The following is a 70,053-nucleotide window of genomic DNA, read 5'->3' on the forward strand; positions in this document are numbered from 1 at the left end:
TGATCGCGGTGGCATGTACAGAAGCAAGAAAACCTCCACGAAGGCTACAGGCACAAAAAAATTTATTGTCCTTTTATAGTGAAAGGGGTGAAAATGCGAACAGGTGATGACTGGATGGCAATGGTGGTATGTGGAACACATAACCATGCCCCTGTATCATATATGGAAGGACATCCATACCTCGGTTGGCTCTCTGAATTCGAAATCCAGTTGATGGTACATCTGTCTACGAAAAATATGAAGCCACGACATATCTTGACATCGTTGAAGAAGTGGAATCCGGACAACGTGTATACCATTAGAACCATATACAATGCACGCCAAAAATTTCAGACTGCAGAGAAAGCCGGTAAAACCCATATGCAAGTTGTTATGTCATTCCTACAACGTGAAGGATACATTTTCGAGAGTCGAACAAATGGGGTAACCAATGAGCTTGAAGATTTATTCTTCACACATCCAGGATCATTAGAGCGATGACGTGCATTCCTGCACATGTTTTTGATGGACGCAACATATAAAACAAATAGGTACGTGATGCCAATCCTTGAGATTATTGGCGTGACTACAACTACTATGACATTTTGCATAGCATTCGTGTTCATGCACTCATAAAAAGTGTTCAATTATACTTGGGCTTTAAGGTGTCTGCAGTCAACAATGGATGGATGCACTGGTCCACAAGTTATTGTCATAGACAGAGAGTTGGCCTTGATGAATGCGTCTGCCCAGGTATTTCCCGAGGCTAAGAAATTACTCTGTAGATGGCACATATATAGGAGTATTTTGAGCAAGTGCAGGCCATCAATAATAGACAACAAATCTTGCAATGCATTCTACAAAATGTGGAATATGTTGTTGAAATCTGAAATTGAGAATGCGTATGTGTGTAATTTGGCGAACTTTGAAGTAGTGTTACAAAACTTTCCAATTATGATTAATTATCTTAAAGATGTTTGGTTGATATCGTATAAGGAGATGTTTGTATCCGTATGGATCGACAGATATCTGTATTTTGGAAACCAGACAACTAAAAGAGTCTAGAGCCAGCATGCCAAGTTGAAACGATACTTGGAGTCATCACAGTCAGATTTGGAGACATCGTTGTTGTTTATTCACCAAGTCATCTAATCACAGGACATAGCTCTGAAAGCGAGTATTGAGCAAAGCAAAACTATCATCCAACATCGATTCAATATACCGCACTTCCAGGAATGATGTGGTTTCATTTCAAGCCACGCATTGTATTTGATTTTGAAGGAATTTGAGCGGTATAAGGATGTTGGAGAAGTATCCTACAAATGCGGATGTCGACTTCGAATGAGCTACGGAAGACCATATGCGAGCAAGTAATATATTTGAACGATGGTCGTCCCATACCAATTGATTTCATAGATAAATTTTGGAGGAAACTTGACTTATCACCGTGCGTGTCTCTTCAAGACGATGACATCGATTGTGATGTCGAGCTGCAAGTGTTCACGGAACAATTTAAGCAGCAATCAAGGCAAGGTAAATTCAGTCTTTTAAGGAAGTTGAGGGAGATAATCACACCATCAACTTCTTCAATTCGTGAACCTGCTGTTAAGACAAACACTCGTGGACGCCCTTTCTAAAAAAAAAGTTACAACAAATACTCGTGTTAATCTATCTGCATTAGTGTTCGTTGAGCCTGATTCCCTTCATTCTTGAGAACCAAGTAGAAACAGTTATTTGTTTAGAGGCCCTGACTCGAAGAATAGGGAAGACATATCCACTCGTGCTAATACAGCTACATTTGAGTTTGTTGAGCCAGATATTTTTCAGTTTTAGAAATCAGCGAGACACAATTGCTCCTCTATTTACAACTACTCTGTACATGCCTATGTTCGTCAGTTTCTACCTATACTGCATCCTTACATTATGCATGTACAAGACGTAAAACCTTATGGAAATTATGGATTTCGGGCGATAGTTGTCTGTCTTGGTCTTCACAAATATGCATGGACAACTATCCGGTATAACTTAATAGAAGAGTTGCACATATTCAGAACATAGTATGTTACAATATTTGATAGTGATGACCAATGGACTCGTGTTTACAACTCACTGAACTTTTTGCATTAGATAAAGGAGCATCGATTGGGCATTGGATGACCATGCCAGACATGAGTCTCTTGATTGCTTCGAAGTTCAATGTGATATTACACATTTTAAGTGTTGCATAGAGCTTGACGTATTTGCCACTTCGATCTACTCCACCACCGTCGTATCAACATGTTGCTATCGCTATCGGGTACGTAAATAATAATCACTACGTTCAGGTTGCATTGACAGATGGTTACCCGATGCCTCCCATTATGCCTCAATGGGTTCACTTCAGGCATGATTACGCATCTGCATGGGCTACTCCATATGCGGAGTGAATTGATGCGTTCATACAGTCTATGCATTCTAGGTTTCCTTCTGAAACCATTGTGTTGGAAGATTAAGAATGTAACATGTGTTAATATGTTTGAATAAATTTATTTTAAATGTCCAAGATTTTTAAGATTAGAAAGATTTTTGTGTTATTAGTATTTAGTAGTCATAATCCAGTGTTTTAGGATTTAATACAGAGTTTAGAATATAAGGTTTAAAATTTAAGATTATTTTTGGCTTAATTAATTATATTTTAACATTACAATCATTAAAATAGCTAACAACACAAAAATCTTTTTCAAAAAATTGGTAGATAAATTGCTTGTCTGTATGCATGCATCTGTGTATTAGTGTATCTGTGTTTGTACATACGTGTGTGAGACAACTAAGAGAAACAATTAATTTAGAAAGTCCCTAAGTCTTTTCATGTCTAGCTGCCTAGCTAGGTAGCACCAAAAAATAATATATATTTATATATCCTATATAAGACAAAACAGGACATGACAAGACAATACATGGATTCATTACATGTTATCACAAAGCTAAATAGGTATAGGTAAATAAAGTGGGTGTATCAAGTAAATAGGGTGGGTTAATTTAGAAAGTCCCGTCGAGCAATTATGAACTTGACCATCAAGTTAAAAAATATATGTAAACATAAAATATTATAACCATAAATTAATACGAGTCATATTCTCAACAACATTCAATATTGAATGTTATCTAATCTTCCCTTTATTGATTTTTTTTTTTTATGTTCTTAGTGATATATATCAACCAGATTTGTAAATATTGAAGTCGGGATATAGTTTAGCATGGAAAATTAAATAATCTATAATTAAAGCTTATTCATACAAAATCTTTCTAAGTCAACTTTGGTTTTTTTCATGGTGGTTTTACCCATTATTGCGTTAAGAAATCAAAACAGAGAAACAAATCAACATATACTACTCTGCACTAATTATGGTGCATTTGACCATATCCATATAATTAGGTTAAATTAACATATTTTATGTAGTCAGGGATGGATTGATTGCGGGAGCCCCCACTTTGGCATCATTGTGACCCTGATCGCCTGCTTATATGTGTTTTTGGACTTTATGTACAAGAATTGAACAGCACCTGTGAAGCTCACTTGTATTCTTTTGGACTATGTCAATGTGTAGCTGGCTTTGAACATGGAGTTGGCATTATCAATAAAAATCTTCCAGATATCTCTAGCTTTCAGCAATCATTGATCAGGTATCTAACTCTTGTGCTCAGTGTATGGACCAAAAATCATCCACATCATAATCTACATCACAAGGCCCACGAGCGCCCCAATCGACAATACTAAATCTATGAGAGTCTTAGTCGATCAGACCCATGACCCGAGATTCGGCCGACGAATGCTAGACCCATGAGAGTTTTAGTTGAGCCCAATTAGCCCAAGGCCCAAATAAATTCGCAACTAGACCCACGAGAGTCTTAGTCTAGCTCAACAAAGACCGATGAGAGTCTTGAGCCCAACCCGAAAACCCATGAGACCCTGGGCAATCTTTCAACGAAGTCCATGAGAGTTTCGGTCTACAAGAAGGCCCACACAAGAGCCAATACCAGTAGGCCCATGGTGTCCCATCTATTCCACCAAGGCTCAAAGCCAATGCAATCAAGGAAGCTCCTATAGGCAATCTAAGCCTCAGACCCATCCATACGATTGTGAAATGCAGGTCACGTGACCTAGAGCAATATATATATAAATATGTGAGACCCCAACCTCATTAAATCTCTCAACTACTTGGTATCTCTCTCCCAGCTCTCTCTAAAAGCCATTCACTTCTCTTACTACATATTTACCTTTACCTATTCCTCATACAAACCCTATTGTTTCATATATATATATATATATATATATATATATATATATATATTGACACACACCCAATTACTAACCGTACAAGTATAGATTTTACCATCAAATAATTACCCACTTGACCATCTAATCTAATACATAAATGTATTAATGAAACTGAGAGAAATTTTAGAGAGATTCTACGCCGCCACATCAGCAAGATTAAAGCCTCACAATAGCACAAGTGTAATACCCTTATTTTTGTGAAGTAAAATAATATTTAATTTATTTTCAAAATATGTTTAGTTGTGTATATTTACTATTTTGTGAATTTAATATTATTTATTACCTTTTAAAAGCTGGTGAACAATTAGATACCATGCATCACAGAGTAATAATGAATTTATGTTTTTGAAACTATAAGGTTTACGTTATATTTTTCTTTTAAAATTTTTTAAGTTGTTTTTATTTGTTTGGTTTGTCAAATTGGGATGATAATTTCGTAGGCTTGATAAGGCTATTAAAATATGTGTTTTTATTGGCTTATATATTCTTAAATACTACAATAATTGACCTAAAATTTCCGTTATTTATGGATTCTTAAAGGTTATTATGATTTATGATTATAACTAATATAAATAAAATCATTAATATAAATTACCCTTTTTTGGAAAATATAATGGAGAACGTGCATATTTTGATAGCAAAGACTCAATCTTTCCCCAAGATAATTGATGTTATTCTTTAGCATTTCATATATTTGTTAAATGCTATTATAAATTGAAATATATATCTTTCTTTAATAACCAATAAATTTCCATAAATAAATAACATTACTCACATATAATATATTCAATTACATAAGTTAGGAATATGTAGAAACATAATTGCTCTAATGTTCATGGTATTCATTTCTCTATATAAATAACAAACAAATGTCCCTTGTAAATTAATTTTCTTGAGGAGAAAGAAAAAATAAAAGTAACAAACTAAACAACATTTTTCTCATATTTCTTTAACTATCAATAAATTTATAACTTACACTATCTAAATAAATAAAATTACTCACATATAATAAATTTAATTGCATAAGTTAGGAATATGTAGAGACATGATTGCTCTAATGTTCATAGTATTTATTTCTCTATATAAATAACAAACAAATGTGCCTTGCAAACTTATTTTCTTGAGGAGAAAGAAAAAACAAAAGCAACAAACTAAACAACATGCTCTCAATTACCTTGGGGATCTAAACTCATCAAAGCTTTACTGACACATCTAAGTTAGCATTGACATGGTTCTCCTTGATGCGAAGGTATTTGTCAATAAGTTTGTTCAAATATTTGTAATTTATGACTTTTTATCTCTATCGATTTTTAAATTAACTAACAAAATAATAAAATAATTTTGTCTTCCTCTTCTAGATGTGGTGAGTTTTGCTAACAGATGTTGGTGTAGTTGAGAAAATATCTGTAATGGTAATTTAGATGATAAGGACATGAAGCTCGAGTTTGAAAGGTGATATTCATACTATTTTATTTATATATTTCTTCCAATTCATTCACTAAACAAATCGATAAAAAAATATTTTTTAAAAAAATTCATATATTTTATATTTTTTTTGATATTTTATTAGTTTAAATATTTGAAAGTGTTCATGTTCATTTTTGTTCAGTTTAAATATTAAAAAAATTCAAGAAAAAAAACATAGCAAATTGAATACCAATATTCTACATATTTATATAAAAAATAAATATTTATTCTCTTATGTGTCAAAAATGCCTACAGTTCATGTTTTCAAGAGAACAAATAGATTTCAATTACTTCTCCGCACTGTATTATTAACAAAAAATTAGTATTCAAAGTTTACCACGTGTAGCGCGGGCATTGCACAAGTTAAAATATAGAAGTAAACATAATATATCAACGGAAATAGCCATTGCAAAAAAAAAATTTGTCTCAAATTCCAGTGCAAATCATGGCATGAATTCCCGCCAGAATTTGCAACGGAATTTAGCAACGGCTTTAGTGACGAAATTATGATTTCGTCGTTAAATTCTATCTTCTGAAACAACTTTCAGAAAATTTTGCTTTTCTGACACAAATTAGCGACGCAATCATATTTTCATCTCTAAATTTGAGACGAAATGATAATTTCGTTGTTAAATTCTATCTTCTGACACTTAAATTCTACGAAAATCTACTTTTGTTGACACAAATTTGCGAAAAAATTCTTTTGCGTGGCAACTTTAGTGGCGGAAACCTGATTCCGTCGTTAAGATTTAATTGTTATTAAAAATATTAACTTTACATTGACAAAAATTGGACACAGAATATGAAAATCTTCACAAAATTAGCGATGGATTTCATATTACGTTGCTAATTCTGTCGCTAATATTCATTTAATATCATAAAATTTTGTAGTTTCTCGTTACTACCTCATTTGTTCATTTATCTCTTTTTTCATTATGTTCTTCCCCTTCATCTTCCGTACTTCTTTTTTCTCCTTTCATAATGGACGTGCCTCAGTCTCGTACATGGATGTACAGTAGGGTCGGACCTAGCGATTAGTTTTTTAGTGGGGTTGAGGAGTTCATTACTTATGCGTGTAGAAATAATACACGATTTGTAGACACGGGAGCCATAAGGTGTGCATGTGTGAGGTGTAAATGCACAAGACTTTAGGTGTTGGATGATATAAGGGTGCATTTATATAGAAAATGGTTTTAGCCAGGATATCATTACTAGACAGCTCATGGTGAAGAAATGCCTGAAATTCCCCTTGTGGCGACTGCCGATGGGCAAGCAGATGCTGTAAATTATTACTGACAAGACTATAATTGGGTTAATTTCAATCTGTACAAGCAGATGGTGATGGAAGTTGATGGACCTTCGATTAGGGATGAGCTCTTACAAGGAGAAGATAACAATCAACAGTTTGTGCTGGAACCACCTAATCATGTGCAAGCTTTCTTTGACATGTTGTCTACTGCCCAAGCTCCACTATAGGATAGATGCGAGTCACACTCAGAGTTGTCTACTGCAATGAGGTTATTAAGCATTAAAGTTGGTTACAATATGTCCCAAGGTTGTTTCAATGACATCGTTCATCGTATGAAAGAGACTATGCTGGAAGATAATTGTAACGGCCCACCGGCCGGGCCCATGGACCGCTACCCCCAACCCATCACCACACCAGAGCTGTCACACAGTTCATGGCTTAGTTGGTAGCATAAGTTGCCTTGTATAGGAACTTATGTTAAAGGGTGGGGGAGGTCGTGAGTACGACTCTCACCAACAACCTACCAGGTACTAGAGAACTGTGTGACAGCTCTGGTGTGGTGATGGGTTGGGGGTAGCGGTCCATGGGCCCGGCTGGTGGGCTGTTACATAAAAATTGCCTTTTTATAAATTTCCCCGGCCGACACACATGCCCCAGGTACTCTCCAGGATCCATGGTCCAGACAGCCCAACCCATCCCGTCCATGCATGGCACGGAGGTTGTTGCGAGAATCGATCCATTGACCTCGCCTTTAACATAGCTCCCTAAGGCAAACTATGCTACCAACTAAGCCATGGCCTAGTTGGTAGCATGGGTTGCCTTGTATAGGAACCTATGTTAAAGGGAGGTAAGGAGTTCGACTCCTACCTTCAACAACCCACTTGCGCAGGCAGTCCGTGGACTGGGTTTGCGGTACAGGAGAGGGGTTGGGCTGTCTGGACCATGGATCCTGGAGAGTACCTGGTATGCGGTACAACTGTGGCTGCGCAACAGGGAAATTTATAAAAAGGCAGTTTCATGGCTTAGTTGGTAGCATGTGTCGCCTTGTATAGGGGCATATGTTAAAGGAAGGTGAGGAGTTCGACTCCTACCTTCAACAACCCACCTGTGTCGGCGTGTGCAGGCGTGCCCGTGTCTGGATCTGGCACGTGGCACAAGAGTGGGGTTGGGGGTAGCGGCCCATGGGCCCGGCTGGATCCTGCGGGATGGGCCGTTACAATAATAGGATGCCTACAGACTTCTATCAAACCAAGAAGTCAGTGTCTAAATTTGGACTTGGGTATCAACTAATCGATTGTTGTATGAGTGGTTGTATGATATACAATAAGGATGACGCGAATGAGACGCAGTGTAAATTTTGCAGGACAGACCGTTGTAAACCTTGAAGAACTAGACGAGGAAATTACAAGGATATTTCAGTTAAACATATATGGTACTTGCCTCTGATTCCCGGGCTTTAGAGGCTTTATAGTTCAAAGTTACAGCAAAGGAGATGAGAGATGGCATTACGAGCATCGAAGTGAGTCTAATATCCTATGTCATCCATCAAATGGAGAAGCATGGAAACACTTTGATCGAACATATCGAGATTTTGCTTCAGACCCGCGAAATATAAGATTTGGTTTGAGCACAAATGGTTTCACTCCTTTTGGACAATCTGACAATAATTATTCATGTTGGCCTGTCATTTTGACTCTTTATAATTTACCTCCTGGGATGTGCAGGAAAAAGGAGGTTATGTTCCTAACAGTAATCATTTCGGGTCCTTAAAATCCGAAGAGCAAAATCGATGTTTATCTATAACCCCTGATAGATGAGCTCAATCAATTGTGATGCGAATGTATGATAACTTATGATGTGTATATGAAAGACAATTTTGTTATAAGAGTTGCACTGATGTGGACTATCAACGACTTTCCTGCCTATGGTATCCTATCTGAATGGATGACACAGAGGAAGTTAGCATGTCCTTTCTGCATGGAACGTTAAAAGGCGTTTACTTAGAAAAATGATAGGAAAAATTCATGGTTTGATTGTCACAAACAGTTTTTAGACAAAACACATCCTTTAGGCGGAATAAGGATACGTTTTTCAAGAATCAAATTGAGATATCAGAACCACCTCCATGTTTGTCTGGGGAAGAAGTGTTGGCACGAGTTTGGAACTTTCCAAAGATTACTGATACGGGCCCATTATCATTGCCTAGATATGACCAAGAACATAATTGGACCAAAAAGAGCATCTTCTAGGATTTGCCCTATTGGCACAATAATCATATAAGACATAACCTTGATGTCATGCATATTGAGAAGAACGCCTTTGATAATGTTTTCAATACGTGTATGTCTTGTAATATCCTGACCCGATTATACACTGTTCATAGTACTTTGATGCATTGATCGAGGTGGAGTGAACCTCGGTGATCATGAATCAGGATTTGGGGAGAATAAAAAGTAAATCAAGATAAAAATATGAAAATATTTTTAATAAATAGGGGATTTAAAAATAAAAGTTTTGGTGCAAGAATCACTCAAATTGAATTTAAATTGGATTTATTATGAATTTTTGAAGTTAATTGAACATTTTATTAAGGGGTGTTTTTGAAAGAGGGGTGTTTTTAAAAGTAAAAGATTGTATAAAAAAATAAAAATAATAAAAATGACAAAAATACCCTGATCTTACGGAACTCTCTCTCTCTCCCACATTTTCTCTCTCTATATCACGGGTTCAATGAAGATCTCTCGTTTCCGGGGACGGTGACGGTCGAGCTTGGTACCAAAAGGAGTGTATGGATGAGACGAGCATAACCCAACTTGAATCAGGTTGAACAGAGCTCTGGTTTGGGAGAATCTTCGATTGAAGCTCCGACCATCGTGAGCTTTCCGTGGTCGATTCCAGCGACAGTGTGACCCGATTTTGGTATGTATGAGTTCATCTCTTCGATTTGGTGTAAGATTTGGTGGGTTTGAGTGGTCGGATCACCGGCGGTGATGTTCGCCAAGTTTCGGCCGAGTTTGGCCGAGTTAGGCCGAGTTGACCAAGTCTGGGCGAGTGGACTCGGTTGACTGGTGTGTTGATCGGTCTGGCCCGGTTTGGCACTGTTTGACTAATCTGACCTGGTTTGACACTGTTTGACCCTATTTGACCCAATTTACCATTGTTGACCGTTGACTTGACCATTGACCATAGTTGGCCGAACGTATTTTAACTGTATTTTTGTATATCGTGTTTTTCAATGTAGACGGTGATCCTGGCTGAGGTTCGGAGCGGGTTGATTTTCGGAGTCAGGGGTTAGTCGGGGACGCGTGCTTGATATTTGCATCCTAATTTCAAGGTAGAGGTTTCCTTGTTCGTACGTGTGACTCTAGAGTTCTGGTTTCACGGACTCCTATGATGTTACGGTTTTGTCGATTTCCGGGGGTAGAAATATGACCTGTTTGCATATTTGATTTATATTCCCTGTTGATTATCACTGTTGGTATGTTTTTGGGAGTGGAGTGATTGGAGGTGGTTCATGTGGACAATGGGGCCCATATAGGAGCCCAATCTATTGGATATGGATTTATGACGGAGAATATCTTTATAGACCGGGTACGTACCAATAGACCGTCTGAGGTGAGGTGTATCACAGGGGACGCTCTCTGGTGTAGACTATGCTATCGGGATATCCGATCCTCATCCAGTTTCGGTGTGGACCTGGGCTGGGAGACACCCTCGGGGAGTAGGATGGGTCCAGGAGTGAATTATGGATTACCAGAGACCGGTGTTTGTGGTTACGATGCTGTATAGCCTTATCAGCTGTCATGTTACTTGGTTGGATTACTGATGGTTATATATTTACTGTACTTCATATTATGCATCACATTCCTTGATTTCTTATTTCTGGATATCGATGTTCCCTTTCTATGCCCTACTGAGCTTCTTGGCTCACCCCTCTTCTTATTTCCTTTTCAGGTGAGTTGGATATAGGTGACGACGATCAGCGGCGGGACGCATGAGCTGGTGTGCAGTCTCGAGCTGTTTCTTTAGCCGAGTGTGAGGACTTTGGGTATTGTATTCTGTATATATTACGTATTTACTCAGTTTGATCTCGGGTAGATATGTCTTCTTATTTCCGCTATTGTATAGATACTCCGATGGTTTCGGTGGGTGTATATATGGTATTTTGGAGAGACTGTTTCTTCGTATGTTTCAGGAGTTGTTTTCATTTTATATACTTTATTCGGTTTATCTATTGGATTAAGGCTTGGTTCGGGAGATGGGGTCCCCTGCCGGTCACGATCTTATGGTTATAGGTACACTTCGGTAGACCTTAGGAGAGAGGGGCGTGACATGTCTATTTGTCATTGGATCTCCAGTTTGAAGTTGTCAAACGGCTAGTACTTCATCTTGCTCCAGTGGACATCCAGATTGTATACTCAGGCAGAGTTGGATCAGAAGATAGAGGAGCGCATGGCTCAGATGAACACTGAGTTACTGGATGAGGTCAGTGACTTACGACAGTGGAGGCGGGATCTAGAGCGACGGATGGAGGAATTCTTTTCTCGGATGAATATGCGATCCCTCAGAGATGATGATGAGCATCCTTGATGAGGATTAGATCGAGTGTTATATTTTGGATAAAAATATTGAACTGTCTATTTATTAATTTTTTTATTGGATATTATTTATTAAACATTTTGATAATATAATTTTAATGAAATTATTTAGTTGATAAATATTATAAAATATAAACCCTATAATATAAAAAATGTAATAATATATTGTTGTTATTAAAAAATAAAAAATAATCAACTAAAATAAGAAATTCCATCGAGATTTTTTTAAAAAACAATAAAGTTTAAATATTTTAAAATTCAGAAAAATAATATAATTAGTGACGAAATTCTGTCTCAAAAGTCATGCTTTCTCCTTTGCTAATAAAAGAACTTTTATTTTTTATTTATTAATCTGCGACCGAATTTTCATTGCCAATTCCGTGTCAAATTAGCGATGGAATTTTTCGTCACTAATTGAGAAAATTTCAATTTTCAATTCAAGAATTTGCGATGTAAATTCTTTCGCTAATATTTCTGGCAAAGGGATTCCGTCGCTAAAAAACCTTCGCTATGCCATCTCAAAATTCCATTATAAATATTCCATCACAAAATATTTACGACAGGCATTGTTGCAACGGCCCAAATTCCGTCGCAAAAATGATTAGTGACATAAATTAAATAATTTGCGACGAAAAATTCCATCGCAAAAAACCTGTTTTCTTATAGTGTTACACGATGCTCATGCCCGTTGTCAAACCATTACTTGAAATCAACTAAAGTTAATCACTCTTCTTGATTTGGATATGGATCAATTCATTCTTGACTTGATTTTCAACAGACGAGCTAAAGCAAAAAATTGAACCTATGACTTCTGAAAATGGCACACGCTTTGGTAATGGCGAAATATAACATTTAGTCCCTTAACTATTCTCCTAGTTTCAATTTCGTCCTTAAACTTTTTGTACTCTTAACTACGTCCTTCAACTATTGAAAGGTATTTATTTCGTCTTTCAAGTGAGAGAGCAGCCAAAAAAATCCAACGTGACATCTATTTGACATATCGTAGTAATCATAGTTAACAAACTTTGACAAACATGAATAATATTATCCCTAAACTATTAATTTCTAGCACTTTTAGTGCTTAAACTATACAACAAAATAGTTTGGAGATTTTGAAAAGTTAAGTATTTTGGGGATTTTGTGAGATGACATGTGTAAAATTTAAGCCAAGTGGGATGATAGATGTAAAAATTATGCCAACTGAGATACCACGTATGATTTTTCTGATGCTGAAATCATTTGAGGGACGAACAAGGTATCTTGAATAGTCAAAGGATGATTTTAAGAGCAAAAAAAATTTAAGGACAAGAATGAAATCAAGGGTATAGTTGAGGGACCAAATATATATTTTTGCCCTTTGGTAATGGTTACATTACGTTACATTCTTGGTTATTATGTGTTCTCTACCGTTTTGAATTGTATGAGCATTATATCAACTCCAAAAAGCAAAAATCATCAATAAACTTGTGATTCACCCGCAATCTATTCAAGCATGAATACTATGTATCACCTAACTCTCTTCATACAAATCCTACTCCCTTCTTTTGCGCTCCTTAATTGAAATCAGTTTATAAATACACAAACACAAACAATTTATGATCTACCGGTAGTCCTAGCCACTTTTATTTCCTTTGAGAAGCTTTCCTCTATCTCTCACCTCTCCACTCTATTTTTCTTTTTTCAAGACCAATGGGTCGGGTTTCTTATGTTTTGTTGATGGGTTTGTAACGTTGGCAATCCTTGAGCAGGGTGATGACTGTGTTTCCTCCTCGATTTCGGCGAGTAACTCTTTGCTTGGTGATGAATTTTCGATGAACTCTCTTCGATGGTTGTCCATTTTGGGATAATTGGAGGTTGGTCTTTATGATTTCGGTGGTTACTCTTCCCTAAGTGATGAATTTTTGATGGGCTCTCTTCAGTGGTTCCCCATTTTTGGATAAACATGTCTGATACATTTAAAAGAGAGCACCTTCCAAATGCATTAACAGAATAACCTTCACTAAGTTTGACAATTACGTCTTCTACCTCGCGTCTTCTACTTTCACGAGGTTTGATCCCAATAGATTACTCTGGTAATGGTATAAGGGTTAGTAGGTGCACTTGCAATGCACTTTATTCTTAATTGACTGCACAAGAAATCAAAAGGCCTCTTCAAAGGTAAATAGATTGACTTGTAAATGCATGTGTTGTGATTATTCCAGTATTTTTTTCCACAATTTTTAAGCTTCTATCAGTGAAAAATTTGATGGCATATATGCTTGGATTTATCACAAATAAATATTGTTGAACTAAGAGGTGTGGCTCTCTTTTACCAACTTGATCACACCTTTGTCACTCTCTAGCTACACGCTTCTTTCACTTTGGTAATTGAACTTTCCTAGGTCATGTTCTATTTTTGCCTTTTAATAAATACAAGTTGATCAAACTAAACACAATCACATGTGCATATAGACAAGCTTCAAGCATTTTTGTTTGTTGATGGACACACACCTATACATATGTAAGGTTTTCTCAATGCCATGTTTCAAAGCATGTTTATTGTGTCATTTGAGTTATGGCTTATGATTTTAAACTCTTGACAGGTAGGTAAGGAGGAGCGGAGCCTTACATTGATATTTCTCTAGTTTTTTTTCTTTTTATTTTTCTCTTATTTCTTTAGGCTGGTCTTCTCTTCTTTTTCCCTCTTTGAAGGGAAACTGGTTGCTATTTCTCACTCTTAGGTAAAGAGAAGTAGATCCATACATTGATATTTCTCTAGCTTTTATATATCTAATTCTTCTCTTCATTTTGGTCGACTCTTGCCTTTTCTTTTAGCAGGCAATTTATTACGGCCCTTGGCATGACATATTTAGATTATGTTTTTGTGAGAAGTTTCAAAATATGATTCAGAAAAGGAGAATGGGACAAAGTGGAGGTACCATTTGATTTTATTATGTCTCTCCATTTATAGATTTGAAACTAAGATTTAAAAGATTAAATGAATGAAAGAATGCAGAAATGATTTGACAAATTTATTGATATCTACGTTTATTAATACTTATTAAAAAAAGGATCAAACACATGGATACTGATTCTACTGAACAGTGTCGATGAGAATTTTTTGACATCAATAACGACTTCAAAATAGTAATGCAATAGCCTGCAGCATAGCTGGGCTCTTCCTTGTTAGTATATAAGTATGCATGATAGGAACGAGTGTAGATACATTTTGAGCTTGAAAATAGCTATCTCACTTTATAACTTTCATCAACAACTTAATTCATACAATCATAATCCCTTATCAAACTCTTCCACTCTTTTTATGCTCCTTGAAGCTGTCATTATTAGAGGAATGAATTCCATCTCATTATTAGATTAAAGAGTGATTAACCCCTTGTGGGATGAATTCCATCCCAAATCCATCTTGGATTGGGATCCTTCCCTTACTTTGCTATCAGACTTCTAGTTGCCCATGTCTAAAAAAGATAAAAGCTTCTTTGGCACAATTTCACATTATTTAACACAAATCTCGCTCGTTTAGTTTCATTTGGTTGGTCTTGTATTTAGCCAAATACGCATTCATCTTGTACTAAAGCCTTTGCAAGTCCGTCATTTGACAGAGATTGTGATACCACAAAGTCTTACACAAAATAAAAGAGAAAAGCATAGGTCAAGCAATTTTTAGATTGGTTGAACAGGGCTTGAAAGAAAAAAAATCAACTAGCGCGATTGATATCTTAGTTAAATATTCGAAACTATGGAAAATCACAAATTTTCCCCCTTTTTTGTGTGTTCTTTTTGGTACTACTTTCCTTGGTAGTTGGAGAATGTTGTAGTGATCCGAAAGGCAGAGCACGACAACAAGAAGTTGAGCATTTTCAAATACAAGATCGTTGCAATTGTAATGATCCTTATTGGTAGTGGTGTTGGGGTTTGTCTTTGAATATTGGGGAAGACAATCATCCTTGCATTACATCCCGAAATAAATTTCTTTTACGCAATCAAAGTGTTTGCTGTTGTGGTTATACTAACGACAAGGTTCACATTCTTCCCAACGCCTTCGAGAACTTGACAAGCCCTTGTTTGAGTAAGAGTATTTGGCAAGACTTTCCATTCTTCTTGATGGCAAAGAAGATCATATGAGCCAAAATCAGCGGATAACAAAAGATGACCTTGAGACTTCTGGAAGTAGTTGGTAACATAAGTGTCAATTGTCAAGATCCCATTGCGACCAGCATTGCAACTAAATATCAACTAATGCATGTCAATAATTTGGGATGAGTTTGGTTCTATGCTCCCTACACAATTTGACTGCTAGGGAGCTCTCATTATTAGGGGAATGAATTATGCCTCATTATTAGATTGTTAGCCATTAACCCCTTGTGGAAGAATTTCATCACAAATCCATCTTGGGCAAGGCTTCTTTCCTGGCTTTGCTACTAGACTTCTAGTTGCCCACGTCTAAAAAAGATAAAAGTGTCTTTAGCACAATTCTACATTATTTAACACAAATCTCGCTCGTCTAGTTTCATTCGTATGGTTTCGTATTTCCCTTCCCTGGTTTTGTTGCAAAGGTGGTTGCAAAGGCAATCTTGATGATTGATACTTATGCTACCAACTACTTGAATAAGTCTCAAGATCATGTTCGCTATCCGCAGATTCTTCCGTGGATTATGGCTTATCCAATCTTATTCGCCATTGAGAAGAAGGGAAAATCTTGCCAACGACTCTCACTCAAACAAGTGCTTATCAAGTTCTCAAACACATTAGGAAGAATATAAGCCCCGTAGCCAATATAATCCCAGTAGTGAAGACTTTGATTGCGTAAAGTAAATTTGTTTCGGAATGTAATGTAGGGATGATTGTCTTCCCCAAAGATCAAAGAAATTGTTTCGATCTTGTACTTGAGAATGCCCAACTTCTTGTTGTCATGCCACAAATGGTATAGCAAGAAAATTAAGAGAGAAGAATACTCCAAATTCTAAAAGAAATTTACACAAAAGTAGAAATTGATTATGGTTTTATTATATTTGTGCTCCTTATTTTTTTTTTGTTATTAGGATTTGATTACTCTAATTTGGTGTACTTGACATTGAAAATGCGGTTCGTATATTTGTGTTGTTAGAATTCGATTATTATTTCATTTTATTTTGTATCAAGCCACGAACCGTTCTAATCACAAAATAATAAAATCATAACCAATTACGACAACACAAATAATAAACACTACCGATATAAATACTCAAATATGTTATTTTTGAGTTGCCTTACTGGTTTAGACCACCCAGTGCATTCCATTAGATAAAAAAAATAAGTCAATGGTTTAAACCACCCATTCCTTGGTGATGTACATCATATTTGTATGTTTTTATTAAGTTGTAAATTTACTGTTGAATCATGTGTTTTTTTATTTGATCTGTTGTTGGTAGCATGGACAGAGTCATGTTTGTTTTCTTCTTAATTAGTTGCAATCAATATCATAATGCTTTAATCATCAATTTTGTTCCCAAAAAAATATTAGTACACAAATAAACCTTAAATCATAACAATAAGATTTGTTATATAAAAATTACAATGAGCAGCACAAAAATAGAGACCAAGTATTAGGTGGTCTACACAATTATACGTGGAATTTGATTTTTTTTACTTAGGGCACTTGCAATGGTGGGCTTTTAGGCAAGCATGGATGGTTTAAATGGATCTCTAATGGGAAATAGAAAGGTGCAATTCATACAATGATGGGCATTTTGGCAAACAAAATTATTGAACCAAGTTGGTGACCAAAGACTTCTGTTAGGGCATCAAATGGCCTGATTGGTGTGGATCCATTCTCAACATCAACTGCTTTGGCTCTGTTCACCTCTTGAAGAAGAAGAAGATCAATTTCGAGCCTTTCGACTTCAAATTGTTCTTCGCCAGAACATGTGAGGAGGATAAGTACAATTTGGTGCAAAGTAATCTCTCAAAAGATCATTGTGAGCCATCTCGTAATTTCTATGGATGTTAATGCGTGTTCTTGGTTGGACAGGACCAGGGGTGATACCATCATGGTAAGCATTTGAATAGCATTTTGCATTTCCTGTTGCTCAAAAGCATACAAGTCTTCATCTGAATCATCACTCGACTCCTCCTCAACAATGTTGGCTTTTCGACGAAAGAAATTCCACCTTCCCTGAGAAGAATCTCCAGACATTGTTATCTATTGATAACTTTAATAAATGAAATTTTGTTGAAGTAGAATGGAGATTTGATTTGGCTCTGCTCAAAATGTTGAGTGTTTAGGATATTTATAGACAAAGGAGGCATGTATACAAGAAAAACAATTGCAAATGTGACCATGATATATTTTCTTCCATCATTTACAATTTCTTTTTTTTAAAAAAAAATATTGTATTTTTTTACTTGGTGTAAAATTTTATTAATTAAAATAAGTGTTGATGGTTAATGAAATTTAATAGAAAATCATGTTTAGGAGTATATATTGTTGTATGTTATTCAAATATTTGCCACCAAAATTAACCAACTCAAGCCAACATCATCATTGTACAATGACAAGAGACAATACATTTCCATTCCTATCCACATCAGCAAAACACATTTCCCAATACAAATTAATATCCCCATAACACAACAATTATTGCAAGTGCCCTTATGTATTTTTTTGTTGATCTAGAAGAAATTTTTCATAATTGGTTGTTTTTTTAATGATGTCTTTGACTACATCTTTTTTTCAAATGTTGAGTTTCCAGCATGTTTTGGTGCAAAATGTACCAAAACACATCTATGGCTGCATGCGCGCTTTGGTTTGTTGTGGTCTTGTCTGTCACATACGGGAAGCGAGATTCCCGCATCATGTATAATCTACCAGCAACATCATTGTCTTCAATTACTTTTAATGGTACAGTCATAATAGTGGATACTAACCGATCGTTGCCAATTGTCTCTCTCGGATATTCATGCATTTTGTCGTTTTGCTTAAAAACCCCTTCTCTAACTTTGCTTTATTCAAAATTTAGTTGTCAAAACAACAGATTTTTTTACTTCATTTTTTTTATAAAAGCTAGTTTCAACATAAGTTTTAGGCTTGAAATCCGGGTTAAATATAAAATTTTTATCTGGTTTAAAACCTTCCCCTTTTAGCAATGCGAACCAAGTTTGCAATTACATATTAAACTTATACTTTGTACACTACTCTATGGATACAACTCATAAATAATTTGTCAATTCACATGAATAAGACTCATAAATAATTCTTCCTTTTTTCAATTTATTCTCCCTTTCTTTTATTTGACACATATTATAATATGCATCATTGAAAACTATATATTCATGATGCTAATTTGATGAAATGTTGAGCAAAGAAGATAAAATAATAAAGGCAAAATATACAACAAAATGTTCTTTATCCCTGAGGACAATCAAATTTTCCAATATATTTGGGATTCTGTGGATTCTTTTCATCCCTAACAAAATATCAGTGATAAGCAAAAGACAACCAATATTAAGAAATCAATTCCAAATCCAAGTATCCAACCAAGATATCAATTAAGATTTGTGATATAGAAATCACAACGAGTAGCTCAAAAATATAGATGAAGTATTAGGTGGTCTACACGGTTATAATGTGGAATTTGTTTTTTTTTTTTTACTTAGTATTTTTTGTTGATCTAGAGTATTTACATCTTTTTTCAAGTGTTGAGTCTCCTGCATGTTTTTTGATTTTTCATTTAAGGTGTTTTTTAAATTTAGTATTGTCAGATGCTTTCTCAATAGAGTAATTTATGGTGGTTTGTTTGTGCCTTTTTTGACTCATCCTCCCCATCAATAACCAAGTTTAAGGATGGTATCATTAGTATTGATTCTTAGTGCAAAATGTACCAAAACTCAATTGTGGCTGCATGTGCACCTTGGTTTGTTGTGGTCTTGTCTGTCACATGAGGAAAGCGAGATTCCCGCATCATGTATAATCTGCTAGCAGCATTCTTGTCGTCAATTGCTTTTAATGGTACAACCGTAGTAGCGAATACTAGCCGACCATTGCCAATTCTCTCTCTCTTCTCTCTTGGATATTCATGTGTTTTGTCGTTTTGCTTAAAAACTGGGTTAAGTGCAAATAGGTCACTCAAAGATAGGTTAGTTTGCAATTAGGTCACGCAAAGATAAAAATTTCAAATTGGGTCACTCAATGTTATGAATTTAAGCAATTAGGCCATTCATGTCCAATTCCGATCAATTGCTTGCCGAAATTTATTGACATGTCACGATTTTATCACATTGGAACGTTAATAGCTTATGTGGCATTTGTAATAACAATTACACGTCATTTAAAAATAAAAGAAATGAGACAGAATTTCCAAGGTTTTGAAAATCGGATCGGTCATTGAATTGGAAAATTTATTAGTTCAAGGTTCAAAGGTCCAATCGGGGTTCAAATATGGTTCAATATAATTAATTATAAAATATATAATTATTTAAATATAAATAATAATTATAAAATTTTGATACTTTATAACTCACAATATTAGAAATGTTTGAATACATGTAATAATACAAATTTTGACATATAGAATTAATGTATTCCTTTAAACAAATAATTATAGCGTAATTGGTTAAAAAATTGGTGTTATGAATGAGAGAATATGAGTTCGAACCCCAACAATAAGAAGTTTTTTTTAAAAAATTCACATTTAATCTAATGAGGGATGAGTCAATTAATGTCTTTATTAAATATATCATGTTTTTAATTAGATACAATGAATATGTTAAATTTTTCAATAAGGTAGAGGTCATAATTGAATATATTATATTGAATTCACTTCATTTTCTAATAAAAAAAATGTCTTGTTGCCTAGTTGATAAGGATCTTTAGATTTTGAGTAAAGGTCAATTGGTTTTATTCTTAGCAAAAACATTATTTTCTTCATTTATTCAAAGACCAATCGATTCCTGTAAACCGGCCGGCTCAACCCGGTTCAACCAGAAGTCGGTTGGTTTCCATGAAAAACCGTCGATTCTAAAGTTCATCGTTTTTACATGTATTGAACGCACCGGATGCATGCGCGATCACTAGTTGGACGGGTTCGATCGGCCGGTTGGGTTTTCAAAACACTGAGAATTTCTTGTATGAAAGAAACCATAAAAAAATAAAATAAAAAAAGAAGGAAGAAATCAAGAAACTCGTTGCTTCTGGATGTGAAATCAAAAGTAAAAGGAATTTCTACAGAGACGGGTCTCTTCTTCGTAGATAAACACTCTATGAACAAAAGAGGTCTGTCGATTTTTGGTCCATAATTATCTCACCACTTTAATTGACAAAATACTTGGAAGATCCTAAATCAGGCCGCAACAAATTCTTTTTAATTTTTTTTATACACTTGATAATGGTAACCTAGTGGGTCCAAAATAATTAAAAAGTTAACTGTTAACCTATTATCTAAGTTGTATTTTAGCTAAAGAACTCTCCTAGTCTCCTACACAACAAGGTGTACACGCAATTATCAAGTCAATCCATCTTTCATTTTTTTTTTTTAATCATCAATTACCAAAAAATCATTTCCTTGCATTTGCATTTATGATTGCAGTTTTTACTGTCACCTTTAAAACACAATTTATAAGACAAAAGAAATTTTCAGAATTAAAAATTTAAAAGAAATTTGCATGAATAACTTATAAAATTTTATTAACGATACCTGTAACAGTAGCAGGTAACAGTAGCTTCTGTATAATGAAGTTTTTCAAAACTTAAACTTGTAAAAAACTATTTACGATTAACTATGTCACATGAAAGATTAAATGGATTGGTTATGTTATCGATAGAGAAAGAAATATTAGAAAATCTTGAATATAAAATTTTAATTAGTGATTTTACAAAATAAATCAATTTTTAATAAAAATTTTAAAAATATATTAAATTTAAAGGGCCCGTTTATAATATTTGTCTAACACCTCTAATTATGTTGAGTCAACCTCTTTTTTTTTAATACAAGTACAAATATAATATACGACATACCACCGGATCAAACCTATAAAAGTACAGGTGTCAACAGGCTCCACATAGGAGGCACAAATCAAGCCCACATAGGAACATACTATTAAGCCCACGTAGGAACAGACTAAGCCCACACACCTCATTGTAAATATTCGAAGGAGGTGAGACTACAACCCATAGCCTCAATCAGGGACATACAAAGTCATTACCACTTAATCAATAACTCATTTGCGTTGAGTCACCCTCTTTAATAGGTGAGGAAAAATTGATTTCAAATTACATAACTCAATTCGAGTTAGCTCGTTTGCTTTTAGCCTTTTAACGCGTTGCGCCGACTCAAAGCAGGATCTCCAAATTTTATGGTGAACAAATGGCGAGAATCAGAGACAGAACTGAGGATTTCAAAGATTCTGTGCGGCAAACGGCGGTTTCTCTTGGATGTAACGAGGTACGTCTCCTTAATGAGTATGCGTACTCTGTGGTTTCAATCTTTATCGGGCTTGTTCGTTTAAGAGAGCTTCTATGTCCGATGCGATTGCAGTCCAAATTGGCCTCGATTTTGGCATCTTTTATAATCCACAAACCTCGACAAAGATCACCGTTTACAAAAGCTGCGCTCAAAACGGTACAATTCGTGATTCTGTGTATTCACTTGCTTTGTAGTTTTTGCGACAATTAGAGTTATTGATTGTAACTATTGGGACTGATTTGGTTTCTTTTAGCTTGAGAGTATTGGAGAGTTGGAAAAGTTCTTGTTGAGGCATCGGAAGGATTATGTGGATCTGCATCGAACTACTGAACATGAAAGAGATAGCATTGAACATGAAGTAACTCATCTAACTTAACTTCATATGATCTAAGTAGCCACATTTTCTGTCATGAAATTGATAATTAAGGCCTTTCATTTTCAGATTATGATTGCATGTTTTCTGTTTACAATGAAAGATTTAAATAGTTTTATTTTTACAGGTTACTACTTTTATTAAAACCTGCAAAGAACAAATTGATATACTCAAGAATAGCATAAATGACGAGGAAGCAAACTCGAAAGGATGGCTTGGGATTAAGGCTGATAGACCCAATGCTGATACCATAGCACATAAACATGGAGTGGTATGGTTACTTTCTTAGTCCTATTTGACATTGAATTTTATCAATTCCGTTGGAAGTATGGTAATGTTTGATTGCTGTACTTTCTTCTGTATCTTGTCTCTTTCATTGCTTTTATCGCGACCTTCATGAGTACTAAACTTGATTGGGGATATTGTGAATCTCACCCTTGTGGATTTTCCTTTAAGCATGTCATAGGGACAATGCATAAAGTTAGCATCTATTCCGGATTTTTTTTTTAATTTTTCATCTGCAACTTCCTCTACTAGTCATACACTAGCTCCCCCGAAACTCAAAAGAACATGAAATACTGAGAATTTATGGAACCCAAATTTACTGTCAGTAACTTTTATTTTTTGAATGCATCAAGATTTATATAAAAAAAAATGCGTATTGAGTTTACTTTATTTCATTATACATATGTGTATATATGTGTGGATGTGTGTTTGTTGAATATATAGCTGTGTTCATATATATAAATATTCTCAGTAGTTTGTTTAATAAAGAATATTGGCAGTAATGAAGAATTTTTTAAACAAATAAATTTCGTTAAATGCCTTTTATGTTATATATATACATATATATATATATATATATATATATATATTTTTTTTTATGTTATGCCTTTTATCTATATATATATTTATGTTACATAATTTATAATTTTAATTGATTTGAAATAGTTATTGCAGATCCTATATGTATATTAAGCAAAAAAAATTGTTCACATGCATGTGCTTCTACAAAGGTCATGGTTTTGGGGAAATTTTTAGTTGACTATTTTTATTTTCCTCCCCAAACACCATATGGTGAGGTGTGAGAAAAACATTTTTAAAACGCTGATTTTCCACTAAACAAATGGAGCATAAGTGCCCACCACCAGGCTAATTATGTCTAGATAAGTTGTTACAGATTTTAGAAAGAAAAAACTTGCTAGTAGAGAGCCAGTTATCTGTTTAAAGGTCTATATCAGTGCCCTTTTCATTGAAGATTCTTTTGTTGCTTGCCAAAAAAATTAGCCAACATGTGATTGTTAATGAACTGTGAAGGACCTCGCTTTGTGTCTTGCCTCTGCAAACACAACAATAACATAAAGAGAATAACCTTCATACATTCACCAAAAAAAGTTAATTGTATGCCTAAGAAGGCTCCCCACTTCTACTCTTAATAATGCAATACCAATGAGGTGGAACCGTGGAAGTTAATTGTTACAAATAATTTCTAGATTTCCAGAGCAGAAAGATTGCCTTTATTCTTTTCAGCTACAATTAACGTGGAGGAGCACCATTAGCTTAATTTTTCAAGCGCCTCTGCATCCTACAAAGTGCAAGAGTTCGAATTCTGTTCCAGTTGAACGACAGGGAAAAAAAGATACAAATAGTGTGATGAAATTTAGTGTTGATGCACACTTTTGTTAGGAAACTCCGTCGTGATTTTATGAGATACTATTTTTCATATCCCTGACTTTTTTTAATTACAAATTTGGCACCTGCAATACATATGTTTTTTTGTTGTACTATTTCCTGTTTTTCTGTTACAAAGCATGAGTTGTGGTGAGGTTTACCATAAGAAATTGAACTTTAAATTAATACCTCGCCTGCTACCAATTAAATGTGCTTCACAAGTTAGTGGTATTTCTTTAGACCTCTAAGATTTATAAGTTCAGAGAGTTCTGCAAAAGGCTTTCAAGCTACTGTTCTGCCAGTTATAAATTACAATAGCAAAACATTGATAGGCAAGATGTATGCAGACCATACTTGCACATAATATGTGGAGAGGCTGTTTCCAAGAATTAAACCTATGACCTGTGACCTCTAGGTTTCACCCTTACAACTCCACCACTGTGCTACATGCTCGCATGTTCAAAAGGTAAACGACACTCGTGCATAATGCTCCCGCAATGGGCAAGGTCGGGGATAGACAAGATATACGCAGACCTTATTCCCACATAATATGTGGAGATGCTGTTTCTTGGAATTGAACTTATGACCTTTAGGTTGCACCCCTTCATCTAGAGTACAATAAGAATTTTTTCTAATACTCCTTGTCTTCCATGACAAGAATCACGTGCTTAAGAACTGTGGTAATCCTCTCTATATTTGTCTTTAGGAGCATGATTGTTTTGGAGGCTTGTTGTAGATGCATGCCTTGATGTATAGGACAATTTTTAGCTGATTAACTTACTGCTATCCAGCGTCTTTATCTGTAGGTTCTGATTTTAAGTGAGAAACTCCATTCAGTTACAGCACAATTTGATCAACTAAGAACCATACGCTTCCAAGATACTATTAACAAAGCAATACCGAGAAGAAAGCTTAATCGTGTTACTACTTCAAATTCTTCAGAGACCTCTAAAATGAACCATTCCGATCTCAGGGAGCCTGATGAAATTCATCCTGAGCCTCTCAGAGTAAAACAACAACTTTTGGATGATGAAACTCGTGCCCTTCAGGTAATTAGATGGTTTTATGCTTTGATACCAGACCTTGTTTGGATTTTTGTTTAAAAATGAACATTGTGCAACTAACTCTACTTGCTACTGTACATGTTCGTCAGGTGGAGTTGACGAGTCTTCTAGATGCTGTCCAGGAAACTGAAACTAAGATGGTGGAAATGTCTGCATTAAATCACCTCATGTCCACACATGTTCTACAACAAGCACAACAAATTGAGTTTCTATACGAGCAAGTTAGTTGTTTTTTTCCTCTTTTTTCTCCATTTATATTCCGATGCTTATTTGTCCACGTTTGCAGCCGCATCCTTTATGATGAAAAACTAGCATAACAACTCCTGGGCACAAGATTCTCTCAGTGGGTGGGGTCGGGGACATGTAGAATGTATGCGGATGTTGTCCCCACATCCACATAGTATGTGGAGAGATTTTTTTCCAATAATTGAACGTCACTTATAGGTTGCACCCCTACCACTAGAGCACATACTCGCCCGTCAAATTGTGAATTGCTTGTAATGGAACCTCTCCATTTTTTTCTGGATGGCCATCCTTCCCTCCATTATGGAGTAAAAGCAAGTTAAATTTGTGTTTCTTGTCAACTGAGGGGTCACATGAACTTGTTTTCTGGGAGCAGTTCTGATATTTTTGTGCATAACTTATCCTGCTTTTTAGTAGGCAGCATCGAAGATCTAACCAACTAGATTCTAACTCTCTGAATATCACTTCAGAGTGAGTTCAAACCTGCTTTTTGGTAGCCATCATTAAACCAGATCTTAATTTCAGATCAGTTTGGAGGCAGTGTGTTTTTTATGCCAAGATCACCATCCTGGTTGTTGGCTTTGCCGTATAACTCCCTACTGTTGTGACCTTTCACCTTATATATATGCTACAATCATCATCATCCGAGTTTTTATCTCAAAAGTTTAGGGATCCGAGTTTTTATCTCAAAAGTTTAGGGTCGGCTCTATGAGGCTAGGAAATGAAATGGGCTTTTCTACTGTAGATGCCTAGCAATGATAAAGATAAAATGAGTTCCTAGATGGTGCACTAATTATGGAGCTGTATTAATGTTTAGGCGTTCTTGGTAGTATTTCCACCACTCACCTCACAAACAGCTCGAATCCCCAACAGCTTCCCATCTACCACCCCCCCCCCCCCCCCAACAACCCTTGCCCACCCAGAATAACTCAGAAATAAATAAATAAAAAAGTCACCTATGGAAAGAAACTTAATGTTCAGACTTCCACGACTATATTTTATTATATTCTCTCTTACATTAAAACCTTCACTCATTCCTATCCTCAGCGGCTAAGGAACAGATCTTTTATTGAGGTTAATTCTTTTGTTCCAACATTTCTCTTTGGGTTTTCTGTAGATTGTTGTATTTAATTTTGCCTCTATCTCTAGTTGCAATCCCATCTCATATTTCCAACAATGGATGAAGACTCAATATATGTTGATGAACAAATTTTATTGCGTGTTGGAACTGAATATATTATGAATTCCTTTTGGTTGTAAGTCACATTGGAGCTCTTTTACGTGCTTGTTCTATTTTGGTCCTGAGAAATGCAATCTTTTTTCTTTCTTATGTTATGTTGCAGGCCGTTGAAGCTACAAAGAATGTACAGCTTGGTAACAAGGAATTGTCACAAGCCATCCAGAGGAATAGCAGTAGCAGAACCTTTCTTTTGCTATTTCTGTTTGTACTTACTTTTTCAATCATCTTTCTTGATTGGTACAGTTAAATTCATTGACCATCACATAATTGTTTGGTAATTTTACAGACAAGGAAATTACTTTATTGTCCTTGTAGGCAGAAGAAAATATATTTAAATTTATGCAGAGTGACTCAGAATCTTCTATTTCCCATTTATTTGAAAATTACAGCTTCCAAGTTCATCGCAGCTTTCTACTCCAGCCTGCTTTTTTTTTAGGCAGAATAATTTTCCTCATTGATGTTAATTAAATTGCTGCATAAAAGTTAACTAGATAAGCCTTTTAACAGGTGTTCTTAAGTCTCTTTTCCATATGGACTTCTACCAGAAGAAAAGAAGGGAAAGGGAAAGAAAGTCTTAAGAAAATAACATAAGAGGGTAATCCAACAGGGGTTAAAAAGGAGTGATTTATCACTCTCTAAAATCTCAGAATCTCAATCTACTAACTCAGAGCCAACTCCTAAATCCTAACCTACCTCCTATTGCCATGCATATAGATCTATCTCCGTACGAAACGATCTTACTGATAAGGCCCCAAAAGCAAAATCCTTCAGCTGAGCAGGAGGCTTAGTAAAAACTACCCATGTACAATTGACTCAGCTACAGCCAAGGCAATAGGGGTTCGCAATATGTACAAGACAATGCATATGCTACTCAGTCGATCGTAAGCTCAGTCGCATTTTCCATTCTGATCACGTTTTCCATTCTGACCGATTTTGACTTGTCGCAGATGCAACCGGGGAAAGGATTTGCGTAGAAACTTTCCTCGTGTCTCGGAACATCTCTAACTTGTCTGTGATATGGTGCTCCAATCCTTTTCTCATGTAACCTCCTAACTTCCGATGAAAATTCATCCCACAACATCGAACCATGGTCCAGCTTGTCAATCAATCTGACAAAGTTCAATCTGCAACATACATTAAACCCACATTTCACCTTAAAAGCAACCCAAAACAAGTAAGTTTCTGTATATAGGACTAAAAAAAGTAAAATACATACATGTCAGGTCTGATTGTTTTCCGGAAACCTTCGAATATCCGATGACCCTGAACTGCCTGAGCCATGTGTCCATCATATGTATAAATAAAAACATCACTCTCCAGCGCTACAATGTTGTCGATTGCAGCAAGCTTGTTCGAGTGTTTCTCAAAAGGCTTCAATTCTTCTTCTGTTGCTAAATTCGAATGAGAGAATACGTTTGGATACTTATCTGTAAGTCCCCTAATCCCATTCTCACCATAAATTTTCCCTGCAACTATATAAATATTCGTATCCGAAGGATAACCAAGGGCTTCAAGAAACACAGCAGCCTCTCTTGGGGTCATCGGGCATAGCCCTTCAACTCTTTTTGCTGTACCATTGATTATTTTCTCCTTCCAACGGGATACGCTATACCTTAATCTCTCAAGCTCCTTATCCTCCTCTTCAGTGAGATTGTGGCTGCACCCTGTGAAGGACAGCATGTCCTTTTCATATCTACAATACATGATTTCTTTGTTACGGAAAATCGAATTGTGAAATCAAAGTTAACATTGATTTGTTTATACAGAACATGCAAGCAAGTACCTTAAATGGAGAGCTATAAAAGGCTTGTCGTCTTTCTTCAACCGATCAACCAGCTTCTCTCCAAGCTCTGTAATTTCATCTGTGTATTTTAGTCCTACGTACATTGCACGACAACGTAACCTTTGAATCGAGCCAGCAAGGCCGTTATTGGCCAGACGCGAATCAGAGAGCGTAAAATGGATTACTTTACGCTTCCTTAATAATGCAGACATCTTTACTCTGTAATAATTAGGCTGCATAATAAAAATGGCAACTCATTTTCTTATCCCAAAGTACACTAATTAGTATGAAAAATAATTTGTATCTATACATTCTGTATACCTTTGAATAAGAAACTGGAGCCATTTTGTGGGGCGCTATTCTTGCAAATTGGGGAGGAAGACACTCCACAATGTTGATATCATCCTTCAAAGTTTCTATGAAATGTGTTCGATTGAAGATATCCTTAAAATCACTGAAATCAATAACACATTCATTAACGCTTTTATTCCTGTGTATCATTTCTTGAATTTTTAACAGAACTATATTAAAATCCATACCTGGTATCAGTCCAGAAAGATTTGTGATCTAAATAAGGAAAAACCAGTGCAGCGTTCATGAGTTTTGCAATTGCCACCATATCGCTTATCTGCGTCGCCAAAAAAAAAATTCATCAAACTTTACTATTTAAGAAGAAAACTACAAAAAATGTAATGGTATATATATATATATATATATATAAGGCTATAAACCTAAAGGTCAATGCATAAGAAATGCAAGAGAGATCATGCTGTGTACACCATACCCCAGTTCTCATCTGATTCAATCCTCCATTGGCATGAACAAGAATATAACCATTTGAACCAGTTTCATTCCCTGCACCATACAATGTTGTAACAGTTAGTAAAGATGAACCAAGGACAATTTTATCATGAAATCAAGAACAAGCTGACAATACTTATATACTTTTTTGATTTCGAGATCGGCTGATGCATTGACAGTAGTTTTCACTGTTGGGTTTCATCCAGATTTCAGGAGTCTGTTGCATAAGAAAATAGAAGAAATATTTTCAAAAAATATATTGTACGGCCAGTAACAAAACCAAAAACAAGAAATGTAATGGCCGGTACCGGTAACAACTTGGGTGGTGCAACATGATTCTTCATTTCGTCGCCTTCCCCATTAACAACATTGTTTGCCATTCCTTGAGACTCATAGACCAGTTTTTGTGTTATCAATCCCTCTCCACCATCCTTCAAACTACTAAACAACGCAAATTTAGCCATTAATGATAGAAATATTAGCCCTAATAAGCTCCCGAACCCACAACCTCGGCTCATATTGCCAACTCTTCTACGAAGCCGCATTGTTGTCGCCATTTTACCTCCTCCATACTCGAGCACACGTCTCCTCGTCATCTCCTTGGCGTCGTTGATTTATATAGAGACACATTTCATTTTCATAGATTCATAGAAAGGAAGAGAGAAAAGGCTAATGAGGAAGGCAAATGGAAACGGTGTTTAACGGTTGTTGTTTTTGTATACGCTGTGTTGTTTCAATCATTTTGGAAGATTGTGTGAGACCGTTATGCAAGGCGTTGTAATCTCTTGGCTTGCGACTTATATAGGAAACGAGTCATAGAAGGCGTTGTATTCTCTTTGGCTTGCGACTTATAGGAAAGTAGTCATAGGAGAGTCATAGGTGTCTCCCACAAGTTTCATCCATTAAGTACTTGGCTTATATAAAACTTCTAATTAGACCATATGTGTATACATACTAGAATTGAACTCATTGAGAAAATGAACTTTTAGATGTGAATAAAGCATGATAGCTTTATCTTTAATCTTGTATATAAATGTAGAAGTGAAAAAGGTCGGGTTTTTTTTTTCTAATTTTTAATATAAATTTAGCCGATTGATCGATTGGTTATTGTCGGTTTCTTCGGTTTTTTTCGATCATTTTTTAAAAGAAATATGTAAATTTTTTGATAAAAACCGACTGTTCGGAAGGTTAACCGTTCAGTTTAGTTTTGTTGGTAAACTTTTATAACCCTATGTAAATGTGTCCGATAAAATAGTAGCAAAAAGTTCTCATTTTTAAATATTTATTTAAAAAAGCCTTCTATGGGCCCATCTTATGGGCTTTAGCCTACTTCTGGAGTTGCACTCAGTGAGAACATGACCTAGACCAAAAAATGTATATGTATAGCCCAAAATAATGGGCTACTAACGGGGCTGAAAATTTGGCCCAATAAGCCAGCTTCTTTAACCCTAAAACATGAGCAGACAGACACTAACGCCTTCCTATAAATTTCGAATCGCAAATTAGGGTTTTCGTTTTCTTTGAAGGGGGCGTCAGTGTATCCGCAGAGCTTAGATTCGATCGAAAATGGTGAAGGGACGCCAAGGAGAGCGAGTCAGGTATGCCTACTCCCTAAGTTTTCTGCGTTCTATGGGAGTATATTTCGTTTCCATTTTTTTTAAAATTCTCGCTTTTATTACTTTTTCCCATTATGAATCTTTACCTTTGATTGTATGCGTGTTGTGTTCTATTTTCATAGGCTCTACGTGAGGGGAACTGTACTCGGATACAAGAGGTAAATAAGTTATCTTTTTTGTTCTGTTCGTGGTTATTGATTTGTAGCAGAGAAAACTTGTGCTTCTTTTCTTTCCGTTTCTACAATTTGTTTGATTATGAGAAAGCTATCAATTAAAAAATTGTAAGCTTATGTTGTGCATTAGACGATCCAGTTGATATATATACACACACATCAGAACATGTAGGAGTTTGTTGATTTGCACGGATTTTGTAGTTTTGGATTGTAGTTTGTTCCTCTGCGTTGTAAATTTTTCTGATTCTTGTTTAGAGGGTTGCCTAAGACAATGTTTTTTTTTATTTGAAAGCAAATGCTAAGTCTTTTGAAAGCCAAGTGATAGAACTTGTAATCTTTGATTCAGGACGTAATAGCACAGTTACAGTGATGTGTTTAATTGAATATAGGATACTGACAATTGGTTAAGGCAAGCTGTTTCAGCATTTGCAAGTTTTTGTTGATTTGGAAAGATAAAAGCAATATGATCTTGAAGAATAGAGAAACTAACTAACATTTTCTTTGTAGGAAATTGCTTTAGTTGGTTGAAATTTTGAGTGCCTTGTTTGCACAATCTTGGTTTTTTTATAAAACCGTTTCCATTAGTAAGAAATATACATTGTGATTGCAATGAAAAATAAGGATTTGATGACATCTTCCAAGGTATTTGTTAACTGAATCTTGTTGGGTGATCAGGTCAAAGTCTAACCAGTACCCGAGCACATCCCTAATCCAGATTGAGGAAGTAAATACCAAGGAAGAAGTTACATGGTATGCTGGCAAGCGGTTGGCTTACATCTACAAAGCCAGTGTGAAGAGAAATGGAACACATTATCGCTGTATTTGGGGAAAGGTGACTAGGCCTCATGGTAACAGTGGTGTTGTTCGGGCTAAGTTCAAGTCCAATCTGCCTCCCAAATCCATGGTAATGCAAACGAACCGATGCATGGGTTGTTATGAATGATTTCTGCATAATTTTGACATTGTACACTGTTTCTACCTTTTTCAGGGCTCTAGGGTTAGAGTCTTTATGTACCCCAGCAATATCTGAGGTAGTGTTACTATTTTCGTTGTAAATAATGCACTTGATGTCTCTAATTAAGTTATATGTTGTTCTAGCTTTAGTGTATGTTAAAAAGTATGGTGTCCTTGTTAATTTGGTGCGTGGTTATTTTTTTGGGGTTGCTTTGGCGAGCTAGTGGCTTTACGTTAATTGATCAGACCTATAAGCTTCAGTTGTCAATGCACAGTTTTATTGGAATTTTCTTTTGAATATATTAAACCAAGAGGATTTTGAGTACACTGCTGATAGTGGAAAACTTGGATGTTACATTCATTCAGTTTACTATGAACTATTTTTTCTTGTGTCGTTTTTTTTTGGCTCCTAATATCTATGATTAGGTTGCTTTTCATATAAACAATCATATAGGGGCTTTAGTTTTTGGTTTTTTGTTTTTTAGGGAATCTGTGGTCTTTCCTTCATTATGTTTTTGCTAAGATTTTATTTGTCATTATGGTTCTAGATCAGCAACAAGTTGTTAATACTATTTATGAAGTTGATGTTAATTGATGAGATGCACTGAGGCATCCATTATTTTGTCATAAATTTTCTCCTTTTTTTTCTGTGAACATATTAGTTCATGCCAGATCAGGATTTTTTTTCCTTGTTTTAGCTCGTTGAAATTTTTTGTTGAAAATGTTTTTGTCTATGGTTGCCTTCCCCCCATCAACCTCCTCTTTGAACACGTATGCTTCTGTTTGTTTCTTTAACATGTGATATTTTTGCTTTTTCTGGTTCCTTTTTTCCCCCGAGGTCAGATGAAGTTATAGATATCTATTAAATGTGGTTTTTTTTTTGCAATTTATATGACTGATGTTTTCTCTCTGTGCAGTTACTCGGGATGTGTATGCCAGAGGGACTTGGACGGATTGTCTTGTGCTCTTTTACAGGCCGGCTTCAAATGCCTTGCTTGTTTTTGAGCTGTCACTTTTTTTGTTTTGTTTTTGTTTAGGATTGATGGAACATTTCTTTTGTGGTTTTTAGTAATTCCTACTAAGATATTTCTGCCTCTTAATTATAACTGATGATACATGTTTGATTGAACAAGGGAGGTTAGCTATTTCTTATCATACTTGCGTGAATCTAGCTGGGCTGTTTTCTCTTATTCAAAGTTTTTCATGGACATCATCTCTGATAGAATCCTATTGTTGACAATTATTCATTTTATTTCGTCTTGAATGCTTTGAAGAGTTAAAGAAAGGGACGAGGTGTAGCCTTGTTTTACCATTCCCCCCCCCCCCCCCAAAAAAAAACTTTGCTGAGTTCGAACGACAAAAGCTTCGATTTCCTGTCTTCATCCTAACATAGGTGGCCCAATATCGCTGTAGGTGGCCACCTATAGCCCACCTATAGTTATTCTGGTTAGTACATGATCGAGTTCAGTTCAAACTCTTGTTGACAAGGTATCCATGCATGAAAATACATAACATTACTAGTTTATGGCTTGAGCTAATATGGTTTTCTTGTGAGCTTTAATGATTGCTTTTTCTTTTTTACGCAGTTCTTGATGCAAGGCAAAGCTGGTCATTATTTCGAAGGTACCAACATAAAGTTTGAACAAATAATTATAAAAATTGACAGAAACAACACCCTCCTAGGATCCCAGCAGGCATACGCAACAAAAAAAAAATCCCTAAATAGCAAACAAAAATTCATCCATACAAGCGAAGCAAAGGAACCCACAAAAGGGAAAAAAAAAAATGAGGAAATGGAAATGAGAAGCTAATCAGGCAAAAAATATGAAGAAACATGACAAAAATACTACTTGATGAGGCAAGTAAAGTTTGGTTTATGCAGTAAAAAGAACAAGCAGAAAGGGCTATGAAGAGACCACCTATTAATATTGGATGGATATAGTATACTAGGACCACGCATTACTTTCTCTGGTGGAGATAGCCTACCATCTGATCACATGCATGGTCTCTAAGGATTGAAAATGAGATGTTTTTCTTTTTTCCTTCTTATCTGTTGTGGTTTTATTAAGTATATGTTAAGTAGTGAATCGAATAGAATGTTGTTGTTAACAGAACCATCAGCCTCAGGCCTAAAACTACCTGATCAAAACTACGATGCCAAGTTTAAGCTGACTAGCTGAGAAAAAAGGTAACTGTAGGGGTGGATGCTGTAATTTATGTTAAGGAGGCAAAACCAAGCAGGTTCCGGGAACAGCGTCTTAAAAAAAAAAATTTGATTATTTATTAATTATGTATTTGAAAGTACAAAAAATAGCACTAAAATTTGTAAGTTTATATAAATAGGGAAAAATAATAATTGAAAGTTAATTTATAAATATTCTCTACAATTTTTCATATTTTAAAATCATTTTTCATATTTTAAAATCGTTTCATGAGGGAGAAGAATAGAGAAAATTAAAAAAAGAGTAATTACTTTTGTGGCTTTGTCTTTGGTCTTCTCCATCTCCCTGTTGGTAGAGAGAATGGTGTTACGAGAGGGGGAAGAGAATAGGGGAAAAGGCAAGGTTCGACTCTAGGCCAAAGCATATTAGTAATTAGAGTGGGCAAAAATTAAGATTCAGGATGGACAAAAGTGAATAAAGACCCAACAAAATTAACCTACGACTCAAAAAAAAAAAAATTGAGGGTGGGCAATTCGCCATAAGTACGTCCGCTCACTAACTTGTATCTATCAGTTGTTGGTTCTGTAAATTTATAGAGACAAATAATGAAATGTAGGATGGAATGGAATCCTTGCTCCGCGACAAGATCACCTGCAAATCAATTTCTAATGGAAGTATTGAATTTGTCTCAACATTGCATCTCATGTTTGAATTACTTGCCAATGATTTTCAGCTATCACCTTTGCTATTTGTATTTTATATTAGCTGTAGAATATATGTATATGAATCAGGCCTCGACAGAGACAAGGACAGCTTTCATTTCTTTGTTTTTAAAAAACAGTTTTCTGTTTTCTAACAACAAAAAATAGAAATCAAACCAACTTTTAATTTAACAACAATCGCAATTTGTTTAGAATTCGCATAGATTTGAATGACATTTGATTTTGATGCTTTTATCTTTAAAAAAGAGTTTTCCAGTTTTTGGTACGACTCAGTAGTTATCTTTCTACAAGTTTAACTTTACTTCAAAATTAAGATAAAATCCACCTCTTAATAACTTGGAAAATATGTTATCTGTTGCATATAGAGACGATAGTCTTTACTTGAACTTGAAGTTGTGAAAGTATGTTTGTGTAGCTCGGTTGGTTGAGTGACAAGGTGTGTTAATTCTATCAAAAATAGAGGTGACAAATTCTACTCCCATCAAGTGCTTTGAAACGTTTGAATTTGGCTCAACTATCACAAAATAGCAACCCGAGGATTGAAAAGTTTGAATTTGAATTTGGGCCAGAGTGGACTGGTGAGCCGAGGTTCAACCCTCACATTGCTATTATGAAAAACGATGGGTAAGCCCAATCAGGTCTATTGTCAAAGTGGATTGGTGACCCGAGATTTGAAAGGTTTGAATTTGGCCAGGCTATCACAAAGTGACAACCTGAGGTTTGAAAGGTTTGAATTTGACTCAGCTATCACAAAGTGACATGCTGAACTGGGTTCTCTCGGATATTTTTTAAAAAAAAAATGATGAATGGGCTTTTGGATTAGCATTGGGAATTGAAGCATCCAAAGCTTAGGATAAATAGTAATATTGTTGTATGATTAATCAAGCGCATGTTGATACTACTTTACTTTTGTTTTTCATGCCCATGACTCCTACATTATTGTCAAGCTAGATTGCGAGATCAATGAAATAATAAGTATTGACATGTTTTAGCATCAAAAGTGGATCGGACAAATAAATAAGACACAATTTGGTATTGAAACTGCTTTTATCATAACCTTCGCTTCAAATCAACCTACCTTCATACTTTATATATTTTTATAACCAAGAAAAATCAAATAACCATAGATTCTCTCTCTAGGAATTTAAAAAAAAAGAAAAGAAAAAAGAATACAGCTGGTTAGAGGCATAACATGCATCATGCATGTTAGGCCAATTAATATGTAGACGTGAGATCCACACCTTTATGTGCAACCTTTCCACGTTTGACTTTTAAATTGATACTTCACTAATGCTAAAACCGATTACCTTCAACACTTGTTTTTTGAAAACAATATATAAAAAAGTTGGTCCACACTTTTGATCCATATAAGAGAATTCCTCTATACATATAACATATATATATATATACACACACATATTTATCTAAAATAAAGGTCACTTTTTAATGGTTTGGATGAGTAAGATGACAAATGGTTTCCATTGTTTTGATTCTCACATGTTTCAAATGAATGGTGTAAACATAAACCATTATTTTACACCCTTATTTTAGACCCTTCATGTGAGAATTCTCTCGTATATATATATATATATAAATGTGAACTCAAAATCCAATGGTTGTAATAAATAACAACAGAAGTGGGGTCACACATTTATTGTGAAACTCGCTGCATCTATGAATGAAAAACAAGTATGTATCTATTTTACACATTTACATGTGATAATTACTTTTATATATATATATATATATATATATATATAAGATGTCTTGGAAATATTTTTTTCTCGGGAAAAAGGTACTTGCTTAATGTGACTAATAAGCAAAATTGGTTCTTTTTTGAAGGTTGACCTTGGAAGTTACACATTCAAGAACAAATTAACGTCTCAATATTGAATTCCCACCCCAAAGAGAAACCCAAAGAGAAAATTCCTGTTTTGGCATTCATAATTAAAACAGAATAAAAAACAACTTAAAACATTAAATTTCGAAGACATTTAATTATTTACCTCCCTTTGTTTTTCTCATATTATCTCTACGGAAACTACCTCTACCTTAAATAAAACAAAACAAAAATGAACAATGCAACATTTGCATAGGTACAACAAGTGAGTCATTAGTTGAACGATAATCACATTATATGTAAGGGATCACCCACAGGTCGTGAGTTCGAATTCTATCCCTCTTTAAACCATTGTTTAAAAAAAAAAAAAAACATTTGGCTAGCTACACAATATACAAGTTTAAAATATTTAAAACAATAATAAATCTATAAAAAAATGAAGGAGATTGATGAGAAATAAATTACGGGATACGGTCCCACCACAATAATTCGTTTGGGACCCATCTAAGGATGCGCCTTGCATGGCTTATTTATTTATTGATTTTTTATGATGAAAAATATTAAATATTTATGGTGTTGATACAAATAAACAAAGAAAAAGATTAGGCTGCGTTTGCCCCGAAATATGACAGCCTAACTAAATTATTATTATTATTTTATAGCTGATAATACCAAAATACCCTCCACTAGAATCATGACACGTGACACAAGATGTTAAGGATTGCATCAACCGAGGAGCCGCCGCGGCCATAGATAAAGTCAAAACTGAGGTGCCCATCCGAGAAGGAAGCGAGCTGAGGCGCCCACACAAGGAACGATGATTGATATGAGTCGAGAAGAGAGCACCTACAAGACCATGATACCCCTCCGGTATAAAACTGAACAGACCACCTCGATAGCCCTAGGTTTACCCAAGTGAATTCAAAGTTCTAAAGGAGACCAACTCCAATTAGGAAATGAATCAAAATATGATTCATCATCCGATAAATCTGTCATAGAATCAAACAAAGAGATTCATTACTCTCAAAGTTAGAACTCTATATATCTATATTAAAGGGGACTTTGAGCGTGTCAAGTAAAGGATTATGAACCTTAGACTCTTATTTGTTACTTGAGACAACTCCGAGCACCCTCTAGTGACATAGCATATTGACTTGTGTATATCACCCAAATAGATACTCGTCAATGTCGATCCTACCACCTGATACGTGACCTAGCTAATTTTGACGTTGTGGATAGCCTTCAAAGCGTGTCGAATTATGAGTTTTCTCCACCCAACTAAAGTCTAAGTTGTAGAGTTGATGACCGAGTCCAATAGTATTTATCAAACACCTAATTCAATTTGAAATTGCTTTTTGTTTTTTCTACAAACACTATTCAACTCAAACAAATACGTACTACAAGTCCACGAGGACCTTAACATTTGGCCTTTCGAGGAAAGAACATATTACAATCAAATTAAGTTAATTAATTTCCATTAATTAACGTAATAATTATAGTTATTGATATAATCAAATATAACCACCAAACCGGAACAGATCCCCGCACGCGTTTTACCTCCCTTTCCTTCGCTTATTTTGCAGAGACGAAGAAGAGAATAGCCATTCAAACTCTCTCTCTGCAATTAAGCCTCTTCTCTCTGTCTCTTTGAATCTGTGTGTCTGAAGAACCTTTTATCTCTCTCTGTCTCTGTTTTAGAAGGCTATATGCAGATCCGTGGAAGGCGGGCCCCATTATCCGCCATTGCTCAGGCTCAGATCGACGCTTTTATAGTGTACCTGCCGTTAAACAGTCGATACGGTGTTGTATCGTTGATTATATAACAATCTGAGCCGTTTGAATTGGAACGTATAGCCGGATCGTCGCAATGAAGGGGACGTCGTCGAGGTTTTTCTCGATCGGGCTGGTGTCGGCATGGTACTCTTCCAATATTGGGGTTCTGTTATTGAATAAATACTTGCTTAGCAATTATGGGTTCAAGTACCCGATCTTCCTCACCATGTGCCACATGACCGCTTGCTCTCTGTTGAGCTACATCGCTATAGCATGGATGAAGATGGTTCCTATGCAGACGATTCGCTCCAGGCAACAGTTCTTCAAGATCTCCGCTCTCAGTCTTGTGTTTTGTGTGTCGGTCGTGTTTGGAAACATCTCGTTGAGATTCCTGCCCGTCTCGTTTAACCAGGCGATCGGGGCCACCACCCCGTTTTTCACTGCGGTGTTTGCGTATTTGATGACTTTGAAGAGGGAGGCGTGGATGACATACGTCACGCTGGTTCCGGTTGTTACAGGGGTCGTCATTGCAAGCGGGGTATGTATGAGGTTACCATTTGGGTGCCTATTGGTTAATTTTATTGGGAATGACTTCGAATTGGGTAATGGCTGTGCTTTGATTGATTATCTGTGTTGAAATTGAGTGACTTCTTGCCTAATTTTAAATTTTCAAATGGTTTGTCTTTGATTGAAAGGGATTTTTACGATCAAATGGGATGAGTAAATTTTTCCCTTACATAATTGGGTAGTTTGTTTTCCTGAATTGGGAGATATTTGATAGTGGGAGCTAATTTGAATGATGGAATAAGAATGAAAGCTAAAAGTTTCAATTATGTTCTTATTAGTATCTGGGAGCTGGGGTGGCTAATTAGTCAGCGAAATTTGTGGGATTGAATTGCTTGATTGGCTGTGTAAGCTAAGTTCTATGAGGTCGAGTCCTCAAGAACTGCTCTGAAAACCATTTATGGATATGGAAATGGAACAGGTGAATGCATGAACTAGAATTAATTTAAAAGTTTATGCAGCTGAAAGAAAGCTTATATTATGGAATTTCGGAGGTCCATAAGTGTTTAGACTATGTATAGCTAAGACATGTTCATTATTGGATTTTGATTGATGATCTTCAAATTTCACTTTTTCCAGTCTTTAACTTTTGGATTGTGTTCATCTGTTGTCTCCAATTGTCAAAACCACTGGCTTACAAATTTCTGTTTTTTTCTTATTTTGTGCCATCTTCCATGGCTATAGGGTGAACCTAGTTTCCATCTATTTGGGTTTATCATGTGTGTTGCGGCTACAGCTGCAAGGGCACTCAAATCAGTTTTACAAGGGATTTTGTTGTCTTCTGAAGGGTAAGGGGTTTTCTCTTCTTGTTCTTCTTCTTCTTCTTGTTCTTTAATATATATTATTGAAGTTTTCTGGTTAAAGTTATTTCTCGAGTTTTATACTTTTATAAAACTGGGAATGGATTCTGAAGCGCTTCTAACCCTTGCATAGGGAGAAGCTGAATTCAATGAACCTTCTTCTATACATGGCTCCAATAGCAGTCGTGTTTCTTCTTCCTGCAACACTTATTATGGAGGAAAATGTGGTTGGGATTGCCCTAGCACTAGCTAGAGATGACATCAAGATCATCTGGTATCTACTTTTCAACTCGGCGCTAGCATATTTTGTAAATTTGACCAACTTTTTGGTCACTAAACACACCAGTGCTCTTACTCTCCAGGTATGCAATTCCTCTGGTTCCTTTGCATTTTATGGTTAGCATGCATACTATTATGAGTTCTTTAGTGTTTATCCTTGAAAACAGAAGAGAACTAGGATAGTGTGGTGTCGTTGTGCACAGAACAAAGTAGGAAAGTCTAGCATGAGTCATTTTAATCCTATATGAAGTATGCATTGCTGATTCTTAATTTTGTTATGATAAGAATTGCTTTGCTTTTTATGCTAATTTTCAGTAATATGCATTCTGGTGACTGTCTTTGCAAATCAACATTGTTGGCTTTGGGATAGGCTTGGCTTCCACATGTGTAAAATCTGTTGCAGGAGAGTTTTTAAGCAGCTAACTGTTTGCGTGACTTGTTTAATTTTGCATGCTTGTAATTGTTGAAAGTTTGTGTTGGACAGTAAAATGAAATACTGAGATAGTACTGCACAAAAATTGGTGATAGGCTGAGGAGTGAAAGTCTAGATACTTGAAACTTTTGAATGTGAATTTATTCACAATTTTTGGAGGGTTTTGTTGATATACTTGAATTGGTTTCTGAAACTAATATGGAAGTCCAAAATTTTCATGAGCTCCTTTGGAGACTCCAGAAGTTTAGATGTATGGAAATCGGAAAGCTATTGGTTTGATAGGTTTCGCCTATGGTAGAGTTTGATAGGTTTTACCACACGAGAAACATGACTAAGGTATCCTTTAGAAGTAAAAGTTATAGAATTTTGATCTGCACAATTGACAAATTACAAATGTACACCCATGCACTATTTTAGATATTGTCGTCATCTAGGCATCTTTTAAGTTACTTGAGCTTATTTCACTCATGGTTTTGCGCCCTCTCATTCTGGGGATCGAATTTTGTATTGATTTATCTTCTTTTGTCCTTATCCTTTTTCTCTGTGTATTTAATACCTGCATAACTTTTGAGAAGATGGTGCTGTGGGTTCAGCAAAAAGTTAACGGAAAGATCTGGTTGTACAGGTGCTCGGAAATGCCAAAGGAGCAGTTGCTGTTGTGGTTTCGATTTTAATTTTCAGAAATCCCGTCTCTGTCACTGGAATGCTTGGCTACTCGCTTACAGTCCTTGGGGTAATCCTTTACAGTGAAGCCAAAAAGAGAAGTAAATGACGAACCATCCAAGAAAAAGCTTAAGGTGCAAATTTTCAATTATTCTGTTTTCAGCGGTGCAAAATAGAGTGACAACATTCATGGAAGCAATATCGGGTCTTGTAGCATCACTACTCTGTCGATTTTGCCATCTGGATACCCGTTTCCATCCGTATCAGCTTATGACTGCAGGATTAGCCCAAGGTAGAAATGTTTCAAGTGACAATCTGTCTCTTGCATTCCCGGATTCGGGGTCATAGAGGAATGTCATTGTCTTTCTCTTTTGTTTCTTAAAATTTTTTTGAGGGAGGTAGGATATGGCTCTCAACACAATCAGACTGTCGTTAGCATTTGTCATATTGATTCATTAATGATAAAAACTTATAGATTTACCATTTCTAGTGTTGTTTTCTTACATTGATTGGCAGAATTAAGCCTCGTATCTGCAATAGCCATTTATTGGCCTTCTGTTTTGAGCAAATTGAGCTCGTCATTTGAGTAAATTGAAAGAAGATTTGAGCATGTTCGTATTTTGTTTCAACTTTCAAGATTAATTTATCCATAATTTATAATCAGTGTAGATATCAGAAATATAATAGTTTATTTAAACACTTAAACAAACCTTGGATCTAGTTGTAGCACTAGATTCTCTGACTTTGGCTTGGAAATGATAAGAACATTATTCAGAATATTTGTGGCAACAGTCTGGTTGTGCATAGGGCTGTTATGGTAACAGTTATTGTTATTGAACACGGAAAACTATTATCATATCTATCACTTCGGTAACTCAAAAAATGAAACATTACCGTTATCTTACCAGTAGAGTCGGCATGCCGATTGATCGACAACAATGAACCGGTAATTGATAAATTTATCAATTCTTCAACCTCTCTCCTATAGAGAAAAGCAACTAGATAGAGATGGATGTGCATTTGGAATTTGGCACATAGTTAATTCTTTGTGTCGGTAATCGATAAAATTTTTTGTGTTGAAATTTGCATACCGTTACCAGTACCGAAATCAACGATAAGTTTACCATACGAAGAAATGGTAATGACATACCACTACAGTGTCATTTGCGGAAACAAGAAGCTCGATAACTGTATGATATTCGTTATTTTATTGATACCATAATGACCCTAGTTGTGCATACAATATCCCATCAAACAACCAATCAAAATCAATAGCCACACCACCACCCACTAAAATACAAGTTGGACAAGTTTTTCAATTGTTGAGCCCATCAGACTCATTTTGTAATCGGAGGACTTTGACCTAGAAAGAGTCGAAATTGATCTAGAAGACGAGCTCTATCGAGTAATCGACAAAGAAGATGAAGAACTTTGCAATCAGGTCCCACTCCTATAGCGCGTCCGTTGCGACACTAGAGTAGATGAAGATAAGAGAAGTGGGAGAGGAAGAGAAAGAGAAAGATACAATATTGAAATAGGCGGGTTTTACAAAACTATTTCTGAAAAATGAGGTGTTTTTTTAGGTTTTGGTTTTTGAAAAGTGACGGAGAGTTTTCTTCGTTAGATAAATGAGTGTTATTTGCCATGAGGATGAGCTATCAGATTTTGTATATTTGCCATGAGGATGAGCTATCAGATTTTGTATATTTGTCATGATTATGTCAACATGTGAGAATTGGACTCTATTTTTTTTATAGACTTTTCTCCATTTTTTGCCAATCTTTTCTCTATTTTTTTTATAGACTTTGTTAATCTGTGGTGTTGCTTGGTTTTGTCAATTTCTCTATTGTCAATCTCATTAGTATTTCTCCAGGCCCTCTTGTTCAATTGATCACATAATTTCACAATCATAGATACCCAAAGTTGTGGAAAATATATAAACTGTTAAAAATTATATGATTGAAAATCCATCATCAAGACTAAAGAAAATAGACTGTGCCATAGAAAATTAGGGTTCCAGATTCTATCTATCCATGTATCATTCATCCGAAAACTTGTGATCCTCTAATTGTATGGTTCTAGCTAGTTCATGATTTGTATTGGTGATGACTCTTTAATTAATTGGGTACAGCTTGAAACTAAACTTGAATTCGTCAAACCCTTAATTGACGGATAGCCAAATTCCATTAGAATTGCTCCTTATATAATGTAGTTGCAAACTTACAGTTGCAATGATGTTTTGTCTCTTGGCTGGATAAGCTATTGAAGTTAAGAACATCACCACAGATCAATATGCACTTTTGGCCTTGAAAACTCATATCGATGTCGACTATCAAAGTTAACAAGTAGGATTTAAGATTATCATCAGTTTATGAAACTTCTATTTCACGAAATACCCAATTTTGATAATCAACTTCACTCATTTGGCAAAAAATGTTAATTCTAGTGAGCTTGGCTGGTACGAGTAATTCTAGATACTTGTTGCCAGAATATTGCTTATAATGATGAGATATGACACCATGTCCTTGACATGTCATTACTTCTTGTTACTTTTATTCAGAGGAGTAATCCGTGAAGCTCTTGGTAACCTTGTTTTGTTTTGTTTTCTTTACTACCTTCTTTACTTATTTCCATATTATTTCTTTTTCGATAAGATCTCCTTCTTCCTTGAGTAGTTCATGGAGTTCATCAAGGTCTTCGTCATTGTCATCCGTGAAGCTTTTCCTTTGACGCAGCTAGGGTTGCTGTCTTTTGGTGTGAATGTTTAACCAGCTTCTACTTAACCAGATTTGAGTTGGAAGTGTAACTAGATGGTTCTAAGAAACGCACCATTTTAGTTACTTCCTAATCTTCACCGTTTTGAAGAGGGGATGGGGGGGGCTGGAATTGGAATTGTGAAATTATGTGGAATTTTTAAATCATGACCATTCATCAAATCTAATGGCTGAGCTTTAACCAATTTTTATCAAATTAAAATCACAAGCCTTTTCTCTCAAAACTCAGATAAACTATCATTTTTTCCCAAATTCCAAATTTGTTCTCCATTTCAACGAGAGAACTCCTCTTATCAACAAGTATAGGGACACATGACAATCGGTGACCATTCTCACCGCCGAAACCTACAACAAAGGTCACGGTGACGGACGCAACACAATCGGAGACCATTCTCACCGGCGAAGGCTACGACGATCACTGTCATGAGTAGCATAGCGCGACCCACTCTCAAGAACACAACCGTTTTGCTCCTTCAAAAATCTACAGATTTGTCGAGTCTCGAAGCTGGGAGAGAGAAGGAAAGCGAGTGTGGAAGGATGGGAGCTTGTGGTTCGAGATTGAAGGAGTTATTTGGCGTTTTCAATTTTTCTAGGGTTTTTCTGATTTGGGGAAATTTTTGATAATTGTTTAGCTGAGGTCAGAATTGGTTAGGGATCAACGTGGTTTTTGGAGGACGGACTTGGTTCCTAGTCCTACTGTGAACTGTGAAAGATAATTTCATGTGTATGGTTTGAGGCACAATGGCAGGATACTCTGCATATAGGCACAACTGCAATTTGGCTAAATGTGTACTATTTTCTGTGTATAGTTTAGGTACAATGACAGAGGCTTCAAGTTTTGTACATGTTAAGTTTTTGCACATAACTGACAAGTATAATCTCTTGAAGAGTCTAACTTTTGACACATACAATGGAATAAGCAAACTCTTCATCATTGCAGGAACAAGTCTTCCATCACAAAAGGCAATCTATTTCATATGTTCAGGAACATCCATTTCAGGCACACACAAAACTGAGAAGTCTATGTTCAGGCACATCCATTTCATATGTTTAAATGGTTCAATGGAATAAGCAAACACTTAATCTTTAGAGTAACAAGTCTTGAGAACAAAAGAAAATCTATTTCAATAGTCAATCAGTACTGCATCCATGATTGCATTTTCAAAATCCTTGCATCTTCAACACCCAAGTGCCCAAGCCTCCTAAATTAGTTCCTTCTTTTTATCTATACTGAAAAGTTCCAAAATTCATCCTTTGCATGCTTTGTTGATTGATAGTATAACCTGGATGAGGTTGCTCCATTATATGTAATTGCCCCTAATATTGTCAATAATGAAAGAAAAATAGCTGGATGTTAGATTATGATATAATAATGAAAGAACAAAAAATATACAAATTAATAATACCAATCCTTGCACATTTCTTTGGGGATTATAACCATAAAATGCTACACCATTTGAGCTAGGAGTATCCTGTGACAAAATACGATAGAAACTGTATGACATGATGATGTTTCATCTTGATATCAGAAAGCAATGTTATATTAGTATAACTTTTTACATAAGCCATCAAGCAGAATAACTAGTCAACTTGTTTTCATACCACTCTTTGAACATGCTGATCAAATATCACTCCTTGTGCATTTTGTTGGGGATTAGAAGCATAAAGAGATGGCATATTGGGGTTCAAATTTTCCTACAATTAAAAACCAAGTTCACCTTATCAGTAATAGGATACAAATTCAGGAAATAAAAATGAACAAATCAAATAAGTTGTACCAATCCTCCAACATCCCGAGGAGTACAACTAGAACTAGCCACTTGAGTTGAGCTACGAGGATCCTAGCACAACAAAAACCAATATTAGTTTACTACACACAGACAAGAGAGCTTCAAAAAATATTGTCAACTATAAAATTTAATTAGATCACCTGAGCAGCTTGACGTGTAAAAGACTTTTTCTTCGTAGCTTTTCGCCTTGCGTTCAACTCCATAAAACCTCTTGGTCGTTTACCACCTTTACGAACTATACGCCTTTTAAGTCCTTTAACCTTTTCCATTAAACCACCTTCTTGAGATAAATTATTATTCTCAGCTGGTTTATCAGAATGATGAGGAGCTAATTTTATCTTCACTAAAATATTGTCAACTTGTTTTTCCAAGTCTTCCATCAACCTTTCTACCAATGCAAACGCTTCTTTGTCTTCACTAGCCCGAGAAGCTAGTCTTACCATTCTTGGACAAATTCTCTTGTATCTCTGTATAAGTTCCATGCTGTGATTACCTTCCACAATCTCCTCATTGTGCACAGTGTATCCAAGCTTTGCCTCCCTAGTCCATCTCTTCAAAATGTACGATTCAGGAATTGACTTGATATCAAGATTATCAAGTACTTTCAATGTATGACAACACAAAATGCCAAAAGTTTCAAACAGCCGACAACTACATGTGACTGTTTCACTTGAGGGAGTGTATAACACAACGTACTCTCCAACCTCATCAAGAAGCTCAATCAAGTATTCTTGCATTGGATTATTGTCATTGCGCTTTTTTATTTTTGCAGCTGATAAACAATCAATCTCGTTTTGAAAAAACTGAAATATCATGGGTGTATACACCCGGGCAGCTTGTTGCAATATGGGAGACCTCTTCAAAGATAATGTAGGTATTTTTTCCCTTGAGTTAAATTCTGCCAACAGCTCTTTTTCTCTCTTCTGTCTTACCACCCTCTCAAATTGTTCAAAAAAATCAACAATATTCATATCTGACTTCAGATAATCTTTCACATCCGCATTCAAACTTTCACTTAGTTGAGTACTCCGCATTCCAAGAGTAAATGCTTTCTTCAAATGACATTTAGCCCACTTCTCTTTCAATTGGTATATACCATCTAGCCAACTTGAATCTTGAACACTATAAGTCTCACGCAATATTTTCCAAGCTTCTTCAAATTCAGTCTCACTTTCATATTCAAACATACACTTCTTAAAGTCCTTAAGCAGAGAAGAATCATCATCCTTCATACGATTACCTAAATGCTTTATAGCATTTTGCATTATATGCCAATTACATAGCCCATGAAAAGTATTAGGCATCTCGTCTTAATGCTCTAGCCATTGCAGCATCTTGATCCGTAAATATTGTTTGAGGCCATTTCCCATTCTGTGCATCTAAGAAGCTTCTAAACAACCACTTGAAAGAATCTATTGTCTCATTATAAAGCAGAGCAGCACCAAAAATGACTACACCTCTATGGTGATTAAATCCAGTAAATACACCTAGAGGTCTTAGATTTTTGTTAGTACCATATGTAGTATCAAAAGTGACTACATCCCCGAAATAACCATAATCAATAATCATTCTTGCATCAGCCCAAAAAATATTAGTAATTTGCTCTTCAGTATCTAATTGAACCACATAATGAAATGAAGGATTTTTAATTTGTTCATCTTGAAAGTACCTTAAAATGCAGCCAGCTTCCCCATACTTCATTGCTTTCTCTCTTCTTGTTCTGAGATAAGTTTTATGATCACTTGCAATGTATCCAAGGCTATCCCTGCCACCAGCCTCTCTACTCATCAACTCATGTGCGTCCTTAGGCTTGATTCCAGCACTACGTACTAAATCAATGGCACGGGCTTGAACTTCAGAAATTTTTCTCTGCGATCTCATCATATATGTGGTTTGTGGAAGGTGAAGTTGATGATTATGTTCAGCGACAAAATCATATACTACATACTTACCACTTTCTCGTTTCAATCGAACAAGTAGCCTTGCATGACAATTCGTTCTTGTCTCATCTCTATGGCTGCTATGAACCCTGCGTTTGTCTTCTAAACGGACACCATGTTTAGAACATACGAATCCCCTTGTTGTAACCTTTTCATCTAACTTGCTTCTATTTAAAAAACTCTTTCTTGTCGAGAATCCAACTTGTTTTCCATAATGGCACCAATGCTCCCAAGCCTCATCAAGTGTATCAAATTCCATGTCCATGTAAGGTGTCCAATCTTTCTCACTATCGACCATCATGTTCACAACCTGTAATATCATTAAGAAAACCACAAACCACTAAAAAATTGGATTTTCAATAATAATATGAAATATGGAAAGGGGAACGAAAGCAAAGGGGGATCTTGCACACTATATTACAATAAACTACACATAAATGAACCATTATATACTATTTTGCTTCAGAGCATACAAAACAGGGGAGTATTGCAACTAAGTTTCACAAAGTTCAAAAGGCAATTTGAAAATGACCTGAGAGTGGTCTTCCATGTAAGGATTCACTTGGGTCGTCGTCGTTCGTGGGTCGTCGTCGTTCGTGGTCGCCGTTCGTGGGTCGTCGCTCGTCATCCACGATTGCCCCGATGCTTCATAATCAATTAGGAGGGAGTGGAAGAATTTTGGGAGAAAATGGCGCCGTAGGTATGATATTTGATAAAATAAATAATTTAATAAAAATTGGTTAAAGCTCAGCCATTAGATCTGATGAATGGTCATGATTTAAAAAATTCCACATAATTTCACAATTCCAATTCCAGCTCCCCCCAACCCTTTGAAGAGATATTGTTTGATACAGCTGTAAATAATTTACTTTATTTTATTTCTTATTAAATGGTCATATCATTTACATTGCCATTGTATTTCAAATCTCTTTGTACAAAAGCAACGTTAGTTGCTAGTTTAATCTTTCGAAGTAAATTGAATTTCTTTGCTTCACTGTTCATCTTCTTCTTCTTACTCTTCTCCATGTTCTGTCTCTAATATCTTGATCTTTGATCATCTTGGTTCTCCACTACAAACAAACATAATAATTATAAATTATTTTATGGCATCAGAGCAAGGTTTACAAGGCATTGATCTCAATATATCAGTTGAATCATTTGATTTACAAACATTAATTTCAGAAGCTATATTTGAGGCTACAAATATCATGGGTATGCACCTCAGCCATCACTGGCAAATGCGGTTCTTCCCACACTGTTGCAACTGCAATATTGAATGTTACCTCTTCTACTCAACCTCCTTTACTAACCAAACCTTATATTCTCCATCCTATTCAGTCTACACCACCTGTTTACTCATCTTTTCCTGCCCAGAATCTTGTTTAGAACCTTAAGCATGCTACTCTAGTAGCAACAACTCTTCTCTTCACCAAAAGCATACCCATATTGTTCTAGCACCAATAAATCCTTTTCTTAACCCCTATTCTTTCTTGCCTAGCGACTTTGCTATCACAAACTAATCAATCTTGAACTCATTGCTTCAAATTATCATATATGGAGTTCAAACATCTTAAATGCATTGGAAGCAAGGAACAAACTTGGTTTCATTGATGGCACCCTACTATTACCACATATTCAAGATCCTAATCACCAAATATGGAAGCAAGATAATAGTCTTATCAAGACAAGGATTACTAAATGTATTTCTACTCAAATTATAGGCAGCATTTCTACTTGAAAGATTGTCAGAGCTTTGGTTGGATCTCAAGAATTGATTTTCAGTTATGAATGACACGAGAGCATATGAAATTTTTAAGGAATTGTCGAATATCAAGCAAGGCACTATATCGGCTACTGAGTATTTTTCAAAACTCAAAACCTATTGGATGAACTACAACAATATGAGGAGATTCTAAAATATGATTGTGAAAATTGCATCTACAATATTCAGAAGCCTCTGTTAATCAAAAGAGAAAAAGAAAGGTTGATGCAATTCATCATGGGTCTCAATGACTGTTGTAGTCATGTTAGTAGTTAGCTTTGAATGATGAATTCTCTCTCTGATATTGAGAAAGGGTTACCCTGTACTATCAAATGGATAACAGATAAGGGGATAAATTTTAGATAGTAATCACATCTCATGATGGTGTTTCGTGAACACAATCATCGCAAAAAGTCAGACAACAAGAACGTTATCACATCAACCTATACAACTCCCAATAATAATTCAATCCATCCAAACACACAATCAACCATATATTATGATACATGTATTTTAAATAATTTTTCACGCGCTCAAAACCAATGCAAAACTCGTTTGGAAATATAAAATTTTCTAACAATATCATGCAAGCTCTACGAAGAGTCATAATCACATCATTACTTTCAAATTAATTTTTTATTTAAAAATTGTCCACCAACCTTATATCCAAAACTGTTCATGCCTAACTACATACCGAAAAGAATTTAATCAAGATCTCGAGTAGAGTGATTCAATGAATAGGAATCAAGTAACAATCCAACGATGTGAGTATTTAACGCTCAATAATATAACACAGAATATCCTACAAGAAGTATCGGGCACTAGAGACCAATAAATGAAGAACTACTACTTCAATAGCAGTGCAATTGCAAACAAAGCTAAGCGTCTCTTCGATCTCCTAAAAATATATACCGACGTATAGCGGGTTATTAAATTGTCTAAAATAATTTATTAGATTGTCGAAAATAATTTCTCAAATACTTAATTATTTATCTGGCCTATACTGACCTATTGGGTCATAGATCCATTTACAAAATCATTTACAAAAATGTTACGGCTAAACCCTAAATCCCAGTAAAAAGCATCTCAATTATCCCAATAGTGAATCTTGTCTCTTGATTGATGTAAATGTAGAGGCCCACAAAACCTTGTGATTGAACCAGCGAGTGACACATCCACTATTGGGATGAATGGGATACTTTTAACTGGGATCTCTATCACTTCTGATCCATTTTATTATTTGGCACTAATCAAACTGGTCAATTAAATAAATTAGCCAAAATTAGGCCAACTTAATAAATGGACTAAAATCTATTTAAAAGGTTAAACCCAATCTGGTGGGCCTACCTTTTAATTTCTCCAACTTAACTCTTGGTCTTTTTAAATCACTTGGGCTGAATCTCAAAGAGAGTACTTGACTCACTACCAAACTCGATAAGGCTTGTTAAATTTTGACCATGAAACTAAAAAAAATCATTTGGGCCAAACTTCCTTTCCATTTTTTCAAGGCCTATGTGGTTTATATTTCTCGGATCGATCATCTTATTAGTTAAGGGAAATTACCCCAGCCTAGCCCATACTAACACGGGTCAAAACCATGTCTTCCCCCAAGTAGTTAAGTGAGTCGTGACTCACTGTCAACCAAGTCACTAGCTTAGGTAACTCAGTGGTTGCTTCATCTTCACCAACGGCGACAGTCTGGGTTGGCGTCACTTTGTCTCAAATCAACGGCGAGAAGAAGAAGAATTAACCTATGTCGGCTGAGGACCGTCAATCGTTATTGCCATCCACCACTACGGGTTGACATCTCTGAGTACGGGACCGTGACAAGTGCAACGACACCTCTGAGCATAGCATCCACGTGTCACAGCCATTTATGGATGTTATTTTTCCCAGATGCAGGAGGAGCACATTATTCAAATGATCAAATCAAAATTGAAAATTTTCCAACTTAGATTTGAGGGGGGAATATTAGAGAATATTGATAGAATATATTGTAATTAATAGTCATTGATATAATCAATCATAATATTTGTAATATCAATCAAATATACTAAAATCAATTAGGAATTTGATTGATTGATTTTTCCACCCACACAACCCTATGAATAAAAGCCTCTTGTATAATAGAAATCAAGCAATAATAATATGTAACCATAAGAGCTTTAGAGAACATATGTAGGTTGAGTGTCGAACCACTGTATAATTGTTGTATTGCTTACTATTATAGTCTTCCCCATCCAATTCTAAATTTCTTTGAGTGTAACATTTGAAGAGACATTGTCATCATAATTACTTTACGTGCTTCAAGCTATGAATGAAAGCTCATCATATTGTTTTTCCAATCATAGATAATGGCATGCATCTTCTTTCCCATTAAGCATAAATTATAGTAAAACAATAAGCATTGTTTTCCTTTCAAGAAAAACTACACCTATGCGTCAAGTTCTCTCGTAACTAGTTAAGAGACTGGGTAAATACACAGAGAAGTATTAACAAAAATATAAATTTTAAGTTTAACAAACGTTATATATAAAAATAATTTTTAATGTATACATATGTTTGAGTAATAGAATTCAAATCAAGTTAATATTAACATATATATGTTTATGGAGTTTAGATATAATTATTATAAAAATAACATTTTTTTTATTTTTAGTCAAAAATAGAGCTTGATTATTTATGTGAATCAAGAGCAACTTCACGAGACATTTCGCACGAAGATCTCATTTTGAATCAAATTAGGTTTTTTCATAACAATTCCTTGCAATTGCAGGTAATTTTTCTATTCATCCTTGTCATTTTTGCTTTATTTTCTTTTTGATTTTTTGAAGCAAGAAGTGATTAAAGACCCTTCTTCTTGTTTACGTATTTCTATATCTCTATCTGTGAGTTAATTTCAAATAATCAAAGATTTTTCATTTCATATAATCTAAGGTTTACTGTTATAATTTTTAGCAAACATTTGTTTCCTTTCTTGATAGTGTGATCCATTTTTGGAGCACAATTTCATTAGCAGTTACGTTTGTTTGACATGTTTTCTGACATTTCTTGAAGTCCTCACTTTTTTCGAAGTCTTGAATTATTGGCTTTAGTGTTTGTGCAGGATGAATAAATCTTTTTTAGGCCTCTGTTTGTTTTATCTTTAGAAGTTTTGGTACGGGTATCCTATACATGAGAATATTTCCATTGGTTTTGACGGATGATGTAAATTGAACTTTTCGCTTTTGTTTGTTTGTTTCATGGTTGAATGTTATTTTATTTTGATGAATATATATTAGCATGTACATAAATATATGTTAATATTGGGTTGCATATATCATATTTTTTAGTGATCAAATGATGAAATGATGGATTTTTTAATATATTGTAGATATGAATGACTTGTCAGATTTTAAATTCGACTCAGATGATGAAATGTCGAAGAATATTGTGATAACTCTATCTTTGATGGAGTATGAACTTTTATATTTGCACCAACAACTACTTATAATCTCTAAATTATCAGGATATGATTGGGTGCAAAATCTTCTTCACGGTAATCCTACTAGGATTTGTGAATCTTTTCAAATGGATAAACATAAATGTTGTAGTTTGGGTGGGAAATTAATGTTATGGGGTGGTTTAAAGTGCACGAAGAATATCAGAGTATGAGTGCAAGTTGTAATTTTCTTAATGATCATTTGCCACATTGATCATGTTCATGGTAATGCGAAACGGTTTCAACACTTTACATGGATTATTTCAAGGCATGTAAACAAAGTCTTATATGCAGTGAATCATCTTGCAAAAGAAATTATTGTTCCACCTAGATTTGATTGAATTCCACCAGAGATACAAGATAATCTAAAGTACTATCCATATTTTGAGGTATGTCATTAAATCATTTATTTGATTATGATGCTTTTATTTTTAAATATCATGATTTAAAAAACTATATGTGATAGGATTATGTAAAAACCATAAATCGAATTCATGTTCCTCTTGATGAAAAAATTCGATATCATGGAAAAAGGTTGATACAACACAAAATGTCATGAGTGCATGTTCATTTGACATGCGCTTCATTTTTGTGAAGGTTGGCTGGAAAGGCATTGCAAATGATTCTAGAATTTTGTTGGAAACAATAATGAGGAATCCTGATAATAAATTTCAAATGCCTCCTCAAGGTATCTAACTATACGTGATTAAGATACTAAACATTAGTATATTTTCTCTTTGATATTATTTAGCCCTTCATTATGCAGGAAAATATTATATTGTTGACTTTGTATATACTAATATGCTAGGATTATATCAAAAGGAGAGATATCATTTAAGAGATTATAGGAAAAGGGGAGGATCAATTGGTTCAGCAGAGTTATTCAATCATGGGCATTCTTCTCTACGAAATGTCATAAAACGATGTTTTGGAGTGTTAAATAGATTATGAAATGAAAGAGCATAAGTATTTTGTGATTGCTTGTTGTGTAATGTATAATTTTATTAGAATGAAAGCTCGTTAAGATGATTTGTTTAATGAGTTTGAAATAGGTACCATGATGTTTGACGAAAGTAGAGTTGAAGTTACTCAAGAATATGAAACAATCTCATCACAACTTTGTCATGGTATGAAACCAACATCATATCAATTGATTTATCCCACAACTTTCATTATCATGGTATTAAATTCTTATTTTATTTTCCCTTTATTTGATATTTGTATACATGAATATGATAGTATGTATTATTTAATCATCAAGATTAGATTTTTATTTTTTCAGGGATTGCAAAGTTTGGTGACGATGATGATACTATTGAAAAACTTTGGATGTAATGAAATCTTTTTGGGCTCAAAAACTGACTTTATGTGCTTGTATCATGTATTTATCTGAAGCAAGGATCAATATTAGACTCAGATTTAACAATAGAGAACTAGTTACACATGTTATAGATTGCACTTTGTTTAAGATTTCGAATTGCAATAATAGTTAGAGAGGTTACATATAATTTCATATAATCATATGTACTCTTATATGGCCAGGACATTCATAACACAAGAGAGATTAAACGCATATGTATGTTGTGACTTTAATCTAATTTTTGATCTTGTCATGTGCATTTAGACAAGTTCTTTACCTCTGAATTGATGCTAATGTTAATTCCATATTATCTAATTTGGAACAAGTAAATATATATATATACGTATGTATGTATGTAAATCAATGGAGTTACTTAATGCATATTAACAACATATTTTATAATATACAAACATAAACAAATGTTTTTCAGACTCATGTTTTTAATTTTAAGTCCACAACCAAAAAGTTTAATTTTATGTTTTCATTTTCTATTTTATTTTTTATTTTTATTTTCGTAATTTTTGGAAGTGATACCAAATATGACCTTAATTTCTTAAATATTTTATGTAACTATTAGACATAGATATCAACATATTTTATTGCCCAACAAATAGGGATTACGTCGTAATTTAACTTAATCCAAAATAGTCAAACAAAATCGGTCAAAAATCACAGAAAATGAGACAGAGGAAAGTCGCCATTTGTGATTTCGTCATTGAGACCAGAAAAATATGGTGCACTTAGCAATTAGCACTGAGTGGTTGGTGTCTGTTGTAATTTTTTTCTACAGGTCACATTGTTATAATTTTTTAAAAAAGAATTATGAATGTGTTTTAATCGGATTTACGAGTTCATCAATATATTTTTTTTGTCTCAAATAAAAATCAAATTGAATATGAAAAAGATATGAGAATTATAGATCATTGAATATAAACTTAAAACATCCTATGTTTTTCTTGCAGTTTGTTTTTTGTATGAGACAAAAAATATTGTTGGACTCGTAAACTCGATCAAAACACATTAATAATAATAACAGTAAACCCCAGGCACTACTTTGCACTTGCTCTAACAGGTGCACCAACATATTTTTAAAATATTAGAAAATTCTTAAATATTTTCCAAAATTTATAAATATAAAATATAGGTGACTTCAACTCTTAAATTTTATATCCGTAATACAAATTTTCAAAAAATTATTAGTTAAGTTTAATCCCACAGTTTATATTTCATATATTTTTTTTGATGAATTTAACCTTTTTTTTTAAAAAAAATGTGATTTTATTCATAATGTGAAATTATAATTATTTATGAGTTTTAATATTTTAAAAAATATTTTGGTGTACCAAAATGGTGAACTCGTGCTAGGTGCACCGGATTCAGCCCAATCAGACAAATGCACTTGTGTATATTTTTATTGTTAATTTGGAATATGTATAACCTAAAATCAAAAAGTAGTCGGGAGTTTAAGTGTACTTGCGTTAAGATCGCGTACGAGCATCCGCATAGTAGAATTACTGTATAACTACATATTACATACATACATATACGCCTCTCTCTCTCATCAATCATCGTCATCATCCACTTCGCTGCATCTGGTCGCTACAGAAGAGGCGCCTACTCCTCTCTTTACGCACGCTCCATAAGAGATAGTAGTAACTTGTCTCCTTTGACTCTCATTTTTAGTTTCTCAAATTTATCTTCTCTGCTGGTTCCTTTCTTTTCTTTACTTTTTCTTATTTTGATTCTAGATCGAGAGTTTGAGCTCGACCGAGCTCCATCAGATCCACCATTACTGATTTTGACAAGGTATGCCTTGTTGACCTAGCTTATTTTGAGTACTTTTATGTCAATTTAGGGACTGCATCACGATGAGTCTCTTTGTTTCTCTCGCTATGATTCTTTGATCTTCAAGTTTTTTTTTCGCTGTTTGAGCTGGATCAGTTGCATTGGATGATTTTTTTTTACAAGTTTTCTGCTTAATTTTTTGATCAAACTAAAGGGATTTTTGTTAATATGATCAGAAATTGTGTTAGATTGGATCTGCGGCGGTGATTTGTGGAGAGAGAGATTAGCCAGATCTAAGGAGATATAGCAGCTATGTCTTTTATTGGTACCCAAGAGAAATGCAAGGCATGTCAAAAGACTGTGTATCCTGTAGAACTTCTATCCGCTGATGGGGTTAATTACCACAAGTCTTGCTTCAAGTGTACTCACTGCAAGGGGACCCTTAAGGTACTCTTTTTGTATGGTTTTTTAGGCTGTGATTTTTGTCAATTCTATTCTGTTTAATGAACTGAAATGGAATGTAGTTTATTTGCGTCTTTTATGCACAATTGCACATTGGTAAGGCTGAACGACAGTGTATCAGTCACACATATAGATCATTTTCGCATCTTTGTTAAAATGCTGCTCTTATCAGAACAAAATTAGTAGCCCTTCAACTCTAATCAATCTAAATGGCGTTGCAGGGAACTCTTGTTATAAATGTCTTATGCTATAAATTGTATTATAGAAAATATCGGCCACAAGATAATTGCCAGTGCATCGCGTTTATGTTTTTTTATAAATCTAGTTGGATTAATGGTAATGCTCCAGAGTTATATGTCTAGATTTCATTGCAACACATTTTTTTAATTGCCAAATCGCAATCTCATTGAGTAGCTCATTGCATTGCGGAACAAATTTGGCACTTCTCGTTATGGTTTGTAACTTATGTGTTCACAGCTCAGCAATTATTCCTCAATGGAAGGTGTTCTGTACTGTAAGCCTCACTTTGAGCAGCTTTTCAAAGAAACTGGTAATTTCAACAAGAACTTTCAATCACGTAAGTCTTCTTGTTTTGTCAGACTAAGCTCTTTCGATGGATTTGTTCGACGTAGTTTTTTGTGGTTAATTTTTCATGAATGTCTCTGTCCACAGCTGCAAAGTCAGCTGAGAAGTTAACTCCTGAGCTGGTAAATTTCCTACCACAATACAAGCATGTGATTATTTATAATGACTTAGAAAATAAATAATAGATGTGTGATATATTGTAGTGTACTTAGTTGATTCTCGGCGTCTTGTTTTGGTTTCAGACAAGGTCACCTAGCAAGGCTGCCGGAATGTTTTCTGGGACTCAAGAGAAATGTGCCACCTGCAATAAAACCGCGTATCCACTGGAGAAGGTACTAATTATAATGTCATGGATTCATGATGCTGTCCTTTATTGTAAGCTAATTTAATTTTTTTTCCTAGAATCAGCATTCCAACATTTATAGGTCCATTACATTATCTGGGGCAATATAAAGGATAAGTGACCCTTCTGGCATGTGCTCACTTACAATACTGATACATGGGTATAATTTTCTCAACTGCCATGTTGTGATTGTATTTGCCATGGGTGAAGAATCGACATAGCAAGCTAAGGGTTAATGGTTCTTAGCTGGAACAAGATATATCTAATGAATCTAGGGATATAAACAAATTCATTATAGTTCTGTTGGAGAGTTGGGCTTTTCTCACTTGACGTGAATAGAGATGGGATGGTAGAGACAAAATGTATGAAATAGGGAATGAGATTTTTTCTTTGACCTTTAATTGTTTCTCCATCTAAGCAATGTTTTGAATTGCTGTTTTATATATATCTTGGAACGTACAGTTGAATGGTTTTGGTAATGGATGCAAGGTCAAGGGTCATGCATGTGATTAGTATTCATCCAACTTCTATATAGGCTTTTCCTTTTCACTATGGGGGTCCGGTGATATTTGCACATTTGAATCATTAGTCATTCTTTTGCAAAGAAATTAGGACTCATCCTGCCACACAATATTCGTATACTTCATTGAAGATTGATCACAAAGGAAGATGGTAAACTATTTGGAAAGGGTGCTTTGATTGGTTGATATTCTTTTTCCTTCTACAATTAACTATTCTGTGTGAAGTCTATAGCTGTTCTGGAAGATTCCATGCTGGTTCTTCCATTTTCCTAGGGGGTTTGAGTTGTAGGTTCCATAACATTTTTAAAAAAGAAATGAGGGAAATTTCTAGAGTAAGGTCAGGCTAGAGTGATATCTTTGTTTAAGGGGTGACAAATATTGTGCAGAATTTCTTCTCAGTTGCCATTAGTCTTTGTGCCATACAGATACATGTTTTGCTTGAGATGATATGCTCTCGAGTTCTAGGAACTGTGATTTTTTTTATGAACTTGCAAGCAGAAATGCAATTAAATTGCAGGTGTTACTTAATCCATCATCGTAATGACGTTTTCTGTATTGCATCTTTGTTAGGAGGTTAAAAGAAAATTTGCATGAATTTGAAGGTTTGGTAGGTTTAACCCAAAAATTGCAGGTAACAGTGGAGGGCCAGTCCTATCATAAATCTTGTTTCAAGTGCTCTCATGGTGGCTGTCCTATATCTCCATCAAATTATGCAGCTCTAGAGGGGATTTTGTATTGTAAGCACCATTTCTCTCAGCTTTTCAAAGAGAAAGGGAGTTACAACCACCTTATTAAGTCTGCATCAATCAAACGTGCAGCGGCAGCTTCAGTTCCCGAAGCTTGAGTTTGAGTTCCTTACATGCCATCTATTCCAGTGTGTGTTTTTTTTTCCAAACCAGGAGGAACTAGCAAGAACATGGTTCCTCTTATCTTCCCGTGTTTTGGGCATATTGTTGTGGTTGATTGATTTGTACTCCATCTGTAAACTGACTTTTGGAGGGATTGTTGGCGTGTGGTATCTTGTCGAATATTTTCAATTTATCATCAATGGAAACCAAATTTATGGTTGTGGGTTTGTTTTGGGCCAATGAAATGAGGTATCAAGCCTCCTTTTTCTCTTTTAGAGATGATATTTACCACCACCAATCATAATTTGACACATGGCACTTCTGGGGCAGCTAGGTGAAAACCATCCAGGCACGTTCACCAACCCGACCAAGGTAGGTTCTTTTACCCGATTGAGGTAAGTTTTATCTCCATCCGACCGAGGAAAACTACGCATATCCGACCAAGGTGAAGCATTGCTTCAATGAGACGATATCCCAATAGGATGATGAGAATCCCACATCGGAAGATGGTGAGTTTGAAGTCTAGTTTATAAGGGAGGACAAACTTTCTATTGTCAATTTGAATTTTCAATAGAGAGTTAGGCGCTCATCTCGTGTGGCGGGTATTTATCGTTGATGCTTTTATTGAGAGTGCCCTTGTCTGCGTTCAAGCCCGAGTTGGAAAAGATAAAAATGCGTAAAAAAAACAAAGAAAAGTCAGGCTAATACTATTGTAGGCGGGCCTACCCTAGAGCCCATCCCTTGTTGAGTTGGGTTAGCAGACAGTGGGTCAAATCCAATGTAAAAAATAAAGAAAAAGTCAGGCTAATACTATCGTAGACGGGCCTACTCTAGAGCCCATCCCTTGTTGAGTTGGGTTAGTAGATAGTGGGTCAAATGCAATGTGAGCGAGTTGGAAAAGATAAAAATGTGTAAAAAAAAGAAAAAAAAAAAGTCGTTCAAGTAATTGGGAAAGCCTTGATCCACTGGACTGACAATGCTATGTGATCCTGGCTCATAAGGCTTGGGGCGATTAGTGGGCCGACGATCGAAATGGTCCAGGGAAAGCCCTGATCCACTGGATTGATAAGGTTATGTGATCCTGGCTCGCAAGGATTGGGGCTGTTAGTGGGCCGATGGTCAAAATGGTTCAGGAAAAGCCCTGATCCACTAGATTAACAAAGCTATGTGATTCTGGCTCACAAGGCTTGGGGCGGTTAGTGGGTCGACGGTCGAAATGGTCAAGCCCTAGCCATGCACGAGGACGTGCATACTCCTAGGAGGATTGATGAGAATCCCACATTGGAAGATGGTGGATTTGGAGTCTGGCTTATAAGGGAGCATACTCCTAGGGGGAGGATTGATGAGAATCCCAAGGATTGATAAGAATCTCACATTGGAAGACGGTGGATTTGGAGTCTAGCTTATAAGGAATGACAAATCTCCTATTGTCAACCTGAGTTTTCAATAGATGAAAATCCCACATCGGATGTAAGTCGTTCAAGTAATTGGGAAAGCCTTGATCCACTGGATTGACAATGCTATGTGATCCTGGCTCGTAAGGTTTGGGGCGGTTAGTGGGCCGACGATCGAAATGGTCCAAGGAAAGCCCTGATCCACTGGATTGATAAGGCTATGTGATCCTGGCTCGCAAGGCTTGGGGCGGTTAGTGAGCCGACGGTCAAAATGGTTCAGGAAAAGCTCTGATCCACTGGATTGACAAAGCTATGTGATTCTGGCTCGCAAGGCTTGGGGCGGTTAGTGGGTCGACGGTCGAAATGGTCCAGCCCTAGCCATGCACGAGGACGTGCATACTCCTAGGGGGAGGATTGATGAGAATCCCACTTTGGAAGATGGTGGATCTGGAGTCTAGCTTATAAGGGAGGACAAATCTCCTACTGTCAACCTGGGTTTTCAATAGATGAAAATCCCACATCGGATGTAAGTCGTTCAAGTAATAGGGAAAGCCTTGATCCACTAGATTGACAATGCTATGTGATCCTGGCTCGTAAGGCTTGGGGTGGTTAGTGGGCCGACGGTCAAAATGGTTCAGGAAAAGCCCTGATCCACTGGATTGACAAAGCTATGTGATTCTGGCTCGCAAGGCTTGGGGCGGTTAGTGGGTCGACGGTCGAAATGGTCCAGCCCTAGCCATGCACGAGGACGTGCATACTCCTAGGGGAGGATTGATGAGAAACCCACTTTGGAAGATGGTGGATTTAGAGTCTAGCTTATAAAGGAGCATACTCCTAGGGGGAGGATTGATGAGAATCCCACATTGGAAGATGGTGGATTTGGAGTCTAGCTTTTAAGGGAGGACAAATCTCCTACTGTCAACCTGGGTTTTCAATAGATGAAAATCCCACATCGGATGTCAACCGGGGTTTCCAATAGATGAGAATCCCACATTGGAAGATGGTGGATTTGGAATCTAGCTTATAAGGGAGGACAAATCTCCTACTGCCAACCTGGGTTTTCAATAGAGATTTAGACTTAAACTTGTGATGCTAGACTTGGGCCCCCATCCCTTGTGACAGGTATTCATCATAGGACACCAACTCTCAACATAGTTCAACTCCCTTTTGGAGAGGAATATGGATGGGGTCTGAGAAATCCTCGTGTGAACCAATGTGAGAGAGTCTTACTCCTACTACAATCCAGTTCTAGCTCGGTCTAACTTGGTTGATTCGTCTGATAGGGCAGACCTAATACGACATCATCAAGGTAGATTTGTATTTTTTCTATTTTTGTTTCCATGAATCTTCTTTCACATATTTTCATAAAACATATGTTGAAACACTAATTATTTCTTTAAGAGAATTATGGATTTTAATAAATGGTTCGATTATCAATTAATGAATCATAATATTAAGACACGTGCATGAGTACCAATATATTATTATTAGAATCAAATCGATTTGCTGGTCGAACTGGTTCAACTACTATTTTTTAATAAAATACGAATATGCAATCAAATCATGATCACCATAAGTAATTCTGGGATTAACAGAATTTGTGATCACCGCAAAAATATTTGTGTTCTAATTTGGTCAATGAAAGTCAACTTGTGACAATTTAATTATTGAAAGTTTAATTTCTGCCAATTTGATCACCCTGACAGAATTTGTCAATTTCAATCAGTCAACCTACTGATATGACATGTTGACCCTTAACTCATATGTTCTATATGGAAAATAATTTCCAAATGGAAATAACTAAAATTTTATTACAAACATTTAATAGGTAGACAAATGATTGGAAAACACCTATAATTATAAGGATACTAGACATTTGTTTCGACTCTCTTTCTTCTCTCTCAACCATCTTCTCTGTCTTCTCTCTCAACTTTTATCAGCCCCTCCTTTCACGTTTGGAGAGGAGGAGCCGGTGCTCTCCTCTATCGACTCCTCCTCTCGCGCAGCACTTTTTTTAATGCTTTTCTTTGTTTATTTGTTTCAATAATAAGAGTAGACGGTGGGATTCTCCCATGATTTTCTATTTGGGTGATAGCTTAGTTTCAAGAACGTTGTATGATCGAAGATCTCTTAGCATGTTATGGATTTCAAGCTTCAAGTTCAAGTATCGATAAGTATGATTTCGATGGATCTAGATCTACTTCTAGATCTATTTGGAGGATTGCTCTAATGACCAGATCTGATTTGCTCAAGTTGTTTTTCTTATTTGTTAATTTAATCCAGCGTCGTCCGATGTGTTTAAGTTGTTTTTTGTTTGTTTAGTCTTCTCATGTATATGCCGGTGTAGTTTGTTATTCAGTGTTTTGCTGGTGTAGTTGGGTTTTTGTTTGAAATTCTCAAATATAATCCATCTTTATGGTGGCTCGAGTGTTTATGAGTCTCAAATTCTCTTAGCTAAATTATTGGATAAATGAATACAATAAGGTATTTGACATTCTCAAAAAGAAAAACATTAGATGAATCTTATTTGCACCATAACTTTTGCTAAGTACACCCCAAAATCAGTAAAAAAAACCCCGATCCGTGCTCGAGTCTCTCCTCTCTCTTCAGTCTTTCTTCACTCCTCTGCTACCGGAGCTCCCTGCTGCCTCTTCTTTTAAGACCCTGTCAAAAACTCAGGTGGAGGACCCCGAGTAATTTATAGGACGTGGCTCCGGTCAAAGTTTGCCCAGAAATTCAAGCTGGAGAGGAGCAAGAACCCACCTACCATGTTCCCATTGATGCTCTGTTTTTGTTTTGTACATGGAGTGCAGGTGGTAAAATTAAAAAAAAAAGAAGAAGAAGAAGAAGAAATATGGTGAACTCATAATTGTTTTAATTTTAAAATGGATTTATTTATATTGGAGTGTACTCAACAAAAAATGAGATGCAACTAAGGTTCATCAAACATTATAAGCATCAAAAACTATATTAAAATCTAGAAATTAAACTCAAAAAATAAAGTTTGATACAACTCCAGACTCCAGAGGAGATAGAATCAGAGGAAGAAAGCTCCTCCTTGTGGATGAGATCAGCAGTAGCAATATGAGGAACATCTAGATCTAGAAGATTGGAGAGCCAAGCTTGAGGACTGTTGAGAGCCAAAAGATCCAAAAAGGCTCCTCCTTTAATATTTTTTGCAGATCCAAAAGATCCAAGCATAATCTCAAGCGCAACAAAGCAAACCCTAGGCAAGAACTTGAAGATTTGCCATCCTTTACTAGAACAATCAGGACCAAATCTGTGCCCTAAATCACACACAAAGGAGGATAGAAAAAGTGGATGTAACACCCCTCCTTCACCCGAGGTGGTTACACGGCACGGTAACTATCCACGCGTTCCCATTCATTTAGGTCCATGTGTATAGCCCTTGTAAGCCTTTTGGAACCATACTAAAACATCAATAATAGCTACCATAATATTTAAATAAACTTCCAAGTCTTTTAGTTACATCACCAAGACAAATTGAACACTGTTTAGATTATACCTTACAATTTATTGAAACTAAAAACTAGCATAAATATAAACATAGCATCCAAGCTTTGTGTGAGCTCAAGCGCGTCCTCTTAGCTTGTATTGTTATCTACATGTATGGAAAACATGTAGGAGGGTTAATCAAGCAAATCCAAAGAACACTTAAATTTTCAAAAATAAAATATAAAGTAAATCTTCCTCGCATAAGTCATACCCAATAATTGCGGCTTAAATCAAATATTTTCGGGTATATGTAGGACAAAAGAAATTTTATGCCTGTCACTTCATACACAAATATATATATATATATATATAAATATGCATGTATATATGTTATCATAAAATAATTCCCAATCATTCCTCCACATATGATCCCCAATTGGACCTCGTCTCTCGTACGGTTTACCCCGAAGTCGTCACTCCGATTTGTAGGGAGGGAACACCAAGTGTGAGCCTCTTCGTCAAGAAAGTTCGTGGTACTTTTATGATGGGCGGTGAGTAGGGTCAACACCTCCTACCACACCTGAACACATCATATTGTAAATTCAAATAGTCCCCACAACCGGGTCAAGGTTTAGGGTTGTCGCGTGCACCGACTTTTACAACATAACCCATAACTAAATAATAATCCATCAAGTACCAATCACCAAGAATGTGGAATAGGGAATTTCAACACATACTTAAAAGTAGTATTACTTCAAAATCAAATATGAAGTTCCAAAACATGTCATAAATCACATTCCAATAAACCCTTAATCAATATTTCAAGTCTCAAGTAAATACCAAACTTTTCATTTATCAATCCAAGGTATTCAAGGACTTTACTTGCTCATTTGGTCAAACAACATGTATAAATATGGATATATATATATATATATATATATATTCGGGATAGCACATGTATGATTTAAAAGTACACATAGAGATTAATCATAAAAATATATATAATATATAATATGTTCCTTTCATACGTACTTATCATATAAACAGATATGTCTATAAATATATATATATAAATAAATATATATATATATATATATATATATATCGAATAGCAATATTTTCATAGAAATCGTTTAGAATGTTCTAGCGGTGGCAACCCTCACCTTAGTCGATATTCTTAATCACAAACGAGAGCTTTTTCTTTGCGCCTGTCGTACATCAAATCGGGTTCGGTCCCTATTAATTTTCTTCTATTAGAATCGGTGGTGTTTATGGGCAAATCAAATATCAAAAGAAACATCATAATATGTGCACAACTTCCATTTTCTCATCATGCATGTCATTAAATCATCATTTCTCTAAACCAAATCAATTTATTTATTTACCTTCTTTTTGTAACTAGAACTTGGAACTCCTTTTGATCTCTTGTCAAGCCTTGCCTCCAAATACCTCCATTTTCTTCAATGGTGAGACACCGCTCTCTCCCTCCCTCCCTCCCTCCCTCCCTCCCTCCCTCCCTCTCTCTCTCTCTCCCCCTCTCTCTCTCTCACTCTCTCTCCCTCCCTCCCTCCCTCCCTCCCTCTCTCTCTCTCTCTCTCTCCCTCCCTCCCTCTCTCCCTCTCTCCCTCCCTCCCTCTCTCTCTCTCGGTAACCATGGTTATTATGAGTATGGAGAAGCAAAATGAGCATGCTTTCCTCCTTTATTTAAACACACACATCTCATCTCCTTTCTTAACATGTGTCATTTCCTTACAAGCTTTCATATATTTTATACATCTAAATACTCTATATCCATATCTTTATAAGATAACATAATCTCCTTCTATATTAGGCTTTGACACTTATCTTTCTTTTATACCTCAATGCCCTTTTTCTCATGCACAACTAATTATTTATTCTTTTATTTTATTTTTTTCTACTATAACCACTCTCATCTTTCGCCACTTGTCACCATCTACAAAGTTTACTCCAATTTTCATAAATTTCTTGTTTGCTATATCTCTCCTTAAATCTTCCATTGGTCCATTCCTAATCATTATTAGGATTTTCTAATATCTTGTGTCCCGTAACTAATCATTTTGTAGACATATTTGCATGAGACAACCAACCCCCTTTCACAACCTCCCTTTTTATCCAATCATTTTTCACATTTTTATTGACCAATCATCTTTCCTTACTTCATCATTCCTTCAATTTATTCTTAAATTATTTTATTTTGCCTTTATCCAACACCATAAAGACCTATATTGTCCTTTTTATTCTAATAATGACACATAATCTATCATACTCAACCTATGAAATTCTTATGGATAATGCTTGAGATCCCCAAAAAACCTCATTTAATATGGAGTGTTGGATGTGCAGTGGGCCCTACATATGTGTTTTTAAACAATGACTATTTTAATGTCACATAGATTTAGGGACTTTTGGTGGTCAAATTTTGGGGGTCTTTAGTATTATCCAATTCTTATATGCCATATACATATCATTATTATTATTATTTAAAACTCTATCACACATAGTTAATAACTTAACACATTATCTCCTAAGTACTATGAATAGTACATACGGTCATGCACAAGTGCATGTCTACCCATATGTATAAGTGTATATATATATATATATTATTTGTTATCAACGATTTTATGCAAGTCCTACCCAATAATGATATTTTATTTAAATGAAAAAGATATTAGACTTGTTTAGGCTTAACGACTATACTATATTTATTAGGGTAAAATTTTAACTCACTTGGTTAATGCTAGGATCAAATTTTTGGAATGTTACAGTGGTGCTTGCCCACATCGTGTTACATGGGGAATTGGGGGTTCTTCTGATGGGGCAACTAGGGGATGGGGGTGCGCCATAGGTTCCATTGGGCTACTGGTTGATCTATCTCATTACTAATGGATGGAAGTGCTTCGATGGAAGAGAGGGATAGAAATGGTTCGGCATAAAAATTTGTATTTTGATCTAAGACTGGAACTGCTTCAATGGAAGGGATCCAGGGGGAGGCCTGTGCACATTGAACAGGTTAATAACCTGTTCAATGTTTTGCACCGTCAGATCTTGGTTCCAAGATCTAACGGTGGCCCCCTATTTTTTTTTTTTAACCTTTAAATTTTCTTAAGGTAAACTACTTGTTGGGTTCAATTGTATTATGCTTATACTTTAGCATCGATTATTGATCTTTTCGTTTCTTGGAATTTGTTTGATTTATTGCTATTTGCGTTGTTTGTACTGGTGTAGAGAATTTCCTTACTTTAGTTCTTCCAGATCTATTAATTTGATAATTTCTTTTGTGGAACTAATGAACTACTTCAGATCTTTTTATAAGTCTGTACTTGCGTGATTGAGAATAGTTTATTTTCAAGGCATTGATCATCTTTGCACATGCTGATTTGGAATTGGTTTTGTTTTATCTACTATAGCAAATTCTGATGCATACAGTTCATCTACAGCAGTAGTGTTATAGTTTTTTTTAATATTTAAAGATAAAAAAATAGGCTCTCTTTGGTTTATGGGTTGAGAGAGAGAGAGGAATGAGAAGAGTTGGTATTGAAGAAAGAAATAGGGGGCCATTGTTTACTCCTCTCGATATTTAAAGGTAAAAAAAAAAAATAGATCTGACGGTGCAAAACACTGAACAGGTTATTAACCTGTTCAGTGTGCACAGGCTCCCCCTGGCTTGGGACACTTGATTTAAGAGTTAACCTACCACATCAACAGTTTGATTGACTAAAATTGACAAATTATGTTGGGATGATCAAATTGACATAAATTAAAATTTCGATGATTAAATTAACATAATTTAACTTTCAGTGACCAAATGATTCAATTCATTCAATTATAGTAGCTTCAAATCTTTTTTTTAACTTATGTTTCATGGTTAGAAAATCATATTTTTAAGTGTAGCATGTAATTTAATTTAGAAAAAATAAATAAATAAACATATCGTTTCCTATCAACAATTTGTTCTTAAATACAAACATATAAATATATTATTTTAATTTATTAAATACTAAACGGTTCAATCATCGACCTATCGGACACCCTAGAGAAACGAGTTTCTCCGCTAGTTCTAAAAAATTAAAGGCTTTGCCCCGAACCTCCGCAAATTTTCTTGCTCATTTTGTCCTAAAATCCTAGCTTTGCCCCTGCAACCAAACCCAACTTGACGAAGAAGAGGACAGATGTTCTTCAGGCAATGGAGACAGACAGATACGGAGGAGGCGCTCGATTCAGAACAAGGTTTGTCGTCACCAGATCCAATTTGTTCTCAGCATCGCAGACGAAGAAGAGGACAGATGTTCTGCTATTTCCATTCGTCCATTTGCAGTGATTCTTACTTCTCACGACTAATGGCTGGCCACTGTGAACGTGGAAATTGAAAACCAAAAGCATACATCAGCTCTGGACAGGAAACTAATTTTGTAATGTTGAGTTAGCTGTCTATTGCATGACCATACGATTGAAAGAATGGCTGGGATTTAAGAATTTTAGCAACTATGGATTGCAGCCCCCCTAATCATATACGAGATCAAGCATAATGTGGGACCTCATAGAGGATGCTTATTTCAGCTCCAGTTGCAACCATAAACTAGAAACTCGTCCATAGACAATTAAAATTCCTTCAAAACGATCTCGTTATTTCCCGCCCAATGCAACCTATACCAACACATAACCGCCTCACTGGGTCACTTCTGCTCGTCTCACGCGCTTACAAGTCACCATTAACAAATCTTCTCTCTCTCAAGAAGCTTCCGGCCATGAAAGCTTCCTTTGTACCTCTCTTTCTCACAGTGCTCCTTTCGCTCTTCCATGGAAGCTTCTCGCTTCCCACCACCATCGGCGTCACCTACACTACTCCACCACCAACCGCGACCACCACCAACACTCCTAAACTGCCTCCGGAACGGATCGCCGCCACCATCTCTGGCCTCCACCTCCAGGCGGTAAGACTACCAGAGTCGGCTCCCTCTTTGGTCCGCGCTTTTGCCTTTGTCAACACGTCGCTCCTCCTCACCATCCCCAATCAGCTGGTCCCCTCTTTGGCCTTCAATCGTTCCAATGCCCTAGGTTGGGTCTACCGCCATGTCTTGCCGTTCTATCCTCGCTCAAGAATCTCGATGGTTTCCGTCGGCAACGACTTCCTGGCCAACGCACCTGATCTGTCGCCGTACCTCTTACCGGCCATCCGCAACGTTCAATTGGCTCTCCGTGACCTAGGCATCAAAAAGATCGCCGTCTCCACAATTTTCTCTTTCATCAACATCATAGCGATGCCGTTTCCACCATCTTCCGCTACTTTCCAAGCACCTATTGGAGATTACGTTATCAGGCCGTTTCTGCAGTTCTTGGAAGAGACCAATTCATCTTTCTTGGTCAATGTCTATCCGTACAACATGTACAGGCTTAACAGTGACATTCCGATTGGTTTTGCTCTGTTTCAAGACCATCCTTTCAATTTTAGGGATGATTTGGTCACTGGAGTCAGGTACAGGAACCTGTTTGACATGATGGTGGATGCTGTAATTACTGCCATGGCGGTGGCTGGCCACGAGAGTATTCAGGTGATTGTGGCTGAGACTGGGTGGCCGAGCTTTGGCGGAGATGCAGTGGAGGCTGATGCCACCACAGCCTATGCAGAGATGTATCTGAAGGGTCTGTTGAGGCATCTGAGATCTGGTGTGGGCACACCACTAAGGAAAGAAGGGGTAGCAGAGGTTTACATATATGAATTGGTGGATACGGAGGTGAAGCAGGGGAACAGAAACTGGGGGATCTTGTATCCAAACATGACAAAGAAATACAATTTGGACTTCTCTAGTGCAAATGAGATTTACGGGCATGGTAAGTTGGCGCTCACTTTCTTGATGCTGTTTGGTTTCCTGGTGTGCTTTTAGAAGATATGTTGTTTGATTCTTGCAGGTGAGAACATTTTCTCATCTTTTCTTTAAGAAATAATGTGTTTGTTGCTCACTGACTGTGAATAGCAATTGGGAATCCGTTAATTGTTCCATATGATCATATCTGATCATGAGAGTAGATTTTCTCTGATTTCTACTGTTAGTAGGTTTGTCTGGAATTGTTCTGTTAATTAGGATGGGTGATTGTGATGAGAAGCTGAACATTGCATCATACTAATGGTGAATTTTGTTGTAGATACCATATGAGATGTAGAGTGCTCATAATAGATGTATTTCAATGAAATGAATGCACAGATTCTCTACCTTGTTCTTTGTTTTGCACTAATTGTTAGTTAAAGAGTAGACATCATGCTAAGCTTGACAAATCACGCTAGCAACATCAATCTTCTTAATACAAGAGGAGGCTGAAACAAAAAGGAAA

At 35.7% G+C, this 70,053-nt stretch overlaps 8 protein-coding genes across 12 annotated transcripts in view; 5 read left to right on the plus strand and 3 right to left on the minus strand.

Annotated features, from left to right (window-relative positions):
* The first annotated feature begins 21,872 nt into the window (after window positions 1-21,872).
* Window positions 21,873-27,039, plus strand: LOC120009870 (syntaxin-81-like). The gene is made up of 7 exons (XM_038860629.1): window positions 21,873-22,026; window positions 22,120-22,203; window positions 22,301-22,405; window positions 22,548-22,691; window positions 24,898-25,140; window positions 25,245-25,376; window positions 26,742-27,039. The coding sequence occupies exons 1-7, from the start codon at window positions 21,949-21,951 to the stop codon at window positions 26,883-26,885; spliced, it is 930 nt and encodes a 309-aa protein (XP_038716557.1). The 5' UTR covers window positions 21,873-21,948; the 3' UTR covers window positions 26,886-27,039.
* Window positions 27,040-27,509: 470 nt separating this feature from the next.
* LOC119996171 (O-fucosyltransferase 19-like) lies at window positions 27,510-29,818 on the minus strand. Its single transcript, XM_038842716.1, has 8 exons — window positions 29,531-29,818; window positions 29,367-29,439; window positions 29,201-29,276; window positions 28,961-29,044; window positions 28,743-28,875; window positions 28,422-28,654; window positions 27,855-28,331; window positions 27,510-27,762 (listed from the first exon to the last, which is right to left on the minus strand). Exons 1-8 carry the CDS (start codon window positions 29,816-29,818, stop codon window positions 27,510-27,512), a joined length of 1,617 nt encoding a protein of 538 aa, XP_038698644.1.
* An 877-nt stretch (window positions 29,819-30,695) lies between these two features.
* Window positions 30,696-33,155, plus strand: LOC119997762 (60S ribosomal protein L35a-3-like). The gene is made up of 5 exons (XM_038844954.1): window positions 30,696-30,820; window positions 30,961-30,996; window positions 31,687-31,915; window positions 32,000-32,042; window positions 32,883-33,155. Exons 1-4 carry the CDS (start codon window positions 30,789-30,791, stop codon window positions 32,039-32,041), a joined length of 339 nt encoding a protein of 112 aa, XP_038700882.1. The 5' UTR covers window positions 30,696-30,788; the 3' UTR covers window position 32,042; window positions 32,883-33,155.
* A 5,060-nt stretch (window positions 33,156-38,215) lies between these two features.
* Window positions 38,216-41,811, plus strand: LOC119997754 (probable sugar phosphate/phosphate translocator At3g11320). The gene is made up of 4 exons (XM_038844943.1): window positions 38,216-39,000; window positions 39,711-39,814; window positions 39,960-40,188; window positions 41,164-41,811. The coding sequence occupies exons 1-4, from the start codon at window positions 38,557-38,559 to the stop codon at window positions 41,308-41,310; spliced, it is 924 nt and encodes a 307-aa protein (XP_038700871.1). The 5' UTR covers window positions 38,216-38,556; the 3' UTR covers window positions 41,311-41,811.
* Window positions 41,812-45,646: 3,835 nt separating this feature from the next.
* LOC120003893 (protein FAR-RED IMPAIRED RESPONSE 1-like) lies at window positions 45,647-47,049 on the minus strand. The gene is made up of 2 exons (XM_038853042.1): window positions 45,906-47,049; window positions 45,647-45,816 (listed from the first exon to the last, which is right to left on the minus strand). Exons 1-2 carry the CDS (start codon window positions 47,028-47,030, stop codon window positions 45,739-45,741), a joined length of 1,203 nt encoding a protein of 400 aa, XP_038708970.1. The 5' UTR covers window positions 47,031-47,049; the 3' UTR covers window positions 45,647-45,738.
* A 12-nt stretch (window positions 47,050-47,061) lies between these two features.
* LOC119996179 (protein FAR1-RELATED SEQUENCE 5-like) lies at window positions 47,062-48,372 on the minus strand. Its single transcript, XM_038842727.1, has 2 exons — window positions 48,238-48,372; window positions 47,062-48,015 (listed from the first exon to the last, which is right to left on the minus strand). Exons 1-2 carry the CDS (start codon window positions 48,331-48,333, stop codon window positions 47,062-47,064), a joined length of 1,050 nt encoding a protein of 349 aa, XP_038698655.1. The 5' UTR covers window positions 48,334-48,372.
* A 7,468-nt stretch (window positions 48,373-55,840) lies between these two features.
* LOC120000665 (LIM domain-containing protein WLIM2b) lies at window positions 55,841-59,079 on the plus strand. 5 transcript variants are annotated; one of them, XM_038848812.1, is made up of 7 exons: window positions 55,841-55,957; window positions 56,057-56,114; window positions 56,342-56,540; window positions 57,033-57,132; window positions 57,228-57,262; window positions 57,383-57,472; window positions 58,636-59,079. In XM_038848812.1, exons 3-7 carry the CDS (start codon window positions 56,406-56,408, stop codon window positions 58,846-58,848), a joined length of 573 nt encoding a protein of 190 aa, XP_038704740.1. In that variant the 5' UTR covers window positions 55,841-55,957; window positions 56,057-56,114; window positions 56,342-56,405; the 3' UTR covers window positions 58,849-59,079. The 5 variants fall into 5 exon arrangements, with proteins under 5 accessions (XP_038704740.1, XP_038704725.1, XP_038704729.1 ...); XM_038848797.1 differs by having other exon boundaries at window positions 55,843-55,957; window positions 56,330-56,540; XM_038848801.1 differs by having other exon boundaries at window positions 55,865-55,960; window positions 56,330-56,540.
* A 9,325-nt stretch (window positions 59,080-68,404) lies between these two features.
* LOC119999291 (glucan endo-1,3-beta-glucosidase, acidic) overlaps window positions 68,405-70,053 on the plus strand; it is a 1,789-nt gene continuing 140 nt past the window's right edge. The window contains exons 1-2 of the mRNA XM_038846780.1: window positions 68,405-69,555; window positions 69,634-70,053. The exon at window positions 69,634-70,053 is cut by the window's right edge and continues 140 nt beyond it. Coding sequence (XP_038702708.1) covers window positions 68,472-69,555; window positions 69,634-69,662 — 1,113 coding nt within the window. The 5' untranslated portion in view covers window positions 68,405-68,471 and the 3' untranslated portion in view covers window positions 69,663-70,053. The remainder of the gene's footprint in view (window positions 69,556-69,633) is intronic.

Source organism: Tripterygium wilfordii, chromosome 1, assembly GCF_013401445.1.
Source record: "Tripterygium wilfordii isolate XIE 37 chromosome 1, ASM1340144v1, whole genome shotgun sequence".
NCBI lineage: Eukaryota > Viridiplantae > Streptophyta > Magnoliopsida > Celastrales > Celastraceae > Tripterygium > Tripterygium wilfordii.

What these genes read in the sequence shown, in the direction of transcription:
- LOC120009870 (XM_038860629.1), top strand. Translation starts at nt 21,949, where the DNA reads ATGGCGAGAATCAGAGACAGAACTGAGGATTTCAAAGATTCTGTGCGG. An exon ending in GAGATAGCATTGAACATGAA is followed by an intron (nt 22,406 to 22,547) that starts GTAACTCATCTA and finishes TTATTTTTACAG; the next exon opens with GTTACTACTTTTATTAAAAC. An exon ending in TTGAGTTTCTATACGAGCAA is followed by an intron (nt 25,377 to 26,741) that starts GTTAGTTGTTTT and finishes GTTATGTTGCAG; the next exon opens with GCCGTTGAAGCTACAAAGAA.
- LOC119996171 (XM_038842716.1), bottom strand. Translation starts at nt 29,818, where the DNA reads ATGACGAGGAGACGTGTGCTCGAGTATGGAGGAGGTAAAATGGCGACA. An exon ending in CAGATGAGAACTGGGGTATG is followed by an intron (nt 29,045 to 29,200) that starts GTGTACACAGCA and finishes GACGCAGATAAG; the next exon opens with CGATATGGTGGCAATTGCAA. An exon ending in TTTATAGCTCTCCATTTAAG is followed by an intron (nt 28,332 to 28,421) that starts GTACTTGCTTGC and finishes CATGTATTGTAG; the next exon opens with ATATGAAAAGGACATGCTGT.
- LOC119997762 (XM_038844954.1), top strand. Translation starts at nt 30,789, where the DNA reads ATGGTGAAGGGACGCCAAGGAGAGCGAGTCAG. An exon ending in CGCCAAGGAGAGCGAGTCAG is followed by an intron (nt 30,821 to 30,960) that starts GTATGCCTACTC and finishes CTATTTTCATAG; the next exon opens with GCTCTACGTGAGGGGAACTG. An exon ending in ATCTGCCTCCCAAATCCATG is followed by an intron (nt 31,916 to 31,999) that starts GTAATGCAAACG and finishes TACCTTTTTCAG; the next exon opens with GGCTCTAGGGTTAGAGTCTT.
- LOC119997754 (XM_038844943.1), top strand. Translation starts at nt 38,557, where the DNA reads ATGAAGGGGACGTCGTCGAGGTTTTTCTCGATCGGGCTGGTGTCGGCA. An exon ending in GGGTCGTCATTGCAAGCGGG is followed by an intron (nt 39,001 to 39,710) that starts GTATGTATGAGG and finishes CCATGGCTATAG; the next exon opens with GGTGAACCTAGTTTCCATCT. An exon ending in CCAGTGCTCTTACTCTCCAG is followed by an intron (nt 40,189 to 41,163) that starts GTATGCAATTCC and finishes CTGGTTGTACAG; the next exon opens with GTGCTCGGAAATGCCAAAGG.
- LOC120003893 (XM_038853042.1), bottom strand. Translation starts at nt 47,030, where the DNA reads ATGCAAAATGCTATAAAGCATTTAGGTAATCGTATGAAGGATGATGAT. An exon ending in TTACACGTCAAGCTGCTCAG is followed by an intron (nt 45,817 to 45,905) that starts GTGATCTAATTA and finishes TTGTTGTGCTAG; the next exon opens with GATCCTCGTAGCTCAACTCA.
- LOC119996179 (XM_038842727.1), bottom strand. Translation starts at nt 48,333, where the DNA reads ATGACGAGCGACGACCCACGAACGGCGACCACGAACGACGACGACCCA. An exon ending in ACATGGAAGACCACTCTCAG is followed by an intron (nt 48,016 to 48,237) that starts GTCATTTTCAAA and finishes ATGATATTACAG; the next exon opens with GTTGTGAACATGATGGTCGA.
- LOC120000665 (XM_038848812.1), top strand. Translation starts at nt 56,406, where the DNA reads ATGTCTTTTATTGGTACCCAAGAGAAATGCAAGGCATGTCAAAAGACT. An exon ending in ACTGCAAGGGGACCCTTAAG is followed by an intron (nt 56,541 to 57,032) that starts GTACTCTTTTTG and finishes ATGTGTTCACAG; the next exon opens with CTCAGCAATTATTCCTCAAT. An exon ending in CCGCGTATCCACTGGAGAAG is followed by an intron (nt 57,473 to 58,635) that starts GTACTAATTATA and finishes CAAAAATTGCAG; the next exon opens with GTAACAGTGGAGGGCCAGTC.